This window comes from Taudactylus pleione, unplaced genomic scaffold (genome assembly GCF_031769625.1).
Source record: "Taudactylus pleione unplaced genomic scaffold, aTauple2 ptg000533l, whole genome shotgun sequence".
NCBI classification, from domain to species: Eukaryota; Metazoa; Chordata; class Amphibia; order Anura; family Myobatrachidae; genus Taudactylus; species Taudactylus pleione.
In genome coordinates this window covers 2,461,992-2,533,863 of record NW_028284935.1, presented here as the reverse complement: position 1 = coordinate 2,533,863, position 71,872 = coordinate 2,461,992, and the positions used below count along the sequence as shown (strand labels likewise).

Genomic DNA, 71,872 nt, shown 5'->3' with positions numbered 1-71,872 from the left:
AAAGTTCTACTCAGATGCCCTTTTATTAACAAACCTTAATACCAACGGTATAGTTCATTTAGTATTGCAGTGATGCAAACAAATATGTCACTGGTATTCATCATTGCTTACTTCACCGGCGAGGTCCAGCGACGTTATCCTCATCAGCAGGGTCCTCCACTCAGCTGCTGGCAGCCTGTCAGTGGCAGCAATGAGCTTCTGTGTAATGTGTATGCGTCAGTCTTTGGATGGGCATAATTGTTTATCCTATGTATTATACCACGATTCAATTGTTACAGTGGAATCTATAAATAAAATATATACCAACATAAATAAATAAATTCCTCATACACACTTGCGTTTTATAGCCTTACAAATGAAACACCCTGTCTTGCCACATTGATGGAACCCCATAGGTCATACTGGGATACATGTGGTACAGTCCTTTTCATTTTTTTTCTTCTCACTTTTCTTTTTGAACATACTTGGGTTAATTTTTATATTAAATTATCTGACTTTCTGTAAATCACAATATCACTCAATAACCCCATGCTTTCTAATAAATCATCCAATTGCAAAATATGAAAATTCTTTTTTATAATTCTTTTAATTACTTGGGCTTCTGAGTTGAATTGGGTGACAAACATTACTGTCCTATCTTTAGCCTTATCTACAGGAGTCCTATATTTCAGGAGAGAGGATCTATCTACCTTGCCTGCTTGTGCAAGTGCCTGATCCAAGAGTTCAGTTGGATATCCTTGGTCCAAAAAATAGTCATTCAGAATTTTGGCCTGTTGCTTAAAAGTATCTAGGGATGAGCAATTACGTCTAAACTGCCCCTTAGGGGTATTTTGTTTCCACTTAGTATGATGACTACTAGTATAATTCAGATACCTATTTTGGTCGAATTTTCTTATAAAAGTCTCTGTAGTAAAATGACCATCAACGACCAAGAGTGCTATATCTAAAAACGTGATCTGTGTAGTGTGAACTGTGCTAGTGAATTTGATACCGTAGTTATTATGATTAAGTGAACTTGTGACTTTATTAGCAGAATCTAAAGCAGCATCCCAAATTATAAATAAATCATCTATGTACCTGTTCTCTTGGGGAACCCATTTACTGACATCAGAGTCTATCTGTCACCTCCTGCTCTCCCCTTCGGTACTATGAGTGCAACAAGCAGAGCAAAACAGAAATAGAATTCGAAGGTAAGAAATAATTTACAAGTTCATTTAGTCCATTCTATGAGATTTTTTCTTCTTTTGCTCCATAGGGTTCTCACTATTTTCCAAGTATTACCAAAAGACAATTTGTTTGCTCAATGGATTTTATTGTATGAGTCCCCAAAACTAGTGCTGTCAAACTCTTCCCTGTTCCATGTTTATCACCCATTCCTGGTGCATTTGATATATGTAAATGTTTCTATCATATCATCTCTGTCCTCTCGTCTAGCCCCTGAATTTTTCCTCTGTTAAATGTTGTTTTTTGGAGATTGGGACAGAACAGAAATGACCACGTAGTAGCCCATCTAGTGATTATTCAGATAGCCCCTCACTGCTCTCTGTATTCATACAGACTCTCCAAATGTAATAGGTAGTCAGTTTTAGTAACAGTACAAACTCGCACTTTCTCGCACTTTTAAAAAGTGCGAGTTTGTACTGAAACTAGCAAATTCAATAGCCTGCGAACTTTTCAGCTCGAGGCTACTGCATTTGCGAGTTTAGGACTATGTAAACCGACACCTTTTAATGCGAGTAGCACTAAAAGGTGCGAGTTTTAGAGAAGCCATCACAGCTCAGTGAGATCCGTGATGGCTTCTGTGTGTGTGTTAAAAAAACAAAAACGTGCACCCCCTCCCCAAAAGCATAACCAGCCCTGGGCTTTATAAAGCCTGTTCTGGTTCTTAAAATACAGGGGCCAAAATGCGTAGGGGGCCCCTGTATATTAAGAACCAGCACAGGGCTTTGTTGAGCTAGTCCTGGTTCTGGAAAATCAGGGGACAAAACGAGTAGGGGTACCCTGAAAATTCCAGAACCAGCACAGAACTCTGTCTAGCAGGGGGATAATGCCACAGCCAGGGAAAACCTTTCACCGGTTTCCCCGGCCAAAGCATTATCCCTGACCGCTAGTCAGTCCAGGCCAGGGATCCCTGGGGAGTTGAGGACCCCCCCAATAAAGGGGTCCCCCTCTCCAGGGCACCCCAGGCCTAGACTGATAGCCTGGGGATATCCCCGGCACCCTAGGGCGGTGGGTGCCGGGTTGATAGCGTTAGTGTAAAGTGTAAAATTAAAGTTTCCATATTTCCAATGTCGCGACATTGTATCAGTGATGTAACCACAAGATTAACCTCAATTAATCTTGCGGCTACGATGTAGCGGTTCCCACCATAGACGTCTATGGGGATTTCTCACCATAGACGTCTATGGGACACACAGGCTGGCCGCATTCAGCTAATCAGGGAGCTGCTCCGACGGAGATGCTCCCTGATTGGTTGGCAGCCCCTCCACTGACGGGGCACACATGTGCCCCGGTCATTTACGCGGAGCAAAGGTATGTATACACACATACCTTTGCTCAGTCCGTATGGATCGGGTTTTTTGGCGTTTTTTTATTTTAACCCCTGGATTGCGTACTTGGACAAGTGGACGTGATCGACGCATAGGAGAGGTGAGTATGGATTTTTTTTTTCAGGTACACCCCTATGGATTACTTCGGATGCTAGGTGAGTATGTGTGAGTGTGAGTGTGCATGTATGTTTTAATAAAATTATACTTTCACGGTGTATGTTTGTTTATTTACATATTTCTTTAGTTGTGGAACTACAAGTGCCAGCGGGCCCGTAATGCCCCGCATTCTGGTATTTGTGGTTCTCCAAATACCAGCATGCAGGGGAGGCTTGCTGGTACTTTTGGTTCTACAACTAAAGACAATATGGAAACTTTAATTTTACATTTTCAACTAACACTATCAACCCGGCACCCACCGCCCTAGGGTGCCGGGGATAGCCCCGGGCTATCAGTCTAGACCTGGGGTGCCCTGGAGAGGGGGACCCCTTTATTGGGGGGTCCTCAACTCCCCAAGGGATCCCCGGCCTGGACTGACTAGTGGTCAGGGATAATGCTTTGGCGGGGAAACCGGTGAAAGGTTTTCCCTGGTTGTGGCATTATCCCCCCGCTAGACAGAGGTCGGTGCTGGTTCTGGATTTTTTAAGGGACCCCTACTCGTTTTGTCCCCTGATTTTCCAGAACCAGCTCAAAAGCCTTGTGCTGGTTCTTAATATACAGGGGCCCCCTACGCATTTTGGCCCCTGTATTTTTAGAACCAGAACAGGCTTTATAAAGCCCGGGGCTGGTTATGCTTTTGGGGAGGGGGTGCACGTAATTTTTTTTTAATTTAAAAACATTTAACATAAGTACACACACAGAAACATGTACATATCTCATGGATATGTGCATGTTTCTGTGTTAATCTGACCTGCTCAGGATGTACTCGCTAGCCTGACGCAGGTCTATTTGTTGGGGACTTTTGGTAATCTTTTTTTTGCGAGTCTGAAACAGACACTCTATTACATTGGGCGAATTGATTGTTTTCAATGTGAAAACATCTGGATGCGAGTTTGAGAATGGAGAGTTTTAGTAACTTTGAAAAATGCGAGTTTTAGTGAACAGACACCCTATTACATTGGAGAGTTGTGAAAAATTGCGAGTTTAGCACCAAACTCGCAATTTACCAAAACAGACACCCTATTACATTTGGCCCTTAGGGTGTTGCTCTTAAGATTTAATTAATAATAACTTTACTACAAAGTTCTACTCAGATGCCCTTTTATTAACAAACCTTAATACCAACGGTATAGTTCATTTAGTATTGCAGTGATGCAAACAAATATGTCACTGGTATTCATCATTGCTTACTTCACCGGCGAGGTCCAGCAACGTCCTCCTCATCAGCAGGGTCCTCCACTCAGCTGCTGGCAGCCTGTCAGTGGCAGCAATGAGCTTCTGTGTAATGTGTATGCGTCAGTCTTTGGATGGGCATAATTGTTTATCCTATGTATTATACCACGATTCAATTGTTACAGTGGAATCTATAAATAAAATATATACCAACATAAATAAATAAATTCCTCATACACACTTGCGTTTTATAGCCTGTTTGGATGATCAAGTGGTATGGAGTGGAATGTCCGTGGGTGGACCGGGGAATGCGGGAACATAAGTCTCTAAGCAGATGCTGTCCCTGTTCTTACCCTAAAGTTGCTGTCCCTCCAGTGTTTGTTCTCAGCGTGGTGCACAACGTCTTCTCCGTCACTTGGGCTTAGATGCTCTGTGCCTCCTTACATGGGGGTCAGCGGCGTATTGCTTCTAATGGGGGCAACCTGCAGCTCTGTCTCCAAGGCATTTCGTACAATGTGTACTTTAACAAGGATGACGTCTCTTCCATTAGGAAGCCATTTTATTCCTGCCTCTGTGATTTCTATTTTTCAAAAACTTTATTAATTAAAAATGACACAATGTGTCAAATAATATGAGATATGGTAAGAACTTACCTTTGTTATCTCTATTTCTACGAAGTCCATAGGGTTCCACAGGATACCTTGGGTATAGGCGATGGCGGAAGACATCCAGGCACCACAGAGTTAAATTCTCAGCCTCCCAGGATGCACTGGGGTCCCTCTCCTATACCCCGCCCCCGAGCCTCAGGCCACTCAGTTTCGTAACAAGCCATAGGCCAGAGCAGGAGCAAAAAAGAGAGAGAAGAAAGTCTGGAACACACAAGAATCACATTCTCACCAGAAGGAGACGGAGAAACCGGTGACCAGATTAAAGCCCATCTGCAGTACAGGTGCGACAGGGCGGGAGTCCTGTGGAACCCTATGGACTTCGTAGAAATAGAGATAACAAAGGTAAGTTCTTACCATATCTCATATTTTCTACTTCAGGGTCCATAGGGTATCCACAGGGTACCTTGGGGATGTCCCAAAGCAGTATCCTTTAAGGGTGGGGACGCTCCTATGCTGTAAGGAGTATCCGCCGCCCGAAGGAAGCATCCTGAGAGGCGAAGGTATCAAAAACATAATACCTTACAAAAATATGGACAGATGACCACGTGGCTGCCAATCACCGCTGAAGCGCCACGTCGAGCTGCCCACGAAGGAACCACAGACCTAGTGGAAGAGCTTTAAAAGAGGATGGAACAGGAAGACCTGTGAATCCATCCTGCCAAAGCTAGCGCAGTGGCAGGCCAACCCATTTTATGGAAACCAGAAAGGACAAAACCGAGAGTCTGATTTCTTAAATGGACTGGTACGGTCAACTTAAATTCTTAGAGCCCATACCACATCCAAAGAGGCCTCACCAGCAGAAAGGACTGGGGAAGTAAAGGCAGGTACTATAATTTCCTCATTGATGTGGAAACTAGACACCACCGTAGGTACAAAACCAGGGCAAGTGCGAAGCACTGCCCTGTTCCTAGGAAAGATGAGAAAGAGGGAGGTCTACATGACAGAGCCCCCTATTCTGAGATCCTACCGGCCAAATCAATGGCCAGAAGGAATACATTCCTTGCCATAAGCCATTTGAAGTCCACTGAGCCCAGTGGATCAAATGGCGGTCCTCAGAGAGCCCTAAAGACCACAGCCAAATCCCAAGGAGCCACAGGAGGAACAAAGGGATGCTGAATATAATGTATACCCTGCACAAAGGTGCGGACATCAGAGTAGCAATCCTACGATGAAACCAACAGGGCAGAAACCTGCACCGTCAGGTAAGCAAGGCGAAGACCGTTATCTAAGCCCACCTGTAGGAAAGCCAACACTCTGGATATCCGGAATACCCGAGGAGCAGAGCCTGTAGGGTGACACAACTGAAAGAAAGTATGCCATACCTGATGGTAAATTCTTGCAGATAAAATCTTCCGAGCTCTTAGCATGCACATAGGCCCTGTAAACTATAGAGCTGGAAAAACTCCTAGACCTTAAGAGGGCAGTCTCCACCGCCACCCGGCAAGGACAGACAACCCAGGTCTGGGTATCAGCCAGGATCTTGAGACAACAGGTCTGGTCGTAGAGGTAACAGCTTCGGAGTGTTAACTGAAACACTCCAAAGATCTGAGTAATAGTGCCGTCTGGCCCAAGCATGAGCTATCAGCAGGAGAGCGCCTCCTTCTTGCTATTACTGGAAGAAGGGATAACGGAGGGACGAGGTACACAACTTAGAAGGTCCACTGGACCAACATACGTCTATCATAAGAGTCTCATCTCTGAAAGGTTCCACTTGTTCACCAGAAGATTGAACACCTCCTGATGAAGAGGACATTTCCCTGAATGCACGTCCTGACGGCTGGGAAAGCCTGCTTTCTATCTCAGGATTTCTGAATGAACACTGCCGATGATGGCAGGGATATAGCCTTCCACCCAAGCCAGAATTCGGGACACCACTGTTAGTGTCGCCCGACTTCGGGAACCACCATGATGGCGTTGTCAGACCGTACCTGCACGGTATTTCCGTGGAGGACCTGTCCTGCATGCTGGAGAACCGTGAATACTGCTCAGAGTTCTCAGATGTTTATGGGAAGCGCAAAAACTACTGGTGTCCACCTGCTCTGGAACAAGTGTGGACCCATCACTGCTTCCCAGCCACGGATACTAGCGTCCATTGTCAGAAGGACCCAGTGCGCAATCCCAAAGGGGGTGCCCCTTGTTTAGGTAAGCTTTCCGCAGCCACCAGGCCAGAGAAAGACAAACCTTCGGGGAAAGCACTATTGACTTTATCCTATGGGGCAACCCATCCCATCCGAAGAGGATCAATTTTTCTAGAGTGACACTGGGTACTCTCCACCATGTCGAACAGCGACACCTTATGGAGCATCCTCTGTGAAGAATCAGAGAGGACCATTTCCAGTGTATCAGTCAGCCCTAACTTAGCAACACAGATATTGTCCGTTGCAGATGGCACTGAAGTATCTCTGGAGACTCTGGTAACACCAGGAGGTCACCCGGATTGGGCAACAAGCGGACCCCCTGCATCTGCAGGTGGGCTGCCATAACTGCCATGACCCTGGTAAAACTGGAAATGCTTATCGACCACTGCAAACCTGAGGAAAAACACTGGTGTTCGAAGAAAATAGGGACATTCAGGTAGTCACCTTGAATATATCCAATGACACCACAAAATTACCAGGCTCCATTGAGTGATGGAATGCAGGGTCCCCCTCCTGAACAAAGGAACCCTTAAGAATTTGTTGAAGGATTCGAGGTTGAGGATGTCCAGGTAAGACCCATTAGGTTTCCGTACCAGAAAGAGGATGGAGTAATACCTCGTTCCCCTTTGGGGCAATGGAATAGGTACTATAACTCCTGCCTGGAGCATAGAGTGTAACACCCTCAAAAATTACAGGGCCTTGTCTTGAATTGACAGAAGACCTGTAATGAAAAAACGTCTGGGAGGCTTTTACCGGGAGGAGAGGACATACATTCAAGAAAATACTTCTCTTACCCCAGTGTCCGTGGAGGTCAGACACCAGCACTGGGCGAACTGGAGATGCCGGCCTCCAACTCTGGGGTCCCCCGAGAGGAGGCCCGTCCCCTGAGGCTGAAGGCTTATAGTCCAACTTGGGAGTAGGACATCTTGTAATCCAAGCATGTTCTTATGGCTGAGCAGATTTCCTGGCTACTGACTGTCTTGGAAAGCTATATTTTAGACTTACCCTGGCCTCACAGGGCCGAAAAGACAAAACCCCAGACCCCGATGGGACTGTAGCCGATGGCAGACAGGCAGACGTAGCTGCTGCCTGCGGGGCCACAATTGTGTCCAGATGAGGGCCAAACAGGACCTGTCCCGTAAAAGGCAAAGCATTCCAAATGGAATCTGCGTCCGCTTTCCAAGAGCGCAACCACAGGGAGTGGCGAGCCGCTACTGCTGCCGAGCCGCTAGTGCTGCCGAGGAGATTCTGGAAAGGAGTAGGCTATATGTAAGACTGTCTCATTATGAACATGGCTAAGTCTCTGAGAATTTGCCACTATCCACCTGCTCCGCTGGAGAGTCAGTGTGCAGAGATCCAGTTACCTACCCAGCGCTCCATGGCTCTGGCCCCCCAGCACACGGCCAAAGCCAGCCTGGAAGTCCCTCCAGCAATGGAATAATTGGATTTTAGATATATTTGCACATTGCAATGTGTAACCTCCTTCAAGGAGGACCTGGAGGGCATGCGCCACGTAACACTCCTTACTAGGCGTGTAACATGAGACTTAAAAATAAATAGAGGCGCCTGTGACCAGCTGCTGATTTAAAATGTTTACTCAATTCAAAAAAGAAAATTCACAATAATACACAATCATAAATACACATAAAAATTGCCAATTCTTCTAAATTGTATTAATGACAATGACAATAGCATATGATTATTCTAAATTAATAATATTAGCTTCCTGGTCATCAACTGGAAATAATCCCAATAACATGACCCATTTAGATTAATGGAACCTGATAAAATTGAAATTTATAGCAGTATTGAAGTTTGTTAATATAAGCAGGTTAGTATCAGGAAGTATATTGCAGCAAGTGGTTAGTAAGCCGAGGGATTGCAGAAACCAGCAACAGTTATGGAGAAAGTTCATGCATTTGTTAGTTTGAGTCCTCTACCTTTATTCAAGGGAAGGTATCTCCAGATAATCCGTACTTAGTGTATCGTGGGAGATGTGCCAGAGTAATAATCCTGGCATAGATGCCCACGTGGTGGTAAGTGGTACATTAGATACCTGATATGTCCCGCTGGTGTTTGTGAAGCGGTCGCTCACCCTATCTCCGGTGGCGCCGAGTCCCAATGTAGAGGGACCTCTTCTCCTGTGACACGGCCCCTCCGCAAGCCGGGAGTGATGCGGATATATCCACCGCTTCCTCGTGCTACTGAGTTCCGGATGCTGCTGTACAAACTTCCTGTGTCTGCGTTCCACCTGCGTGTCAACAACAGCCAATCACCTGACGCGTTTCTCTGCCCACAAGGCCGGCGGTTTCTTCAGAGGGATGGTCTTACAGCAATCATGGCTTCCTTAAATACCTCATATGATATATCCGCATCACTCCCGGCTTGCGGAGGGGCCGTGTCACATTATAGCTGGAAGAGGATATCCTCGTTCACTTTCAGACATGAGGATTGTGAACGGAGCGTATGTGACCTCCCACACAGAAAAACCACGTTTACTGTGAGGTAATAAACACCCTGCAACACCGCACCGCAAGGGCTGTAGCAGAAGAACAGGGATAGGAAAAAGGCTGACAGTCAGAAATGAAAGTACAGGCAAACAGCGCTAGCCTTTAAGTCACATACAATGCACAGATAACATCCTGCATTACAAACACTGCGATCAACTACACAGACCAGAGCCTGGTAGGAAACAGTGCTGCATACACTGACCTTAATTGAAGGAGAGGTATGCGGGGGACCCGGACCGCAATGGCACCTGTAACAGCTTCCTGCAGCGTTTGTCATTCCCAGCACATGTAGTAAGAAAATGGCCACCAAGGAGCAGAGAGGAGGCGGGCCCGGGGGAGGAGCGCTGACACAGCCCGCTCAGACCGCTGTGGAATGGCACTGTGCAGCGGGGGAGACGCCAGCTGTGAGACAGGGAAGGCGTTCTCCCCTGGCCTGCTATTAACCCCTGGGACGCCGCGCTGTACCGCACATGCTGCGGTCCGTTGTCCCTGGTGGTCTAGTGGAAGGCGCAGGATCAGTACCTGGCCCCACGCGCAGCCGGTCCCCAGGGAGCCCCCTGCCTGGGGACCAAAAAGGACTGTGTTACCGGCAGGTGCCCACCGCGGGACCCCGCCGCTTACCTTGTCCCCCATGCATCCGGCCACAGTCTAGGTAGCCGGGGTCACCGCTAGCTGTGACCCCAGCTACCAGCCAGCATCCCCGGATCAGTACCGGCGTGGTGTAGGAGTGACAGCATGGACGTCAATACTGACTGTCCTATGCTGGAGCACTCTAGTTGTGCAGCCACAGCTGCGAAGAAATCTTCAGGGGCCTTGAAAAGACCCCCCTCTGTACGGTGCGACTGGTCCGGCCAGGCACCAACGAAAACTGAGTCACCTGAGGCTCGGGGGCGGGGTATAGGAGAGGGACCCCAGTGCATCCTGGGAGGCTGAGAATTTAACTCTGTGGTGCCTGGATGTCTGCCGCCATCGCCTATACCCAAGGTATCCTGTGGATACCCTATGGACCCTGAAGTAGAAAGTCTCTTTCAAGTAACAATTTTCAATCATGGTTCTCAAGTGTTGTTGCAAAAAGTATATAAAATGTATTTAAATATTTATAGAATGGTAAATAAATGTAAAAAAATTTTTTTTGAAAGTTGTATAAAGCAGTAAAAGATAAATGACATTACTGAAATAAATAATTTTTACTCTAAAAATAAAGTTCAACTCAATATCTATATTAAGACCTTGTGGTTTTAGGGTTTTTAACAAAAAAATCCATTTGCTCTCATGCTTCTTTAATTCTTTCACTATATCTCCCCCTGTCCAGTTTGCTTTAACCCTTTGAATGCCAAGGAATTTTAATCCTGTGGGTTTTTTTCATGCACTTCTAAAATATGCTGGAAGACGCTATGAGTGGTGAGACCTTTTTTGATATTATTTATATGCTCAGCAATACAGGCTATTCTTTTTCTTTTTGTTTGACCTATATAGTTTACTCCACATGGACATGTTAAAAGATAAATAGCGCCTTCAGTATTACAGTTGATATGGCTCGAAATATAAAATTCTTTCCCATTTCATGTAAACGTTGTAGTAGGTGAGGTGGAACGGTCTTCTTTCTTTAAATTCTTGCACCCTTTACAGTTTAGACATCTGTGGAAGCCTTTACTCGATGCTGTATCAATATTTCTCCCCACAGGGATGTAGCTTGATGTTAATTTCTGCCTAAGGTTCTCTGGGCCTGATTCAGAGCCGAACGCTCTGACCAGAGCGCTCGCTCTGAATCAGGGGCCTCCTCCATGAAAAAGGAGCGTCCTCCTGGACGCTTGCATAGCTGTGGGTGACCACCCACAGCTTATGCGAGCGTCCATGATGATGGTCGCGATGGTCAAGATCGCGACCATCGGGCTTGCGACGGAGAACCTGCGGTAGGGTCTCGCTGCCGCAAGCCCTGGAGTGATTTTGGCTCTATCAGAGCCAAAATCACTCCCACTGACATCACTAGTGATGTCAGTGGGGCCGGCTTCAGACGGTAGACGTTCCCATGGGAACGCCTCCGTCTGGCAGCCACGCCCCCGGCACGCCCACCAAAGGGGGCGTGCTGTCAATCAACATCGACAGCACGCCCCCTTTGGTGCGAGACCCGGAGCGACGGAAAGCCCGTCGCCATCCGGGTCTCGCGCATGCGCACAACGGAGCTCCCTCCATCGTGCGCATGCACAGTGGGGCAACATCGACCCGCTTGCGAGCGTCCTGCGCTCGCGAGCGGGTCTGAATGACCCCTCTGCTTTTTTATATATGACCTTGGATTTTTTTGGGATTATGGTTCTCAGATCTTCATCCAATTCCAATAGGTACCAATGTTTGTGTAGCATCTCTTCAATACGTTTACTATTGCCGTTATATTGTGTAAGGAATGCAAGCTCAAAGTTGTTCTCTGTCCCGTTTTTCTCTTTTTCTTTAATCAGTTCTTCTCTTTCCATTCTTTCAATTTTATGTACAATTTCTTTCAGTATTCTTTCTTTATATCCTTTTTCCAAAAACTGTTTGGTTAGTTCCTCACTCTTGAATATTGCCTCATCGGTGCAATTCCATTTCAATCTTCTATATTGCCCTCCCGGAATATTGTTGATCTATCTTTGGTGGTGATTGCTGTTTGCTGCTAATATTGTGTGTTGCAGTCTACCTTCTTTCGGAATGGGTATGAAATACCGCCGGCCGCATGGTTCGATTCCCGTCGGCGGCAGCCCGACATCAGCAGATTCCGAGCAGCGGAAGGCCGACAGCGCTGGAAATCCCAATCGTGGATAGGTGAGTATCTACTAACCTAACCCCCCTAACCCTCCTTAGGGGTGCCTAACCCTAATTTCCCCCCCAAGTGCCTTAGCCTAACCACCCCTTTCCCCACTGCCTAAACCTAAGTCCCCCAGGGGAGTACCTAACCCTAAGTCCCCCCTGGGGGTGCCTAACCCTAACCCTCCCTCCCCCTAGCCTAACCCTAACCCTCCTGGGGCGGTGCCTAACCCTAAGTCCCCCCCGGGAGCCCTAAACCTAACCCTCCCCCCCACGGCTGTCCGCTCGCGGCGCCCAGCATCACTACGATCGGGATGCCGGGCGCCAGTCTCCCGGCGTAGGGGAAATGCGGGCGTCTACATCTAGACGCCCGGCATTTCACCCTTGCCGGGATATGACAGTCGGGAAGCCGGCTGCCGGTATTTAGGCAGTCGGCTTCCCGATTGCTTCCCCTTCTTTCAGTGTGTGTGTGTGTCTTTAGTTTCCTGTCTTCTATATATATTTCCAAAGCCAGATACACTACCAATATTGTGTTTATATCTGTGGTGAACTCTAAGTTCATGTTGTTGCTGTTAATGTACTTGATAAATGCATCCAATTGTTCTTCTGGTCCATCCCATATAAACAGAAGATCATCTATGTAACGGTGCCAGCATATTATGAATTCTCTAAATGGGTTCTTTTTCCAGATTGTCTCGTCTTCCCATCTTGCGACCACCAAATTCGCATTACTTGGTGCGAAGTGAGTTCCCATCGCAGTTCCGTTGACTTGTAGGAAGTGACGGCAACTTTAGGGTAAGAACAGGGACAGCATCTGCTTAGAGACTTATGTTCCCGCATTCACCAAAAGGGCTATAACCAGCAAGTGTGTATGAGGAATGTACTTATTTATTTTGGTATATATTTTATTTTTCGATTTTACTGTAACAATTGAATTGTGGTATAATACATATAATTATTGACACACTCAAGTGCTCTTTTAAAGTTTATTTTACAGTGCCTATTTATTGAGCTGCTATTATTCGCGCAATCACTGCAATTCTTCTATATAATTGTTTATCCTGGCGGGGAACCGTCAGTCACTGAAGCCATAAAGGCTACTGTCGGGTCCCCATTGCGGGCAATGGGGGCCTCATTGTTTTCACCATCTTAAGATGGTGAGAGCAATGCAGTGACAAACAGCTGTAATCATTATTATCTGACGCTTATTTTTCTTGGTGGCACCATCGAAGCTTGCACCGGCCCTATGGCATGTGTAATTTCCCTGTCCGAACATGGCATCATGTGCTACTGCTACTGCGGCTTTAAATGCTGTTGCTGTCAGTGACACCCCCGTGACACGCTCGTATCTAGCTTGCCACCTCCATGTAACTCCCATTAATGCCCATTGAAATCCACAGCTTTTGTGTCCAACTTCGCTCTGCGTCTCTGCGCGGTTATCACCGTGCGGTTATCACCGGTATGCCTTCACAAAACTTCAAGCATCGGCCATCTGCGCGCATATCGGCATTACGTGCAGTTAGCGTGGACCTCTGAATCGGGCCCACAGTGGAGAGGTTGCTGATTGCTGGAACGTTGAGAGCACCAGGTGGACCTACATCCAAGAACTACACCATACGAAGGCTGGCTGCATATTTACATAAACTGGGAAAAAGTTATTTTATCTCTCTCTGATGGAGAACCCTGTAGACGTATTCTTGAAAATCTGATTTTATTTCTCTTCTGTAATAATAAGGTACAGAAACATACCATTATCAGATGTGAATAGCTGCTGATTTATCTCATATGCTCTTTTTATAAACCTCCAGCTAAACGCAATGATATCAATAAAATCTTCCACGTATTAAATAAAAAACTCTTATTTAAATTTAAACATGTAGCTTTACAGAAATACATCTGTTTTCTTTTGACCATTTTTAATGACTACAGCAAGCAATGAAGAGAAAGTTGATTTATAAATACTGGGCATACATGGCTTTTTATTTAAATCTAAAGGGGAAAACATTGACCTCCAAATAAAATCTACAACTTTTCTTACTAACTTTTCTAAGTCTTTTAAAAGACATGAGCAACTTTAGTGGAGTTTAAATTTATTAATTTTAAACCCCCCCAAATGCAGGAAATAGGGTTATCTATAGGGAATCATCCTTTTACCCGAAGCCTAGGGCTGGGCTATTGTAAGGGATGTAATACTTTCTCTGGAATCCTGACGGCCATCAGAATACCGGCTCCGGAATCCCAATGGTAAATATCAGGTTTAGGATTAGGCACAAGGGGTGGATAATGGTTAGGCTGCAGAAGGGGAGGGTTAAGGTTAGGCTGTGGGACAGGAGAGTCAGGGTTAGGCTGCAGGGGGAGTGAAATTATCGTTAGGCTGTAGGAGTGGAGGTTTAGGGTTAGGCTGCAAGAGGGGAGGGTCAGTGTTAGGGGGAGGGTTAGGGTTAGGCTGTGAGAGGGGAGGATTGGGGTTAGGGGGAGGGTTAGTTTGCAGGAAAGGAGGGTTAGGGTTAGGCTGCAGGACAGGAGGATCAGGGTTAGGCTGTGGGGGTGAAGAATTAGGTTAGGGCGCGAGATTTGGAGTTCGGCTGTAGGACGGGAAGGTTAGGATTAACCTGCGAGAGGGGAGGGTTGGGGTTAGGGTTAAGATGCAGGAGGGGAGGGTTAGACTGCAGGACAGGAGGGTCAGGGTTAGACTGCGTGGGTGGAGAATTAGGGTTAGGCTGTGGAGTGGAATATTTGGGGTTAGGCTGTAGAACTGGAAGGTTAGGGTTAGGCTGCAAGAGGGGAGGGTTGGGGTAAGGGGGAGGGTTAGGGTTAGGCTGCAGGAGGGGAGGGTTAGGCTACAGGACAGGAGGGTCAGGGTTAGGATGCGGGGGTGGAATTAGGGTTAGGCTGCGGGGAGAGAAATTTGGGGTTATGTTATAGGACGGGAAGATTAGGGTTAGGCTGCGAGAGGGGAGGTTTGGGGTTAGGGGGAGGGTTAGGTTATGGGTTATAATAAAAATCTGTCAGAATTCTGACTGTTGAGATACCGGTGTTGGTATTCTGACCATTGGCATCCTGACTGTTGGGCCCTAGTACCCAACCCGATTGAAATTGTGATTGTTTTCCCTGCAGTAATGCTTTTAGGTCTCTCTATTTCTGTCATCACATGTTTTATATTGCACATTATTAGCTCAAATTCTATTAATATCCATTCAAAAAAGTAATAATACATTAAGCGAGACCACAGATACTGTATACAAAGAGTTAACTAGAATGGAGCAAATAATTATATTACAGGATAAATGAGGAGAGTGGGTGAAGGTGTTATATTACTTTTAGAAGAAACTGAGATATTTACAGTTAAAGATAAATTTGGACATCAAGGTATTTTTACTAAATATCACTTATTTGTGTATATTATTAACTACAGTATTTCAGTACCACCAAGTTTCATTTTTATGAATCAAGAGATCTAATTTGTATAGATTTATTAATTCCATTAACAGTCTTTCCTTCTTGTATCTGTAGAAACACCACCCTCGGCGGCAAGTCCCTCACTGACGTATACAATTACGCCATGCTTTTCTGGGCAAGCGGAAAAAAGTTGACATTTTTAACAAAACATAAGGTGAAGTTGTGGCCCCTATAACTGCCAAGGGAGATGCGGTCACCATGTCGACATGTAACATTTTCTACAATCTTAATGTCATTTTCAGAATGTTATGATGTTGACGTTGTTGAAATGTTGATGTAAAACATGCCGACATCTACGGTTCACGATGTTGTCATGTGAAATGTCAACATTATGCAGAGACCGGAGTGTTAGGGTTAGACTGCGAGATGGGAGGGTTAGGGGTAGGGGTTAGGATCAGGGTTAGAGGTGTTACCACCAAAACTGCTCCATCTCAGCCGGTAGCAATCATCATATCGTTACCAGAACCGGAAGACACCGCTGGGAGCTGCCGGACCCACCGAACCAGATCATTTCACCACATCTATATTCAGTATATTGAGTTCACTGTACCCACCTGTTATTCAAATGGCATGTTAGTACTATTGCACGTGAGATTATCTGTAGCATTCAAAAACTAAATTGCAGGTGACCAGTTGCAGTGCCAGGGGTGGGGCTGCAGTGCAATTCAAAATTCAAATAGGGGAGCCACACCAACTGCCAGGGAGTCCCGGCAGGCGATGTTTGGCAGCAGTTGGTGTGGCTCTCCTATTGGATGTTTGGACTGCGCTGTAGCCCTACCTCTGGAGCTGCCACTGCAGTTGACTCTAAACCAGGTCAACTGTGTCCAATGACTGTGGCAGGAAACTACTACTCCCTTCATCCACTGCCAGCATGCATCCTAAACTGTGACTTCATCGATATGCTGCCTGTAGCCTGTTTCTAGAAAGCTTGTTTTTACTATGTCCCGGCACTCGACTTCCCCCCTGCCAGATATGCTGGGGTTATGACATTGCCCGGGGCCCCTCATGGGCGTGATACTGTGTGTCCTGCTGGGCTATTCTCGGCTCTGACATCTGCTTCCCCTCTGTCCATGTCAGTGTCTGGTCTGGAGCCTGATGTGGTTGCGGTCAGGCAGGGCAGGCGTCAGCGGGCTCCCTCTGGGCTCTCCCTGGATATAACATCTTCCTCCCCCTCTGTCAAGGTCAATGTCTGGCCCATCGCCTGCCACAGTCAGGCAGGGCAGGTGTCGGCGAAGCTGGTGCCCGGTGGTCCACGGCTGCGCAGTCGCAGGCACCCACTAAGGATAGGACAGGGAGATATGAGGCGTCAGGTAGCTGCAGGGCCCCCGGCACCATTTTGCCTATAATGGCTGGTGGCAGTGGCAGGCTGGGCCGGGGGGCAGGGTGCCATGTGCCCCCCGGGCCACAGCGTCATGCGGGCCGCGGGCCGGTGCAGTCTGTGTCACTGTGACACAGACTGCACCACGTGTGTAGCACTGACCGGACGGAGTCCGGTCAGTGCTACACAGCACAAACACACAGCCGCCGGAGCCGGCAGCTGTGTGTTTGCTGTAATCAGCAGCCGCTGAGACTCTCATCGGCTGCTGCTGCTCCCACAGCGGGAGCCATCTTCCGGCTCCCGCAGTGGATAATGGGAGAGCCGTCCGTCATGACGATGTCTCTCCCATAATGCAAAGCGGCCAGAGGAACCGGTGGAAGCGTCGGGACCAGGAGCAGGAGTTTCAGGTAAGTGTTTTATTTTTTTATTTTTTATTAAGTCTCTCTCTACTGGGGGGCACTACCAGGGGGGGATTTCTATGGTGGCACTACCAGGGGGGGATTACTACTGGGGGCACTACCAGGGGGGTGGATTACTACTGGGGGCACTACAAGGGGGGGACCACTACTACTGGGGGCACTACAAGGGGGGGACTACTACTACTGGGGGAACTACAAGGGGGGACTACTACTACTACTGGGGGCACTACAAGGGGGGGCTACTACTGGGGGCACTACAAGGGGAGGGGACTACTACTAGGGGCACTGCATATGGGGAGGGGACTACTACTAGGGGCACTACATAGGGGGAGGGGACTACCACTGGAGGCACTGCGAGGGACCACTGCTGGGGGCTCTATATAAAGGGCAATACTGGGGGTACTGCATAGGGGGGAGACTACAACTGGGGCCACTATTTAAGGGACATTGCATAAGGGTTACCACTATTGGGGGCACTGCATGGGGGGGTGGACTGCTACTGGGGGCACTGCATAGGGGGTACCACTATTGGGGGCACTATAAAAGGGGCTTACTACTGGGGGCACAAGGGGCACTGAACAGGGGGGACCACTACTGGGGGCACAAGGGGCACTGCATAGGGGGTGATCACTAATGGGGGCACTACTGGAGGCCTGCATAAGGGTGTTATCTCCTATGGCACATGGGGGCACTGCATATGGGCACTACGACAGGGGGCTGCCCCATATCTTTATTTTTACCTTACATTAATCCCATATGGACCCGCCTCCTCCCTGAAACACTTGAGGGGGGGTGGCGCCGTAGCACGCACGTTCTTCGGGCACCCTGGCGACACGCTACTCCTCTGCCAGGGCCGCCTGCATGCATTTGCCCCCCAGGCTAAAAGTTGCCAGCCAGCCCCTGGCTGGTGGACAACTTTGGTCCTGCAGGGGCGCTGGCAGGCATGCAGACCTGGCTGGTTCCCCTGGGGGTAGTTCAATGGGCTCAGGTGAGGCGCTGGGGGTAGGGGATGTGTCCCCAATAAGGGAGGGTTCCTCCAGGGAATCTCCTATGAACCTGCCACGCTTTGCTGAGGATTGGGGGTCTTACCATCACCAGGCGAGGTGCAGGGGGCATACTACCCTGTCAGATGTAGGAGTGACTCCTCCCCCTCAAACCACATCAGCTACTGATCTTGGGGTGCTTGCTGGCATTTTGACATCGCTTGTGGGTGCGATTACCCCGCTGCTGCGCTGGTGGTGAAATTATTGACTTTTTGTGGCCTACCTTCAGCCATTGCTGCTACCCCTGTGATTTCATCCAGCCCTCAACGCAGGTGATTTCCTCTACTCCTGGGGACTGTCCCAGGACGGCCGCTGCTGGTCATAACAATAGGTCTGTGAGTGACAGTGTTCCTCGGTTGTTGTCTCTGGCTTCCTCCTCTTCTTTTGCAGATGCCAGGGGATCCGGGTCAGATGCCGATGTTGCGGTTTGGAGTTCTCAAAGGTTGAACACTGTTTCTGTATCAAACGCTTCTGGTGTGTCTGATAGTGATTGGGTTTTGGCCACAGAGGCTAGTGCCTCTTCCTTGTCCGATCACAGTTATAGGCGCTCTTGGGGGGGCAGAGCCAAGAAACCACGTCGAGGGCATTCTTCGTGCGGGTCACGTGGCCGCTGTCATCAGCAGCGATCCTCTAGTAACAGCGAGGTGTCTACTATTAGCCCAGGGGATGTGGTCCGCTATGCCAATATGGCAGTCCTTTGAGGTTTGTATCCGCGTATACGCAATAGATTTATTAAGGATAAATATGTGGACCTTTTGCCCTTACCTCTAAGGCCCTCGCAGCTGCTATGAAAAAGGTAGCATAGGGGAAGACATTCACCGTTCGTACATCAATTGGTTGAACGGGTTTTATGTTTTTGCTGCATGTTATCTTTAGACTTGTCCAGTGGAAGCCATGAATGTGGTCAGGTATCTACACCTTATTCATGGTTTGTTCCGCAGTTTGGAGGCGATATGACGAGGAATTTCGTCGTAAGCAGTCGGAGGTCCAGATTTTGGACCTCGGATGGAAAGATGTCGAGGTTTGGCTGGAAGTAACACAGGCTGCTGAAGTTTCACCTGGTAGGCGCACAAACCCTCCAGGGTCCAATTTGGCTCACCCCACCAGAGCTCCTCCTGCTAAAGGTCCTTGTTTTGCCTTTAACAACAGCACTTGTTTGTGATGCTGTGCCCCACACGTGATTAAGGAATGCTTCAAGTTGCCTGCCCCCTCTGCTGGCCCCAGGCCTGCTGGTGCTGCTCTGTAAAGCCACGTCACTGGTCCACGTAGGTGCCATGTATAGGTGGCTAGTATTATATCCGCTAAGAGAGGCTGCTAGTTTTTTGCGCAATGGTTTTGCTTAGGGGTTTCGGCTCCCGGTTAACGGTATAGTTTGGTTAGGTGCAACTAAGAATCTGCGCTCGACGTACCTTTTGCTGGGTGTCCTGAAAGAGAAAGTGGACAAGGAGGTGCAGATGGGGTGCATGGCTGGCCCGTTTGCGGTTCCCCCTTTGCAAGATTTGGTCCTGGTCCCCGGTAGGACTAGTGCCCAAGTAGACTCCCGGGAAATATCGGCTAATACAGCACTTGTCCTTTCCAGTCGGGGGGTCGGTGAATGATGTCATTCCTGAGTCTGCATCTCGGGTTTGTTATCAGTCATTTGAAGAAGCCATTCGGTTAGTGACGGTGGCAGGACCAGGAGTTTTTGGGTAAAGTTGATGTGGAGTCCGCCTTTCGCCCCTCATTCCAGTTCATGGGCTTTGGGTTGGGGGATGGATTTTATGTTGATAAATGCCTCCCCATGGCATGCTCTGTTTCGTGCGCTCATTTTGAATCCTTTTGCTCATTTCTCCGCTGGTACGTTTGCGCGAGCACAGGGGAATCCAGGTTAACACATTACCTGGATGATTTCCTGCCTGCTGGACCGGCTGGTTTTTCCCGCTGCTAAGAGCTTATTTTTTCTCTGCAGGCTTTGTTTTGTCAGTTTTGAGTTCTGATTGCGGTTGCAAACACTGAGGGCCCTTGCACGAAGTTGACGTACCTTGGCATTGAAATAGATACAGTGGCCTGTTGTTGCCACCTACCGGCAGAGAAAATTCATAGGCTTCGTGAGGCAATTGTGCTTGCTTTGGTATCGGGTAAAGTTACATTGCGCCAAGGTCAATCACTTTTAGGGTTTTTTAATTTTGCATGCAGAGTCATACCAATGGGTCGGGTTTTCTGTAGGAAGTCTGAGAGAGCTACTGTGGGAGTGCGCAGAGCCCATCATTTCATCTGGTTGTCTTCCGAACTCCCTTTTTAGAGGTATACCAGCGATTAAGGCCCTCGGGCATTGGAAATTGCATGCATTTAAGTGGTACATTCACGTGTAAATGCTTCTTGGACCTTGTGCATTAGCTATATAATTTAATTGGCTATTAAATTGGCTATATTATTTTTGGAAATTTTGTTTTTGGAGGTATAAAAAGCTTTTTAGAGCCTTCGTTGGGCCACCCTTCGGTCAGCGTGCAGTTGCAATTATTCACTGATGCAGCGGGGTCCCCTTGATTTGGGGCGTACCTGGGGGGGTCTGGATCCCCTTGGCCTCCTTCTTGGGTGTTGGGGGGCTGTCCAGGAATCTACAGTTGTTGGAGCTTTCTCCCATTGTTGTCACGCTGGAGTTGTGGGTTGCTCGGCTAAAAGATCGGCATGTAATTTTCTGGTGCGACAACTTGGGTGTAGTCCATGCCATTAATCATCAGAAGTCTACTTTGCCAGTTTTGCGCCTCCCATCTCATTGTTGCTTGTCCAGTTTGTAAATGTTTTGTCCTCAGTTTGTGTCTCTTCGTATGATCTTGCGTTGTTTTGTCTCACTTTCGCGATGACCTTTCACAGGGCTTTTCGCTTAAGCAAGCTTGTCACCAGTTCCATTGCTTCCCCATTGCCATTGCCATTATCCCACATCGTCATTTCACGATCGGTGTTATGCAAGATTCGGCGGTCCAAAACTAACCAATTGGGTCAGGGTCGTTGGCTGTCTTTGGCACCTTGTTCTGATAGGTGGTATGGTCGGACATAATTACTTGTCTTTGCTGGTGTGGGTCTCTTCCTTGTGTAGTAATGGATAAAGCGAGGTGCAAGGTGAACACATTTGTGTCTAAACATGTTTGGCAGGAGGAGGTTTTGTGGTGAGGCACCCTTTGATCAGATTTCAGGATTCTCACCTTTTTCGCCCAGGTGGCGTTCACCTTATGGAGGATGAGGTTTTCTTATTTTTGGAGAGCATTTTTGGGGTTTTAGGCAATCTTGTTTAGTGCTGGTGGTGGGCCTGTCTTCTGGGAGGGGCGCCGGGCGTGGCGTGAAAGAACGTCAGCACAATGGGCATTTCGTGGCAACTAATTATGGGTGCAATCTTTTTCTTTTCTCAATACACTGCTGATTTTACCCTACTGGGGTCAGCTGGTTTGGCTTACTGGCCGGGCCTCTTTTGGCATGTATTGAGATTTGGAGACCCTAGTTGACTTGCTTAAAGGGCAGTTGGCCCTGCAAGTATGGTGGAGGTAGAGGATTTGTCCTAGGCAAACTGGCCATTGATTATGCTGCCGTATCTCTCTTACCGCCACCAGTAGTAGTTAAGATTTTACCTTGCATTTTTAAATAAAAGGCTGATCTAATTTTTGAATTGCAATAAAGTTGTCCGTGTCATTATTTTTTTCGATGAGTGCTACAATTAAGTACATAAGGAGTTACATTGGTTTGTCTTAGATCCTACATGTACCGATTGGGTGTTTATGAGGAGTGAGTGCACTTTATGTGCAAGAATGTTTTTAAACCTCTCGGGATTTGGAGGATAGTTATTAGCTCGTGGAGGTATTGTGGAGGGTTAATTGTGTTTGTAATGTCAGCCTATGGGATATTAGGGTGTCATGGTAGGGGGTGGAGTTTGGGTCCTTCATAGTGGAACGTTAGGCAGGACTCTGCCTCTTTTCCTGGAGTTTCCCTCCCTATTTTTATTTTTGTCACTTTTAGGCGGTGGGAAAGAATGTCAGCACAATGGGCATTTCATGGCAACTAATTATGGGTGGAATCTTTCTCAATACACGGCTGATTTTACCCTACTGGGGTCAGCTGCTTTGGCTCACTGGCCGGGCCCCTTTAGGTGTGTATTGCAGAATATTTGGAGAACCTAGTTGACTTTCTTAAAGGGCAGTTGGCCCTGCAAGTATGGTGGAGGTAGTGGATTTGTCCTAGGTAATCTGGCCATTGTTTCTGCTGCTGTATTTTTCTTACTGCCACCAGTAATAGTTAAGATTTTACCTTGCATTTTTAAATAAAAGGCTGATCTAATTTTTGAATTGCAACAAAGTTGTCTGTGTCTGTCACAAATCTCGGACGGATTATGGATGCAGCCGTATTTAGGGAGTTGGCTAGACCTACGCCTGAGGCCTGTGCCGGCGGTATTCACCAGGGACCCTCACAAGAAGGTATGGACTTGGCTGCATCCGACACACAGGTTGCGGCCCTCAGGATAGGTTCCTCTATACAGGTGCTGGTAACCATTGGATGAAGCGGAGAAGATGTATAGCTTAGTCAACAGGTCGGGTTAGAACCAAAACAGACTAGATGGTACCAGGGAGCAGGCATAAACAGGTCACAGGGAATAGCCGAAGTCAAAACCAGATATCAGATGCAGTATCAGGGGAAAGGTGAAATCAGGGTCACAAACGAAGCGAAGGTCAGAAACAGGTAATGCAATATCACAGGAACGCTGGAGTATGGTAAATGAGCCTATACTCTGGCACCTGTCTGGTGCCAGAGACTCCCTCTTATAGAGGAAGTTCAAATCAAGTCACGTTTGGCATGCCTGTCACTATAAATTTCTTTGCAGGTCGCCGTGCGCACTCCTAGGAGAGCCGCGGCTGCCTGCACTTCAAACAGCGTGAGGGGGACCCGGAGTGGACATCACGGCAGTGGGCACCGTGGACTCCCCGCCCGCCAGCAGAGATTCCAGTGCTGCCGGATCCGGTAAGTAGTAGCCGGTGTCTGACGCACTGTGACAGTGTCATAATTTTAGATGAGTGCTACAACTAAGTACATAAGGAGTTACACTGGTTTGTCTTAGATCCTACTTATACCGATATGGCATTTATAGTTAGTAAATACTAAATACTGAATTTTTTTTACAGCCATCTGAATGCGGTATCTGTGCTGTATGGCTGGCTTGTAAATCTTCACAGGCTGCCATGTACAGCAGCATGTGAAGGTAATCGGGGGCTGAACGCCATATCAGAGTGGCGTACAGTAACATCATCAAGCTCCGAAAACAATGCTTTTTCGGAGATTGATGAATAGCCCTGACACTTATTTTTCACAAAGCATGTGACAATGATAATTTTAACACGCTTATGTGAAAAATAAGTGATGATGAATAGCCCCCTAAGAGCCCATTGCTAACTACTGGTGTGAAATTCCTATACAAGGGTTTCCCAAAGAGAGTCCTTAAAGCCCCCTAATAGTCCTGGTTTTAAGGATATCTATGCTTGTGTACAGATGGTATAATTAAACTGACTGAGGTATTAATTAATTCACCTGTGTTTATGCTTGGATATCCTTAAAACCTGGAATGTTAGGATGCCTTGAGGACTGAGGAGCTCATTCACAGCCGCTCGCTAGATGCGTACGCTCGCACCCAAAGTACACAAATCTGACTAAGTGACAGCATGGCAGGCGAACGCATGGAGAGGCATAATAACACCCACTATGTCTTGGCGCGCTATCACTTTGTGTATGTAGACGCTCACCAGCCTGTCTTAAGACGCCCACTTGCACATGTCATCTCCAGGAAGTGTATGTAACCATCGGTACATCGGGTGCCATCGGAAGGAGCACTTCAGTGTGAAATACAACCAGGTGATGTGAACTATGACGCTGCCTGGTAATTATGCACGCCTCTGAAACGGCATTAAGACGCTCATGAACACTTGCATTTGCACCTCCACTCCCCCGTTTTTAATGTCCAGCTCCTGTCACCACCCACAAACAGCTTCTCCTGTCACTCACTCTGCTGGGCTGTCTATGCGAACATCAGCCAGCTACGAGCGAACGCTTTTTAGCGTCTGGGTCTGAATCAGGTCCTGAGTTTGGAAACCAGTGTCATACTGGATTCTAACATGCTGCTGAGTAATACATGGGGGGGATATATCAAACCTTGGAGAGAGATAAAGTGTAGAGAGATAGAGGACCTCATTCAGAGTCGGTCGTTGCGGCCGCTCAGTCGTAAGGGAAAAGGGGCCGGATATGCAAATGAAGCACTCGCAAGTTGCGTCGTTAAGATGGGATCGTTAGCTGGACGAGCGAGGGGAGGATGCGGCCGTAAGACTAAAAACACGTCCCCTTCTCGTTCGCAATACACGTCATCTCCGGGCATATAAGGATTAATCGGGAACCATCGGAGCTGGTCGTAGAGCTTAAGGTTGACCATACCCTCTCTTAAGCACTACGATCAAGTCAGTGTAAAAACCTCCCATGTCACATGTGCCATGACACTACTTAGTTAATTATGCACTCCCATAAAATGCCGTTTGCATAGTCAGGCACGCCTGCATTCGGATCTCCACTCCCCCGTTCACAAGCACCTTCCCCTGTTACCACCCACAAACGCCTCATCCTGTCACTCAAACTAACGACCTGGCCAAGTTGAAGGAGAGAGAAATTTCCGATCGCAACAGCTAGTTTGCGCACGCGCATTGCGAAACTTATGCATGCACTGTTTTGCGAACATCGCTGGGTACGACCGAGCGGCCGCTTACGACTAACTCTGAATGAGGTCCAGAGTGCCAACCAATCAGCTCCTAACTGTCATGTCACAGGCCGTGTTTGTAAAATGACAGTTTGGAGTTGGCACTCTCATCTTTATCTCTCTCCCAGGCTTTATACATATAACCTAAGCTTGATGATGTAATAACCATATATGTAAATGTATTGCATGACAAAATCTGTACTTTTTCTATGAAACAAGACTGAGTTGAGCAAAATGGCGTCTTTTCTAGAAATGATTAATACGCAGTAAGAAATCTACAGTGGTCGGCGCTGTGGAACAAAGTGAATGATGAGGGGCATCACTACTAAAAGCAGAATGTGCTCAATTGGAAAAGTCTTTTAACATAGGGAAAGGGCTTCAGTATGTACTATAGAAGCCATTCTTCTCTCTTTCAATGTAACTTCTAACAGGTGTTTTATATTTTTAATGGGGACACGTTCTCCCTGTGGCATTAATTTAAGAGGAAATGTATTTCAAACAGTGCGACTTCTAATGTTTCAGCAGAGCAAATATCCATCCAGCTTCTTCTGCTTGGGGGGAATTTCTGAAAATACAACGAAATATATGATAGGAAATTTAGAGAATCACACGGTTTATAAACCCAGATATCGCTCTTTTTCCATTTTTTAGACAGGGCATTTTAAATCATGGAAGTTATTTTCAATTTACTAAGACGCCTTTATCCTGTGCATTAATATTCAAATGTACAGTTGCTAAGCTCTGTTGATGTGTTCGTCAGCTGTATTTGTCAGGGAGACTCCCTGAAATAGCAGCAATCTCCCAGACACCCTGAAGAGTCTAGCAATCTCCCTGATTGCACCCATTATGTACTGTAGCTTTTATATATATTTAAAAAAAACAAAAAACAGATATATACAAATGGGATCATTAGTATCATTTCCCTGCATTGGGTATAAGTAGAGATGTGCACCGACCCCCGTGTTTTGGTTTTGGCTTTGGATCTGGATCTCCCCTGGTTTTGGATCTGGATTGGTTTTGCCAAAGCCTCACCTCCGTGTTTTGATTTCGGGTTTTTGGATCTGGATTTTTTCTTAAAACAATAAAAAAATCCAGCTAAAATCACATAAAATTGGCCTTTTTTTGTTCCTACAGTATTAATAACCTCAATAACATTTATTTCAACTGGTTTCCAGTCAATTTTGACCACCTCACAGCTCACAATATTGATTTTTTCATCTAGTTAAAGGGCCAAAAGGTTGCATCCAGCTTGCTGGCTCAAAACTGATTGATATAATTATTAATAGAGTTGAGGACTGTGCAAAGATGATGGTTGGGATACCCTTGAAGATTGAAGAATTGATAGTTGGTGCAGCCCCTGGCTGTAAAATTGATAATAAATTAATTAAAAAAACAATTCATTGGTGCAGCCCCGGGCTGAATAATTAATAATAATTTCATTAAACAAGTAAAAAACAATTCATTGGGTGCAGCCCCTTGCTGAATAATTAATACAAAGAAATTCATTGAATTGATAATAAATTAATTAAAAAACAATTCATTGGTGCAGCCCTGGGCCGAATAATTAATAATAATTTGATTAAAAAGTAAAAAACAATTCATTTTCAATGAATGGGCTGCACCCAATTCAATTCATTCATTGGATGCAGCCCCTGGCTGAATAATTAATAATAAAAAGAAATGCATTTGTGCAGCCCCTAGCTGTAAAATTGATAATAAATTAATTTAAAAACAAATTGGTTCCTAAACCAACCATAACATAATAATAATTTAAAATGTCAGGTAGCAATGCCCCAACCAGCACATAATGGAAAGGAAAAAGGTGCAATATGGAATAGTCCTTGGGCCCTCCCACCCACCCTTATGTTGTATACGAAACAGGACATTCACAGTTTAACAAACCAATCATTTCAGCGACAAGGACTGCCAATCATGGCCAAAATAATTTGTTCGTTTGGACCCCCATAAAACAAGCTGCCAATGTGCATTGGACATGGAAATGAAAATGATCCCATACACAAACTGGCTTTACATTACAAGTTGTCCTCTTCCTCGTTATCCCCATCAGTGTGTACATATTCTCCTTCACACAATATTCATTCATCCCCACTGGAATCCACCATAGGCACCTCTGTAATTTTTTGATGTAATTGTTGGTAGAGGTCTTCCTTGTGGAATTTGTAATTAATTTTAATGAACATCATCTTTTCCACATTTTGAGGAAGTAACCTCCTACACCGATCACTGACAAGGTTGCCAGCTGCTCTGAAAACTCTTTCGGAGTACACACTGGAGGGTGGGCAATTTAAGTAATGCAAAGCCACTTTGTGTATGGGACTCCAAATTGCCTCTTTTTCCTGCCAGTACTGAAAGGGACTGTCTGACATGTCTATATGGATGTAATCTCTGAAATAGTCCTCCACCATTCTGTGAATGGAGACCACATCACACATAATCACAGTAGAAGACATGTCACCTGTAGGCAGTTCTCTCAGGCCCGACCAGATGTAATTTTTTGGTGAACGATCTGCATGACCAGCAGGCATTCTGTAAGGAAAATTGAGTTTTTTCCTGGCAGCTGCAGAAACTGAAGGAGGAGATGATGGCATTTCATGTGTGGCTGCAGATGACAATTTTTTTACCAACAGCTCTTTACATAGTTTTAGATTACTACTTATACAGTGCCCCCAGTAGTAATCCCCCCTTATACAGTGCTCCCAGTATTGGTCCCCCTATGCAGTGCTCCTTACATATATATAGAAGAAAGACACACAAAAAAACCCCACAACACTTACCTGAATCCCTGCCACCATCCGCTCCTCCGTCCTCCCGCTCGGCACTATGGGAGAGATGTCATGACGTTTCTCCCATCACCCACTGCAGGAGCCGGAAGGGGGAGCTCATAAGTGAGCTCCTGCCCGGCTGTGGGTGCAGCAGCCAATGAGAGGCTGTCTGACTCTCATTGGCTGATAAATCAAACACACTGCCAGAGGCGGCGGTGTGTTGTATCTGTGTAGTGTGGTCAGCACTACAATAGTTTTAAACAACTGTCCTGGACCAAAGGCACCCAGAGCACATGCCCTACTCGAGGCCACCCACACACATTATACCACTGGCCCCTTATACAGTGCCCCCGGCCAGTAGTACCCCTTATACAGTGCCCCAGCCCGTAGTGCCCCTTATACAGTGCCACTTATACAGTGCCTCTTTCCAGTAGTGCCCCTTACATATATGACACACAGACATACACACACAAAACAAAAAAAAACACTTACCTGAATCCCCGCTCCTGTGCCCACCACCATCTGTTCCTCCATCCTATGGGAAAGACATCATGATATCTCTCCCTTCACCCACTGCGGGAGCTGGAAGGCGGAGTTCATGAGCCTGGCTCCGGCCATGGGTGAAGCAGCCAATGATAGTCTGTCTTACTATCATTAGCGGCTAAAACAAACACAATGCCGCTGGGTAGTATGGCGGCGGTGTGTTTGTTTTACTATGTAGTGTGTTCCGAACGCCCCCAGGACACGAGCCCCTCCTGACCAACCTTAGTTACGCCACTATCTGGCCTGATTGAGAGTGTGGATGCATCTCGTGTTTTCTTTGCAACTACGCGTGAGTCGGAGCATGTATGCGCACTTGGGAAACCCATGGGCAATTCAGAGTGATACGCATTTAAGCTACAACTCCACTTGCAGCTTAGTGGGTGTACTGGCTGGCAACTGGACATTAGGATAAGTGCACTGTGGGCATGTACTGTAGACAGAATTGTGGGCACGTGAGTGCGTGCAAAGATCAGTCTTTTGCACCAATAGGTTGCATTTCGGTGCTCGGTCACTCTTGGCTGTATTGCTTGCAACTGTGGACCTGGGGCCTGATTCAGAGCCGGACGCAGGGCGTTTTGTTTTTTTGTGCGGCCTCCAGGCCGCTCGCACAGCTATTGCGAGTGGCCAGCTGATGGTCGCGATGGTCTTGACCATTGCGTCCATCGGCGCTTGCGATGAGGACCTTGTGGTAGGGTCTCATTCCCGCAAGCCCCAGTGAGCTTCTGGCTCTTAATAGAGCCAGAAGCTCACCACTGACATCACTAGTGATATCAGTGGGGCCGCCCCCAAACGGCAGGCGTTCCGTCGGGAATGCCTCCTTTTGGCCAGCCACCCCCCCTGCCCAAATCCAAAATGGGGCGAGCTGTCGATCAACATTGACAGCCGCCCCCTTTTGGTGTGAGACCCGGAGCGACGGAGCGCCCGTTGCTAGCCGGGTATCGCACATGCGCACGTCGGAGCTGGCTCCGACGTGCCCATGTGCAGTGGCCAAACATTGACCCGCTCGCGAGTGCTAGCCGGTCTAATTCAGGCCCCTGGTCCATAGTCTGCCACTACAAACAATCTGGTTTAAGAGCCAATGGAGCCCTGCCTTTCCTCTCCATCACTGCAGAAATGGATCTTTTACACTAACCGGTAACATATATATGTATGTGTTTATGCATATATAACCTGTGACTAATGTCAAGCTGATGAATAATGTTTTCACATGCTGAAGATGTTTCCTCATACACCTATCCTCTATACGCCACACAGCGCAAAATGCCCGGCGTGACTGAGCCACTCCAAGAGGTGTAGCTTGCCTTTTTCTTTACATTTTGTGATTTATTCACATCTCAGAAGCAGGGAAACACCACTCACAGTGTACTGGGCTGTGAATTTAACCGCACAGGAATTAGTTTAAACACTACAAAGTCGCAGATGATGCACAAGGGAACTTGGCGTGAGAACAAGCGAAGTCCTCAGCTCACTTTCAAAATTTTGAGAATAATGTGCTGAAAGGTATGTTAGATGGGCAATTCATGATCTACTTTGGTAATATATGAGAACATAGAAAAGCAGTTCTGGAATACTTTAGAACCTGCAGAACTAGAAAAATACTGTACCTCTTTCGGGTTGACACAATCGAGTAATTTGGGAGAATTAACGTTGGAACCTGTCAAGACCAGTGCCATAAATGCCTAGCCAACACCCAACAGTGTAAAGGTAACTAATGAGGTCATTCATCCTGTGGGTTGTGTATGGGATGCCAGAGATGGGGTTCCTGGAGGTGAGAATCCAGATGCCAGCATCCTGACAGGGTTAGGATACTGAAACCTGTCGGTCGCTATCCTAACCCTCCCTTTCTCCCTAACCTTAATCCTAACCCTCCCTGCTTATCACTCCCGGATGGTGCTGAGGTCTGTCTTGTGCTGCTACTGCTCCGTCCGCTCAGTGTCCTCTCACTGAGCATGGAGATGGCTCTCCGAAGCCCCTTGCTCACAGTGTGTCTTTCCCAGCATGATGGCACACAAGCTGCACACCATAGTTCTCTCTTAAACCAATGAATGCGCGCAGCCATGATGTCATCTGATGCTCTTCCTCCACTCAGCACTGCTCTGAGACCAGCTGATCACAGCATCCAATCCCTGGGTATCCTCACCTATAAATTCAATTTTCTGAGCTGGCTCCTGTTGCCAGTACACTATCGCTTCTGCTGAAGTTACAGCTCTGTGCTTAGCTCCCATGTACTCTGTATCTGAATGGTTCCAGTCTGTGTGATTTCAGTTCCAACTCTGGTTACAAGTCTCCTATACCATCTAACACTCCAGTCTGGTTACAAATCTCCATTCCTTCTGCCACTCAAGTCTGGTTTTACCACCTCCAATCTGCCTCCATTGGTCCTAGCCAATATCTCCAAAGATCAGTCCCATCCAATATTTTCAAACATTGGTCCCATATGGTATTTCCAAACATCGGTCCCATCCGATATCTCCAAATACCGGTTCTATTCGATATTCTCAAACAACAGTCTCAAACCGATCAAGCTCTTCAATTCCTCAACATTGATCTCAAACCGATCAACTTCTTCAATTCATCAATGGCCTCAAACCGATCCAGCTCTCAATCCAGCATCATCGATCCTAATCTGATTCTGCCCATCTCTTCAGCATCATATAACCAGTTCCCATTCCAACCTGTTGTTCAATAAAGACATTTACTTTACTATTATCCTCTACAGTTCATATAACTCCTCACATCATACATTAGGAAGTCCTGGCTCAAGCCACCCAGTTTTATCCATGCCTACCAAGTCTCCTCCTCAGCCTCTCACATCTGTTCTGACCAAATCCAAACCTCAGGCATAACAAGGGATCAGGGCTGCCATCAGAAATTGGAGGGCCCGGGACTAACAAATAGCAGGGCCTGCATCCTCATGTTCCTGCAACTCCAGACCTGCAGTGTCTCTCCAGCCCCTCTTCTCTCTCTGTGTTTTTTTTACACTCCCCATCCCCACTCTATCCCTTAGATATTTTAGGATATTGTGTTCCAAGCCGCAATCCATCACTTTTATATTTATTGCATTTGTGCCTTCCCCCACACACTCCTTACAATATATATGTATTTATATTTTTTCCCCCAAGACCACCCCCACCCTTTCCCTTATACAGGATGTGTGTATGTGTATGGTGTCCTAACGTCTCACTCCCCTTAGCATCAGAGTGCACCGACGTAGGTGTAGGGACTGGGGGAGCGAGAGACATCTGGGCGTGCTGCTCACGAATACATCATGGCAGGCACCTGGCACTTCTAGTGCAGCAGTGGCCAAATAGCCGGGGAGTGGAGCCCTTAGTCTCTGCTGGCCGGTGGCCCTTCCACTAACAAAATTGTACCGGCCCGGGAGGCAGATGTCACCTTGACCCATGGGCCAGCCTATGGGTAGAATCCAGGTGCAGGCCCCCCTCTCTGTCCGGGCCCGGGACTCCAGGGCAGCCCTTATGGTGGCCCTGCATGTGAAGTCGGTGGTCAGGATGCCAGTGCCAGGCTTCTGACAGGAGTTGGAATTCAGGTGCTGGCATCCGGAGCACCGGAATTCCCGTGGTTGGCATTATGACTGCATTCCCATCCTGTATGTCATTGTTTTTAAAACAAACTTATCTATTACAGTCCTAACCCAATGGGTACTTGCTTTCTGTTGACTACTCCTGTCCAAATGGCTTTTTTATCAGCTACTTGGTTGGCACATCTTGGCACATCTTAACCCATCTCAACCTTATATCCTCAAGGTGCACACCACAGAGAGTAGGGGCTATCCTCTTACAAGGACAGAGACAGATGTAAATGGATCCATGTGCCTTCTTTGTGAAGTTGGAGTCAGCAGATCAAAAACTACTAGGCAAATGACTGAGAATTAATAGCAGTCTGTTTGACACTCAAAGAATGGTGGCATCTTCTTAAAGGAGTCCAGTCGCCTATCACAAAATATAATATACGGGCCACACAGAATCTTGGATTATCTATGGACAGTGTGAAGGTGAATCCTAAAATGTGAGATGGGCTCTATTTTGTAAATGGGTCAACTTCATGGTGCCTTACCGACCTGGCTCATTTAACACATTTTTACCAGTTTGATAACCTTCTACTTGAGAAGAATTAATCTTCCAAAGAGGCTTAATTTTTTCCCAATATCCACATCCAACAAATAGCAAACAAATGTTATCTTTGGTGCAAAACGTGCTAGCGATAATCCCCACAGCAAACAAAATAGATGCAAAGTATAAAGCAGCAGGTTTCTAAAAAAAAAAGGGCAAAACTTCTTCGGTATAAAAAACACTTTTTATCAGAGGATGAAGAGAATACACAGAAATGCATCAGTCTGATATTTATAGAGGATTTCTATGTCAGTGTATCAGACACTTTTCTCAGAGGATGTAGAGAGTACACAGAAATGTGTTAGTCTGATATTTATTGAGGATTTCTATGTCTGTGTGTGGTACCCCAGACCTGGTTGTACTCACTCATGTTGGGTCCTATATAAAATATCTAACATGTAAATACAATGTGTACTGGGTATGTGGTGAGTCAGCAGGAGGTCACATGACTGGAAGCAGCGGCATGTGGTTTAGGTGGACTGTTACTACAGTTTCAGAGGTTTTTTTCCCCTGAGCTGATAGTCAGAGCGGGAGCCCCCAGAGCATGGGAGAGGAGCTGTGAGGCGCAGCACGAACCTCCAGGCATAGGGTTTAGAGAGAGTGGCAGAGTTCCAGGGCTGGAGAATCCAGAGTGTCTACGAAGCAGGAGCAGTGAAAGCAGATCTGCCGTCCCCGTGTGTGTTACTGACTGCGGCTGCAGCTGATTGCAGCATCTGGGAGGCTGGTGTTACATCAGTGGGTGGATAAACAGGAGCGGTCCGTGGGGCAGCACAGAAGGACAGTGTGAGGTTAATGATACCTGCACCAATACCCTGTCCCACAGAGAGAGACAAAGTTGCACTTTTACTGCCCATCCACTAGGCGATTAAACCTAGCGATGGAGCGATAACGACGGTTGTTATCGCTCCATCGCTTGGTAATCGCCCGCAAATCGGGCAGGAAAAGGTTAAAAATTACCAGCGATGCGCGCGTCCGCTGGTCGTTTTTAACATTAATCATCGCCCAAACATGACAGTCATCCTGACGACCGCCATCAGGTTGCCATTTTCGGGGATGATTGATCTGCATACAATGAACGTCTGTACGTTCAGTGGGGGTCATTCAGACCTGCTCGCGAGCGAAGGACGCTCGCAAGCGGGTTGATGTTGGGCGAATGCGCATATGCACGACGGAGGGAGCTCCGTCATGCACATGCGCGAGACCCGGAGAGCGACGAGGAATACGCACCAAAGGGGGCCTGCTGTCGATGGTGAGTGACAGCACCCCCTTTGGTGGGCGTGCCGGGGGCGTGGCTGCCAGACGGAGGCGTTCCCATGGGAACGCCAACCGTCTGAGTCCCGGCCCCACTGACATCAGTAATAATGTCAGTGGGAGTGATTTTGGCTCTGATAGAGCCAAAATCACTCCTGGGCTTGCGGCAGCGAGACCCTACCGCAGGGTCTCGTCGCAAGCCCGATGGTCGCGATGGTCAAAGACCATCGCGACCATCATCATGGCCGCTCACTATAACTGTGTGTGGTCACCCACAGCTATACGAGTGGCCAGGAGGCCGCTCCATTTTTAGGGAGGAGGGCCCTGAATCAGAGCGAGCGCTCTGGTCAGAGCGTCCGGCTCTGAATCAGGCACAGTGTATGCAGTTCACCCCGCGAGAGACGTTGCCATTGTAATCGTGCCGTCATCTCCCGCATCGCCTAGTGGATGGGCAGCTTAACTCTCCCCAAGTCAGACTGAGAGGACTAAGAGATCATTCAAGTGTATTTAAAAATTGCCTGAACCTCTGTATCATTGCTACAAGTAGATTGGAAAGGTCATATTCTTCACCTATTCAATGCACAAGGATGTCCTGAAAGCAAGCTACTATCAGACCCAGGTTTGCACCATTAAAGTGTACTCTTTCACCAAGCATCATGCTAACAGCCTGCCTCCTATTTACCTCCGTTAAGTGACAGCAGTTATTGTGCTAACTATTGGCAATTAATTACCCATTGCCTTTACCAACTGCCATAATACTGTCCCCAATTTATTAGACTGCCGGGGCCAGTTAGAGTGTTCAGCAAAGGGATGAAACATATGTGCACCAACGAATGGGGACTTTGCCAAAGAGTGTAAGCTCCCTTCAGTGACTTATTGTAATATTTGTCTTAAGTGTTAGATTGTAATGGTTATTAGGTTGTGACAATGGAAATAGGAAATAGACCAATACGTTTGACAGTAAAAGTTAATTGTATCAGTGTGTAGAACTGTATATATAAAATGTTATGGTAAAAAAATATATCCTTGAATCGATTGTAGCATGAGAAGTTATTTAGAAATACTTTTTAACACTGCGTATTGGAGAATTTAATTCTGTGTTGAATAAAGAAACTTTCTGTTGTAGAAAAAGGTATATTTATTGGTATTTGGGGTATCCATCCTTGCCTCTCTGGTGAAAACCATAATAGATGGGAGTCAGAGGGAACTGAACAGGGCAGTGAGACTCTTTCTTACTAGGTAAGACATAGCTGCCTGCAGTAATAGGGTCAGGGTGCTACATGTGTATCAGGCACTTTTCACAGAGGATGTAGAGAGTACACAGAAACGCGATACTTCGATATTTATTGATGATTACTTTGTCTGTCTGATTCGTTCTACTTGGAGCAATCCTTTGCTACTTCCAGTGGATATTCAGAGAGCATCAATAGCAGAAATAGATTATATCAACCATGTCATATGAGATCATTGATTACAGCACATGGAGACCAGAGTTACCAGAGGGACTGCATACACCTGTCAGGAACTCAGCTGACCCACAAGTGGTTCTGTAATTTGCCTTAATGTGAATCCCTTTAACTTCTGCTTTGTTGCCCAAATATAGATTTCTTAGGGGTATATATACTAAATTGAGAATTTTTAGAAGTGGAGATGTTGCCCATAGCAACCAATCAGATTCTACTTAACATTTAACTAGCACATTTTAGAAGATAATAGCTAGAATCTGATTGGTTGCTATAGGCAACATCTCCACTTCTAAAAACTCTCAATGTAGTAAATATACCTCTTAATGTCCACTACCGGGATGTAACAGCATGTAACAATGACTGCCCTGAGCTATTTAGTGCATTTATGCAGGTTTGCATTTACACCGCCATAAGAGACTGTGGGCCTGATTCTGAGTTGAATGCATTGGCAATGTCAGACGAAGGGGAGAATTTTATTTCTCCTGCACATGCCTCTAAGTCGCACTGTGGATATGTCCAGATTCCCTATGCATAGATTTGGAGTTGCGTTTGAAGCACACGGGAGATGCACTTTCTCAGAATTGTTTTTAAAATGCATTGTGCATTCCTAGGCAGTAGCATGGAGGTGGCTTAGCGATGGTCCATCTTTTGGGCATGTTATTGGAGTGTCACTGATAGTGGTTGCATGCAGAGACGCAGAATCGTTCACATAGGAGACCACATTCAGACAGAGAATCTGCAATTGGTAATTGAGCATCTGAAGAAGCTCAAAGTGTTCACCTGCTCCCTGGCACATGCGGACTCATTGATGTACACCAGCGAAGGGCTTGCAGCGGTATTTTCATGTAGCGGCAGAAGCAATCCCGGCAATAGACGCAGACATGGGCGCTGATCTTACTCAGATTTAGATCCTTAATGTTTTACATATATGTTCTCTACAACCAGTATCAATAACATAGAGAAACATTTTTTATGGACTTAATTATAGAGCTTTCAATGTATCAGGTTATAATGCCATATTCATTGTGGCTTATTGATCTACTTCAGTAGCCAATGTTGTCAGATTATACTTTGTATCTACTCTGCATCCCAGAATCCTTACTGCATTTTTCACCATCCCACAAGGGTCATTTGCTACTGTAGGTTGTCAAATTCTGGTTTGGTGCTAAAGATGGAAGGGGGGGCCAATGCTCCCCCCATGGGACCACCATGGGTGCAACTGTTGAACCTACACTTTAAGTTTCTTATACAGTATTAAAATGGAAGGTTAAATTTCATCACTCTGCAGATGGAATACATGTGATCTCAGCTATCTGGCCAAGATGTTTAGTATGCGGGGACATGTGTGTTTATAATGTGGATCAGAGGTATTATGGCTCTCCCTTTAGTGAAAGGACACTTCAAAACCATGCACTCTTCATCAAAAGAGTATGGGAATAAATAATGCGGGATTTGAGAGAAAATACAGAGGGGAATTATAATAATTCCTTTATTGACAATTGCTTTCCGTCTATTTTATTTGTCATACCACTTTGTGCATTTGAATGGTGATGTTGTGATGATATGTTTGTGACAGATATGACAGCAATAGATTTAGCTTCCAGAAAATGGTTACATTTGTTGTCATTTTCTTCTGCAAGGACCATCATTCTCTGTCTGTTGTCACGGAACTGAAATGTTCTTTCTGTTTCATAACACTAGAGACTTCCCCTCCTCCTACCTTTCATAGATTTCCTCAATTCACTGCCAGCCTCACAGTCTTTAATTCATGACTATTTGCACGAGTGCACTTGTTGCATGCCAGAGTTTATTACAGAAATAAGCAACAATACAGCATTATAAACTAAACAACAAAACGGAGACAGAGAGACCCACACACAGACAGATACGCACATACAGATAGTGTACACTGACACACAGACAGATACACACATACAGATAGTGTACACTGACTCACAGACAGATACGCACATACAGATAGTGTACACTGACTCACAGACAGATACACACATACAGATAGTGTACACTGATTCACAGACAGATACACACATACAGAAAGTGTACACTGACTCACAGACAGATACACACATACAGATAGTGTACACTGACTCACAGACAGATACGCACATACAGATAGTGTACACTGACTCACAGACAGATACACACATACAGATAGTGTACACTGACTCACAGACAGATACGCACATACAGATAGTGTACACTGACTCACAGACAGATACGCACATACAGATAGTGTACACTGACTCACAGACAGATACACACATACAGATAGTGTACACTGACTCACAGACAGATACGCACATACAGATAGTGTACACTGACTCACAGACAGATACACACATACAGATAGAGTACACTGACTCACAGACAGATACACACATACAGATAGTGTACACTGACTCACAGACAGATACACACATACAGATAGTGTACACTGACTCACAGACAGATACGTACATACAGATAGTGTACACTGACTCACAGACAGATACACACATACAGATAGTGTACACTGACACACAGACAGATACGCACATACAGATAGTGTACACTGACACACAGACAGATACGCACATACAGATAGTGTACACTGACTCACAGACAGATACGCACATACAGATAGTGTACACTGACACACAGACAGATACACACATACAGATAGTGTACATTGACTCACAGACAGATACACACATACAGATAGTGTACACTGACTCACAGACAGATACACACATACAGATAGTGTACACTGACTCACAGACAGATACACACATACAGATAGTGTACACTGACTCACAGACAGATACGCACATACAGATAGTGTACACTGACTCACAGACAGATACGCACATACAGATAGTGTACACTGACTCACAGACAGATACACACATACAGATAGTGTACACTGACTCACAGACAGATACACACATACAGATAGTGTACACTGACTCACAGACAGATACGCACATACAGATAGTGTACACTGACTCACAGACAGATACACACATACAGATAGTGTACACTGACTCACAGACAGATACACACATACAGATAGTGTACACTGACTCACAGACAGATACACACATACAGATAGTGTACACTGACTCACAGACAGATACACACATACAGATAGTGTACACTGACTCACAGACAGATACACACATACAGATAGTGTACACTGACTCACAGACAGATACACACATACAGATAGTGTACACTGACTCACAGACAGATACACACATACAGATAGTGTACACTGACACACAGAAAGATACACACATACAGATAGTGTACACTGACACACAGAAAGATACACACATACAGATAGTGTACACTGACTCACAGACAGATACACACATACAGATAGTGTACACAGACTCACAGACAGATACGCACATACAGATAGTGTACACTGACACACAGACAGATACGCACATACAGATATTGTACACTGACTCACAGACAGATACGCACATACAGATAGTGTACACTGACTCACAGACAGATACACACATACAGATAGTGTACACTGTCACACAGACAGATACACACATACAGATAGTGTACACTGACTCACAGACAGATACACACATACAGATAGTGTACACTGACTCACAGACAGATACACACATACAGATAGTGTACACTGACTCACAGACAGATACACACATACAGATAGTGTACACTGACTCACAGACAGATACACACATACAGATAGTGTACACTGACTCACAGACAGATACACACATACAGATAGTGTACACTGACTCACAGACAGATACACACATACAGATAGTGTACACTGACTCACAGACAGATACACATATACAGATAGTGTACACTGACACACAGACAGATACACACATACAGATAGTGTACACTCACTCACAGACAGATACACACATACAGATAGTGTACACTGACTCACAGACAGATACGTACATACAGATAGTGTACACTGACTCACAGACAGATACACACATACAGATAGTGTACACTGACTCACAGACAGATACACACATACAGATAGTGTACACTGACTCACAGACAGATACGCACATACAGATAGTGTACACTGACACACAGACAGATACGCACATACAGATAGTGTACACTGACACACAGACAGATACACACATACAGATAGTGTACACTGACTCACAGACAGATACACACATACGGATAGTGTACACTGACACACAGACAGATACACACATACAGATAGTGTACACTCACTCACAGACAGATACACACATACAGATAGTGTACACTGACTCACAGACAGATACACACATACAGATAGTGTACACTGACTCACAGACAGATACACACATACAGATAGTGTACACTGACACAGACAGATACACACATACAGATAGTGTACACTGACTCACAGACAGAATGGACCCAATTTTGTGATAGGAGTAAACTAAAGATGTGTGGTTCGGATCTCCAGAAATCCGAATCCACCCGAATTTCGTGAATCCGGACAGATCCGAGTCGCGATTCTAATCTCCTGAGAAGAATTGAATAAATCGGAGTCGCGTTTCTTATCTTCCAGTGGTAAATCTGAATTTCAGTTTTTGATTGCAAAAATTGCCTGATTTTAGATGTTTTAAAAAACTTTTGTCAATTTTTTTTTTTAAACCAGATCCAAAGCAAAAACACTTGAGGATGGTTTTGCAAACCAAAACCAAAACACGAAGATACTGTAAATCCAGATCCAAAACCAAAACATGGGGGTCAGCGCACATCTCTAGAGTAAACCCAGCTGCAGTAGAAGATGAAGTTTTGGACTACGGCTAAACCAGGGAGGGGAGGGGAATCTAAAATGTGTGGATAGACTTATAATTTTGGAGGGAAGCATCTCAGCTCGACTCTGAATCACAGGATGACAATGAAGCTGCCTAGTACTGTATTTGTGTGCTGGATGTAAAGGCAGGCAGTAGTTTCCCTGAATAGAAAATGTAATCTGTATTTACACCATGGTTAATCAAGTGTAAATTTGCAGCGTTCAGCTGGATTTCCCTGTACAGTAACTCTAACATACAGTAGGCCCAAAGTCTTTGTACCGTGATTATTTATAAAACTTCCTGTGGTCCCTAGATGTGTATAATAAATAATATAGATGCATGCTGACTACTGTGCTACTGTGCCTCTGCCTATCTCTCTGTAAACTTCTTCTCCTTTTAAACTAAGATCCTCACCTCTCGTTCATCCCTTTCACCCCAACTGTTTGACTGAATGTGCAAAATAATCTTGTTCTAGAGGTAGGTACAAAAAGAAGCTGTAAATATCGTCCCAAAAAGGAAATACAGTAGTAATGTTTACAGGCACATTATTAACAGAGGCAGCTAATATTAGTGTCTTGTCCTCCATACTTACATTTTATCAAGAATGTATGTTGTTTGCATGCATAATGATCTTTGTGGCTTTGCCTGAAAGAGTAAGTATAGATAAAGACAATGATTAGTGTATATACTGTACTATGGGAATGTTTCAGCAGAGGACAGAGGGCCTGATTCAGACCCGGTTGCTAAGCTGCACTCGCTTACTCTGAGCGATGGTCGCAGAACTGTGCATGCGTATAAGTCGCAGTGCACGTGCGCAAACAAGCGTCTGCGATGTAAAAAATGTCTGCTCGTAATATACAGCCTGGCCGCTACATTGAGTGACAGATAGCGCCGTTTGTGGGTGGTAACAGGGGAAGGTGCTTGTGAACAGGGGAGTGGATGTGCGAACGCAGGCGTGCCCGAAAAGTCAGAACGGAGTTTAATGGGTGTACATAATTAACAAAGTAGCGTCACTGAACATGTGACTTGGATGATTTTTCCGTGAACTGCTCGCACTGCTTGCGGGAGCCTAGGTCTACCTTAAATGCTGCGAGCAGCTCCGATGGCTCCCGATAGTCCCAATTAATCCTACATTTCCCGGAGATGACGTTTGTTGCGAGTGGCAAGGGGGCGTCTTTAAACACTTGTGAGCGCAATAAGCCCTCGCCCGCTAAGACATAGAGGTGTCCTTACACCGCAAAGAGTGAGCGCATGTTTTGCATAGACGGCCCCTTTTTGAGAGCGAGCGGCCGCAAATAGCATCCGGGTCTGAATCAGACTCAGAATTGCAAAGCCGCACACAAGTGTCTGCAACTCTGTCCTGCAAAAATGCAAATGCAGCAGGATGTGTCTGCAGGGGCGCCAAAAAGGGCAGGGTGGTACAAATTAGCACACGCTGGAGACTACTCACCTACCGCAGCCTGACGGGGTCCTGGCAGCCACGCCACTCCCTGGAAAACAGGAGTGATACGGCGCTGTTTCCAGGAACGCAGTCCTTTTCCACCCCCGCAGCGCCCAGCAAACTGTTCTGCCTGAACAGAGATATATCGGGACCTGCGCGCGATTTCACAGGACCCGTTCTGCACATGCACAGAACTGGTCCCGCGCATGTGCAGATTCCCAAACTATATAAACAACATGGTGGCTGAGTGGTTAGCATTGTTAGCATTGTTGTGTGGAAGCACTGGGATCATGAGTTTAGTTCCAACTAGGGCCCTCTCTGTCTAAAGTATATGCAGCTTATTCTGAGTGGCATGCAAAGGGGCCTCCCCGAGTGTATCTGACTGGCAGATAGGGCAGCCAATAGGAAGCCACAGCCAGTCACAGTGTAGCAGTGCAGTCACGGACTGCACTGACTACACTGAGGTGGCAGATTTTACTGGGGGGGCTGTAGCCCCTAGATAAAATCCGCCACTGTTTGCATCCATTTAAGAGCATACTTGCCAACTCTCCCTGAGTGTCAGGGAGACTCACTGAAATAGTAACAATCTCCCTGACTCCCTGAAGAGTCTAGTAATCTCCCTGAATGCACTTTACCCACATGATGTGTAGCTGTTATATACTTGTGGGGAGGTGTTGGGAGAAATCACTTATATACATTCAAATGGCATAATCAGAGCCATTTCCCTGCATTGGATATAAGGCACAATGATCCCTATGGCTACATGCATTTTCATATAATGTTTCTCTTGGCACTTATATGGAAACACTTGTACAGTAAAACACGATACATGAGAAAGCACAGAAAAGTATCAGGGGTCTAAGAATTATGTTAATTATTGGACCCCGATAATTAACATATTAACTCGCCATTTATCATTGCTCCGGCGCGGAGACAGCTGATCCGAAAATCAGCTGTCTCCCAAGCGGCTGAATCCTTTGTATTTCGGAGCTTGATGAGTTCATACTAGTGTATGGGGACAGTGGCCATTCCGCAAGAGGAAGGTAAGTAGGAGATATCTGTGATACTAGTGTATGGGGACAGTGGCCATTCCGCAAGAGGAAGGTAAGTAGGAGATATCTGTGATACTAGTGTATGGGGACAGCGGCCATTCCGCAAAAGGAAGGTAAGCAGGAGATATCTGTGATACTAGTGTATGGGGACAGCGGCCATTCCGCAAGAGGAAGGTAAGTAGGAGATATCTGTGATACTAGTGTATGGGGACAGCGGCCATTCCGCAAGAGGAAGGTAAGTAGGAGATATCTGTGATACTAGTGTATGGGGACAGTGGCCATTCCGCAAGAGGAAGGTAAGCAGGAGATATCTGTGATACTAGTGTATGGGGACAGCGGTCATTCCGGGAGAGAAAGGTAAGCAGGAGATATCTGTGATACTATTGTATGAGGACAGCGGGCCATTCCGCCAGAGGAAGGTAAGCAGGAGATATCTGTGATACTAGTGTATGGGGACAGCGGGCCATTCCGCCAGAGGAAGGTAAGTAGGAGATATCTGTGATACTAGTGTATGGGGACAGCGGGCCATTCCGCCAGAGGAAGGTAAGTAGGAGATATCTGTGATACTAGTGTATGGGGACAGCGGGCCATTCCGCCAGAGGAAGGTAAGCAGGAGATATCTGTGATACTAGTGTATGGGGACAGTGGGCCATTCCGCCAGAGGAAGGTAAGTAGGAGATATCTTTGATACTAGTGTATGGGGACAGCGGGCCATTCCACCAGAGGAAGGTAAGTAGGAGATATCTGTGATACTAGTGTATGAGGACAGCGGGCCATTCCGCCAGAGGAAGGTAAGCAGGAGATATCTGTGATACTAGTGTATGGGGACAGCGGGCCATTCCGCCAGAGGAAGGTAAGTAGGAGATATTTGTGATAGTAGAGTAGGGGGACAGCAGCCATTCCGCCAGAGGAAGGTAAGCAGGAGATATCTGTGATACTAGTGTATGGGGACAGCGGTCCATTCCGGGAGAGGAAGATAAGCAGGAGATATCTGTGTTACTAGTGTATGGGGACAGCGGGCCATTCCGGGAGAGGAAGGTAAGCAGGAGATATCTGTGATAGTAGTGTATGGGGACAGTGGGCCATTCCGCCAGAGGAAGGTAAGCAGGAGATATCTGTGATACTAGTGTATGGGGACAGTGGGCCATTCCGCTAGAGGAAGGTAAGCAGGAGATATATGTGATACTAGTGTACAGGTACAGTGGGTCATTCCGCCAGAGGAAGGTAAGTAGGAGATATCTGTGATACTAGTGTATGAGGACAGCGGGCTATTCCACAAGAGGAAGGTAAGCAGGAGATATCTGTGATCTGTGACAATGTTAATTTTCACATACTTTGTAGAAATTAACTGATGATGAATAGAGGGCCTGATTCAGACCCGTTTGCAAGCACTATGCGCTCGCAAGCGGGTCGATGGTGGGGCATTGCGCATGCACGGCGTACGCAAGCCCTGGAGCGAGTAAAAAATTCCCTCGCTCTGGGGCTTGCTACAAATGGGGCTGCTGTCGATGTTGATCGACAGCTCACCCCATTTTGTGGGCGGGTAGGGGGTGGCTAGACAAACGGGGGTGTTCCTGAAGGAACGCCTGCCATTTGTGGGCGGCCCTACTGACATCACTCGTGATGTCAGTAGTGAGCTTCCTGCTCTATTAGAGCTGGAAGCTCACTGGGGCTTGCGGGAATGAGACCCTAACGCAAGGGTCTCGTTGCAAGCCGATGGTCGCAACCATCACCTGGCCACTCGCAAAAACTGTGGCTGGTCACCCACAGCTTAGCAAGTGGCCAGGAGGCCAGGTCCAAAAAAAAAAAGTGGCCGCCCTGAATCAGACCCAGACCCCTCAGTGTGTTTTCATGAACAAGTAGATCTTACTAGCTACTACAGTAACTTACTTAACTGTTTACATTTGGATATAAGTCAGTATTATGACACGCCCCTCAGTGTAGCAGTACACGCCCACTTTGCCACCGTGCTAATAGGTGCTGCTTTCACAATCTCCCTGAAATGCTTTTTCAAAAGTAGGTAAGTCTGATTAAGAGAGATTCATGCCACTCAGAATTAGCCCCTCGGTGCAGCAAAATAATTTTAGGAGCTAATACAGATGTTGCAAGTGATAACTGTCACGACCCTGTCTAGTTGTTACCTTTTTGCCTTGAGACTTACCCCTGTCAGCTTCCCCATGGATCTGTGTGTGTAATTTGCCTGGAGGATTTGCTCTGATTATTGCACCTGGTCTCTCCTCTGTCTGTGAGCACTGCTAGCCCTGATTGGAATCACAGGTGTGGTTCTGATTCTCAGAGCTGCAGAGATGAATACTCCCTCTGCATGTTGTACCTTCCACCACTCAGAATGCTACTACCAGACCACCTGTCCGTATCCACCAATTGCTGCCAGACCCATGATATATATATCCTCTCCTGATAGCATTCTGGGCCTGAACATCTCGTCTTCCCGTGGTGTATGGTTCATGCATTCAAGTCTGTCCCCGAAAACCTGCTACAGCAATCCCTGGCGCTATCCAGAAAACCTGTTTCAGCTGTACCAGGCAATCCAGTAAATCTGCTGGCAGCAACCCCGGTGCTTCCAGAAAACCTGTTACAGCCAAACCTGGCAATCCAGTAAGCCTGCTTACAGCAACCTCTGGTGCATCCCGAAAACCTGCTACAGTAATACCTGGCATCCAGATGTCCTGTTACAGCAATGCCTGGCCTGTGCTCTGCTGCTAGTCCTACTCCTGGTTGGTCCCTGGCACTCTGTAAACCTGCATCGTGTTACCCTGCCTTGCTTCCTGCTGTGGATCAACTCCTGCCCCTGTTACCTACCTATTCCCTCCCTGAACCTAAAATTCCCAAACCTACCCATTCCTTCCTGAAACCTGTTATTTCCAATTATCATGTCCAGCCTGCAAATCCCCAAACCTACCCATTCCTTCCTGAAACCTGTTATTCCCCATTATCCAATCCAGCCTGCACCAGAGTCTAGCCCTTGTCATAGTAATTCCAGATTACCCTGTTTAGCCCTCGTCTTAGCATTACCTGACTTCCCTTCAGCCATTGTCCACGTCATTCCAGTCCTGAGTCAAGTTCCAAGCTCATCAGTTCAGTCCACGTTGTTCCAGTCCAGAGTCAAGTTCCAAGCTCATCAGTTCAGTCCACGTTGTTCCAGTCCAGAGTCAAGTTCCAAGCTCATCAGTTCAATTCAACAAGTCTTCCTGCCGGTCCCAGTCCGGTCCCTCCAGTTCCTGTCATTTATCATCAAAGGCAGTTTTCACTGCTACCCAAGTCTTGTAAATAGAGCTATTTACATTATCTGTGATTCCAGTCATGCCGGCCTCCGTTGAAATCCGATCACCACCTGAGACAGGTAACTCGCAGACACCAATTGTGACAGAATGTTCAGGCCCAACGATGGTGGCGGATCAAGCACCTATTAAGGGACTAGATGCTTTCCGTAACCTGGTCACCCGCTTGGATTCACAGGAGGCCGTACAGTATCAAGTGCTACAGCTTTTGCAAATCCTGAATAACCGGCTAGATGTTACCCAAACCTTACCTGAACCCCTAACTACCTTCCATCGGCTGCTGGAACAGCTTCAGGCTCTACTCAGCAAAATTTTTCAGATCATTCCTGAATTTCTTAGAGCTGCCTCTGTCTCGACTAAAACCTCTGCCTTGGAATCCCTAAGAAACAAGGATTCTTCTGAACCAAGTAATGTCAGAAATCGTAGTTACCCACGCCCTAAGCTCTCTGTGGCCGAACGCCAGCGGCGAAAAGATTTACAGCTCTTCCTCTATTGTGGGAGTTCAGACCACTTCATTAAAGACTGTTTCCTTTGCAACTCCAGCAGTGGTTCCAACTGTCAACGTCTCAGTGCCCGTTCCGGCTCCAGCCCGGATTCTGCCCGTTCCGGCTCCAGCCCGGATTCTGCCCGTTCCGGCTCCAGCCCGGATTCTGCCCGTTCCGGCTCCAGCCCGGATTCTGCCCGTTCCGGCTCCAGCCCGGATTCTGCCCGTTCCGGCTCCAGCCCGGATTCTGCCCGTTCCGGCTCCAGCCCGGATTCTGCCCGTTCCGGCTCCAGCCCGGATTCTGCCCGTTCCGGTCCCAGTCCGGATTCTGCCCGTTCCGGTCCCAGTCCGGATTCTGCCCGTTCCGGTCCCAGCCCGGATTCTGCCCGTTCCGGTCCCAGCCCGGATTCTGCTTGTCCCAGCAGGGGACTCCAGTCAGCAGCCCCAGGAGGGGCTTCAAGTCTCGCACCCCAGGAGGGGGTTTCAAGTCTCGTACCCCAGGAGGGGGTTTCAAGTCCCATTCCCCAGAAGGGGATCTCAAGTCTCATACCCCAGGAGGGGGTCTCAAGTCTCGCGCCCCAGGAGGGGGTCTCAAGTCTCGCGCCCCAGGAGGGGGTCTCAAGTCTCGCGCCCCAGGAGGGGGTCTCAAGTTCCTGTTATCAGGGAGAAGTGTCTTGTGCTACAAAATCTGATTATGGTTCCTGTTCACCGTCTCCTGCATATATTGTTCCAGAAGATGACAATCTCTGTAGTCTGTTCTCAGCTTTGATTGTTGATGCTACTGTCTCTAGCTCCCCAGGACTCCTTCCAGTTCCATCAATTGGTCCGAATTCCGAACATCGGTCAGCTTCAGTTATTTCGACTCCTCATCAATCGGAGCATCCTCAAATTTCCTCCTGCCAGGCACCTGAAAGTGCTCCACAATCCTTGAACACACAGGATTCGTCAGATACTTCACCATGCATTTATTTTGATGGGGACTTAACTCAATACTATGCCTTATTGAAACAATTCTTCGGTATGATGAATTCTTCCCTGCCATGTGGAGTCAAGTCTACTAATATTGTAGAGTTTGTTATCTCATCTTTTCAAGGTAAAGCTTGGGACTGGGTTGCTCCTATTTACAACTCCAAAGATCCAATGCTTCAAAATATAAAGACTTTCAGTGAAGCTGTTGTCAAAGAATTTGGTCCTTACCCTGTAAACCAGAATTGTAGTGAAGTTCTCAGTTCCAAAATATTGTCCAAGCACTCTGTTTGTGCTACCAAGAATTTGTCCTCCACTCCTCTAAAATCCAAACAAGGTCAAGTTTTCAAGGGCCAGCGTGCCGAATTCCAGGCATCCCAAGAGAGCAGCACTTTTGAATCTGTAACCCAGAACATGACTTGTGCACACACCTCCTTGTCCCCTTTCTGCTACTGTTCCTCCCAAAATTCTGATCCTGTCCTTCCCAGCCACATATTTCCACAGGAGTTACCAAAGATTCCTGGTCCGTTGGTTGGCACAAAACGTTCTCGCAGCAAAAAGAAGAATCGGCGAAGGTCTTGAACTATCTCCTTTGTAGACTTTCCACTCCAAGTATCCCAAGAAATTGAGAATTGGGAAGATGTCTGAAAGTTCTGTTTTGGTGTCCGGAGTCCACCCATAAAGAGGGGGGTACTGTCACGACCCTGTCTAGTTGTTACCTTTTTGCCTTGAGACTTACCCCTGTCAGCTTCCCCATGGATCTGTGTGTGTAATTTGCCTGGAGGATTTGCTCTGATTATTGCACCTGGTCTCTCCTCTGTCTGTAAGCACTGCTAGCCCTGATTGGAATCACAGGTGTGGTTCTGATTCTCAGAGCTGCAGAGATGAATACTCCCTCTGCATGTTGTGCCTTCCACCACTCAGAATGCTACTACCAGACCACCTGTCCGTATCCACCAATTGCTGCCAGACCCATGATATATATATCCTCTCCTGATAGCATTCTGGGCCTGAACATCTCATCTTCCCGTGGTGTATGGTTCATGCATTCAAGTCTGTCCCCGAAAACCTGCTACAGCAATCCCTGGTGCTATCCAGAAAACCTGTTTCAGCTGTACCTGGCAATCCAGTAAATCTGCTGGCAGCAACCCCGGTGCTTCCAGAAAACCTGTTACAGCCAAACCTGGCAATCCAGTAAGCCTGCTTACAGCAACCTCTGGTGCATCCCGAAAACCTGCTACAGTAATACCTGGCATCCAGATGTCCTGTTACAATAATACCTGGCCTGTGCTCTGCTGCTAGTCCTACTCCTGGTTGGTCCCTGGCACTCTGTAAACCTGCATCGTGTTACCCTGCCTTGCTTCCTGCTGTGGATCAACTCCTGCCCCTGTTACCTACCTATTTTCTCCCTGAACCTAAAATTCCCAAACCTACCCATTCCTTCCTGAAACCTGTTATTTCCAATTATCCTGTCCAGCCTGCAAATCCCCAAACCTACCTATTCCTTCCTGAAACCTGTTATTCCCTATTATCCAATCCAGCCTGCACCAGAGTCTAGCCCTTGTCATAGTAATTCCAGATTACCCTGTTTAGCCCTCGTCTCAGCATTACCTGACTTCCCTTCAGCCATTGTCCACGTCATTCCAGTCCTGAGTCAAGTTCCAAGCTCATCATTTCAGTCCACGTTGTTCCAGTCCAGAGTCAAGTTCCAAGCTCATCAGTTCAGTCCATGATGTTCCAGTCCAGAGTCAAGTTCCAAGCTCATCAGTTCAATTCAACAAGTCTTCCTGCCGGTCCCAGTCCGGTCCCTCCAGTTCCTGTCATTTATCATCAAAGGCAGTTTTCACTGCTACCCAAGTCTTGTAAATAGAGCTATTTACATTATCTGTGATTCCAGTCATGCCGGCCTCCGTTGAAATCCGATCACCACCTGAGACAGGTAACTCGCAGACACCAATTGTGACAATAACATTACACCCAGCGTGTCACAATATTAGTACATTACATCATTCCTAAGTTACACTTTCCCATTGCATCAAACTTGCCCACCCTCCGGATTTGGCCGGGAGCCTCATGAAAATCGGGTCCCGCTCCCGACCCCCCTGAAAGACAGGCAAGCCTCTGGCAGCCACCGACCCCTCCGCCCCCTTTATGATAACCTGAGAAAATCCTGCAGCGGAGGGGGATCGGTGCATGATTCATGCTGAATTGCATCATTTTGGCATCGCCCCCTGCTTCACAATGCCTGCAATATCGGCAATGGGTAGCAGGGCCAAAATGACGTGATCATGTGGCCCCGTCCCCCGCTCCATCCACCAATCACAGTAAGCTGTCCGGCCCTCGCCCTCTCCCCCTTGCACTGGCTACACCCCCCTGCCATGCCTATCTGGCTGCTCCCTTACATGTTGGCAACCATGCATTGCATTTTATAATACAACAGTCTCTATCAGCATTACTGTTTTGCACTTAGAAACAGTGATGAGCAATTTGGAATCTCCTTCCACAAAGCCACTGAATCCAATTCCCTATGTCAATCAAATTATTAATGGAAAGTGTGTTTTGCCTGGGCTGGTTATCGCTAAAGCCAGGGGACAAACAGCAGGTGGTCTTCACTGGCAACATATGAGCTGGTAAGTCTTTAATCACTTACCTGATGATTTGCTTTAACCAAAAAGTCCTCAAATCTTGCTAATTACGTTAAACACATATGTTTAAAAATATATTTAAATTCTACGCATTTCTCCGCCTTTGGCAATATCAACGGCTTCCTCAGTTTTGTCTCCCGAGGAAGCCGCAGATATTACCAAATGTGGAGAAATGCGTAGAGATGTCTGGGTGAAATTACTGACCGGTCAACACTGACATTATTCCCCGTGGCTGTAAACACGGAAGCCACTAATTCGAAGTGGCTGCGGCGGTGAGGTATAAACCTTTAATTGACTGTACCACTGCCGATCAGCGTTACACAGCAAGAGTAGCTCTCTGTGTGAGAGGCCGCAGACTGTGTAATTACACCATTTGTGCTGGTACATAAATATCTACAGCTACATTATCTATGAAATTTAATGTCCTGTCTGTGACTTGTAAGACTGTACTACAAATCCCTTGCAGGGATAGAGCTTTGCGATAAAGCTCTGTCCCTGCTAATCCCCTTCGAAGCCTTATTATGGTATTTTCGCAAAAAATACCGTGATTAAGTGCCCGCGCATGTGCCGACCGGTCGCCGCTGCTACACCCCCTCTGGTGCTAAGCCCCGCACCCGGTGCTAAGCCCCCCTCCGTGATCGCGGACCCCCCCTCCCCCCCATGACCCCCCTCTCCCTTACTTACACTTACCTGCATACTGCAGGCCTCCGGTGATGTTCTCCATTCCTCCGGTCAGGTGATCTCCCATACTGCACTGCTGCCCGATCACCTGATGATGGGCAGCAGTGCACTGTGGGAGACCAGCTGACTGGAGGGGAGTCATCACCGGAGGCCTGACCACTGGTCCCTGGAGTCAGATAAGTAAAATTTTTGTTTTACTATTTTTTTTTTTCTTTTTTTTTTTTTTTTACAGTAATCAGCTTGTGGCCTGTTTAGACCTCACAGCTGATTACTGGGACCGACTCCCGGCTCTGCTCTCCCCGTTAGAGCAGGGCAGGAGGCCGGTAACCGGGGGAGACCCTGGATAATGCCACCTCCAGGTGGCGTTATTATCACAGGGCTTCCCCCGATATTTTTTTCACATTTATTTTTAGTAACTATGGTCAGATCACATTTCCCATTACAGTTATGGGAAATGCGATCTGCTTTACTAAAAATAAGTGATACTTAGGGGTTGGAGTAGAATTTTACGAATTCTACTCCAATTGCTCTGTAATAACTATAGGTGATACTAAAATGTGAAAAGGGTGTGAAAACACCCTTTTTCACATTATTTTAGTAAAAATAATGTTGATAAATAGAGCCCTATGTCAGCTAAGGTTGGAGAGTGAATGCTATTTTACATGACTAATCAAAGAAATTCAGCACATCCCTGAGCACCTTTAGCTTTTTTCTGCAAAGTGCTATTTATCCAAATATGCCTCTATGTGAAACAAAGTAACTGTGACCATATATTGGATACAATCTTTCCACACCGGTGGATACAGACTACTAACTGTGAGCCTGTTTCAGACACGCTCGCTAGCAAGTGGCCGCCCATTACAGATGATGTTCGCTAATGTGCGCATGCGGGTAATTCGCAGTGCGCGTACGCAAACTAGTACGAGTGATTGGAATGTGCCCGCTGGCCCTGCAAAGACAGCCCAGCAGAGTGAGTGACAGGAGAGGCCGTTTGTGGGTGGTAACAGGGGCAGGCCAGTAGTAACGGGGGAGTGGAGTTGCGGATGCAGGTGTGCCTGAGTGTTTTCACGCCATTTGTAGGGCGTGCATAATTAACAGGCAGCATCATAGTACACGTCACTTGGTAGATTTTTACACTGAGCTGCTCGCACTGCTTGCGGTAGGGTACTGTCAACTGCAAGTGCTGCGGTCTGATCCGATGGTTCCCGATGTACCGATGGTTGCATCTACTTCCTGGAGATGACGTATGCTAGTGGGCGGCTAAAGACAGGCTGGTGGGCATCTATAAACACAAAGTGATCGCTCACCAAGACATAGTGGGCATGATTATGCCTTGCCGTGCGAGCAGCTGCTTTGACGCCACATAGCTGAATTTCCATACGCTGGGAGCGAGCGTCCGTATCTAGCGAGTGGGTCTGAATCAGGTCCTGTGTTATTATTTATCTGGACACGAGCACTTGAAATTGTATTAATAATCTGAAGTTTCTCTCATTTATGATTATAGACATATGTCATACAATCCTGATTAGGAATTTTTAAGTGGGGATACGGTATTATGTTTTATTGTTTTGTTTGATTGTATTGGATATATTGTATTTTTTGTATTTATCTCTTTAATATATTTGGATTTAATTTATTATTCTGACAGCGCCTCAAATTAGGAGGTACAGCAACAGATTATTTTAGTGAACATGGGATGTGACCCAATCAGTGAAAGCCCAGCCGGGAGATCTGGAGACCTCCAACACAGAGGCGCATCCAATTGGTCGAGAGGTTTTGCCCACAACAAATTCCATGGACCTCATGATCAATTTTGGATTACTGCGTGTATGCACGCACCCGATAACCGTGCTATCCAATTAAAAAAATTGGTTGCACATTTTCTTGCGGGCAAGCTCCCAAGGGAGGGGAATTTTTCTTTCCTCTTGCTGCTAAGGCTATGTGCGGGAACCTGGGGCAGGGTTAGGGGAAGTGTAGTGTACAGTAGTGTGCAGGGAGCAGGAGCAATGTTAGGAGTAGTGTAGTGTGTGCAGGGATCGGGAGCAAGGTAAGGGGTAGTGTAGTGTTTGCAGGCAGCGGGAGCAAGGTAAGGGGTAGGGTAGTGTTGGGGGCAAATGTAGTAATTATTTAAGTGACATGCACATGTGCAAGTACAACCTACATAAATATCAATGTGCATGATATATAAGTAACAAAAACATAAGACACCTACACTATATATCATTCCATCGCCTAAATAATTACATATAGTATAGGAGGACCCCTGCAATATATAATATAGTGAAGTGTCCTATGTGTTTGTTACTAATATAAAATATGCTGGCAGTGGCATTTACGTTGCACCTGCGTGTGTAGTAATTGTTTAGGTGACATTCACATGTACATGTCACCTAAATAAATACATGTGCAAGTGTAACATAAATGCATGGCATTTTATATAATTAGTAAACACATAGGACCCAAGCAGTATTTATAATACATACAGTATGCACAGGGCTGGCAACAGAAACCATGGGGCCTGGTACACTGACATCTCTGGGGCCCCCAACCCTCCCCTTCCTCGGGATCCCGGCGGTCAGAATCCTGACAGAGTTAGTATATCGTCACCTATCGGTCGGTCGGTATCCTAACCCTCCCCCTTCTCCTCCCTCCCCGATGCCTAAACCTTACTGTCCCCCCTAATGCCTAACCCTAACCCCCCAAGTGGTGCCTAACCCCCCCACCGTGGTTTCTAAACCTAACCCTCCCTGCGACTTACAGCTAAGGTGCCCTGCTATACCTACAGGATTCCAGCGTCGGTATCTAAACTGGCGTCGGAATTTCGACGCCTATGTTTAGTTCCAGGTCGGGATTTCAACACTGGGATTTATCAGCTGGCATCCCGTCTGCATCCTCTCTATCTAGCTCATGTATGAGTTAGTGTAAAAAAAAAAAAAATACAGTGTACAATAATATATATATATATATATATATATATATATATATATGCACACACACACACACACACACACACACACATTCCATTCACATACATACATGTGCACACACACACACAGCAGGAAAGAATGGCGGCGTCAGAAAAAATTTGATATTTCTGAAGATGCTGAGTGCAGCCATTCCTTCTTGCCGTGTGTGTGTGTATGTATGTGTAATAATATAATATATATATATATATATATATATATATATATATATATATATATATATATATATATATACACACAGCAAGAATGGTGGCACTCAGTGTCTTCAGAAATACTCTAATATATATATACATACACATACACACTCACACATACATACATATAAATACACACACGTATATGTATATATACACATAATAGAAATATATATATATACACACATATACATATGTATACACATGATAATATATATACACACACTCACACACATATGTAAATATATATATTTATATGCATACATATATGCACACACACATATATATATGTAAATATATATATTTATATGCATACATATATACACACACACATACATATATATGATAAAAAAAAATTACAATGACAGTTACTTACCTGGCCTGAGAGACTTTACCACTTAGAAGGACTTGGAGTGTGTGGGTGGGGGAAATCGGGGGAGGGGGGGTATGCAGCCCATTTCCATTATATAAAATATATGTGTGACAGTGACACACTCAAGTGCCACTGCCCTTACCTGCTTGCTGCACATGGACGCCCTGGATTTGCAGCTGGAGTCCACCGGACATGGATGGGGGCGGAGCCGTGAGTTGTGGCTCACGAGCTCCGCAAAGGCCCAAGGGAGGAGCTGCTGCGGCTGAGCATGCCCGGCAGCCCTCCCGCGGGCAGGGAGCAGGAGCATCCGCTGCCTGCATGCTGGAGCTTGGCGGCCCAGCAGTACTAAAATTGTACCGGCCTGGGGGGCAGATGGCACCCTGCTCCCCAGCCCAGCCCGCCACTGAGTGTAGTGCAGTATGTGCGGGGAGCAGGAGCAAGGTTAGGGGTAGTGTAGTGTAGTGTGTGCAGGGAGCAGGAGCAAGGTTAGGGGTAGTGTAGTGTGTGCAGGAAGCAGGAGCAAGGTTAGGGGTAGTGTACTGTGTGCAGGGAGAAGAAGCAAGTTTAGGGGTAATGTAGTGTGTGCGGGAGCAGGAGCAAGGTTAGGGGTAGTGTAGTGTAGTGTGTGCAGGGAGCGGGAGCTAGGTTAGGGGTAGTGTAGTGTGTGTGGGGAGCAGGAGAAAGGTTAGGTGTAGTGTAGTGTAGTGTGTGCAGGGAGCAGGAGCAAAGTTAGGGGTAGTGTAGTGTAGTGTGTGCAGGGAGCAGGAGCAAGGTTAGGGGTAGTGTAGTGTGTGCAGGGAGCAGGAGCAAGGTTAGGGGTAGTGTAGTGTGTGCAGGAAGCAGGAGCAAGGTTAGGGGTAGTGTACTGTGTGCAGGGAGAAGAAGCAAGTTTAGGGGTAATGTAGTGTGTGCGTGAGCAGGAGCAAGGTTAGGGGTAGTGTAGTGTAGTGTGTGCAGGGAGCGGGAGCTAGGTTAGGGGTAGTGTAGTGTGTGTGGGGAGCAGGAGAAAGGTTAGGTGTAGTGTAGTGTAGTGTGTGCAGGGAGCAGGAGCAAAGTTAGGGGTAGTGTAGTGTAGTGTGTGCAGGGAGCGGGAGCTAGGTTAGGGGTAGTGTAGTGTGTGCGGGGAGCAGGAGAAAGGTTAGGGGAAGTGTAGAGTAGTGTGTGCAGGGAGCGAGAGCTAGGTTAGGGGTAGTGTGGTGTGTGCAGGAAGCAGGAGCAAGGTTAGGGGTAGTGTAGTGTGTGCAGGGAGCAGGAGCAAGGTTAGGGGTAGTGTAGTGTAGTGTGTGCAGGGAGCGGGAGCTAGGTTAGGGGTAGTGTAGTGTGTGCGGGGAGCAGGAGCTAGGTTAGGGGTAGTGTAGAGTGTGCTGGGAGCAGGAGAAAGGTTAGGGCTAGTGTAGTGTATTGTGTGCAGAGAGCAAGAGAAAAGTTAGGGGTGGTGTAGTGTAGTGTGTAAAGGGAGCAGGAGCAAAGTTAGGGGTAGTGTAGTGTGTGCAGGGAGCGGGAGCAAGGTTAGGGGTAGTGTAGTGTGTGCGGGGAGCAGGAGAAAGGTTAGGGGTAGTGTAGTGTAGTGTGTGCAGGGAGCGAGAGCTAGGTTAGGGGTAGTGTGGTGTGTGCAGGAAGCAGGAGCAAGGTTAGGGGTAGTGTAGTGTGTGCAGGGAGCAGGAGAAAGGTTTGGGCTAGTGTAGTGTTTTGTGTGCAGAGAGCAGGAGAAACGTTAGGGGTAGTGTAGTGTAGTTTGTGCAGGAAGCAGGAGCAAAGTTAGGGGTAGTGTAGTGTGTGCATGGAGCGGGAGCTAGGTTAGGGGTAGTGCAGTGTGTGCGGGGAGCAGGTGAAAGGTTAGGGGTAGTGTAGTGTAGTGTGTGCAGGTAGCGAGAGCTAGGTTAGGGGTAGTGTGGTGTGTGCAGGATGCAGGAGCAAGGTTAGGGGTAGTGTAGTGTGTGCAGGGAGCAGGAGCAAGGTTAGGGGTAGTGTAGTGTAGTGTGTGCAGGGAGCGGGAGCTAGGTTAGGGGTAGTGTAGTGTGTGCAGGGAGCAGGAGCAAGGTTAGGGGTAGTGTAGTGTGTGCAGGGAGCAGGAGCAAAGTTAGGGGTAGTGTAGTGTAGTGTGTGCAGGGAGCGGGAGCTAGGTTAGGGGTAGTGTGGTGTGTGCTGGAAGCAGGAGCAAGGTTAGGGGTAGTGTAGTGTGTGCAGGGAGCAGGAGCAACGTTAGGGGTAGTGTAGTGTAGTGTGTGCGGGGAGCAGGAGCAAGGTTAGGGGTAATGTAGTGTAGTGTGTGCTGAGAGCAGGAGCAATGTTAGGGGTAGTGTAGTGTGTGCAGGGAGTGGGAGCTTGGTTAGGGGTAGTGTAGTGTGTGCAGGGAGCTTGAGCATGGTTAGGGGTAGTGTAGTGTAGTGTGTGCGGGGAGCAGGAGCAAGGTTAGGGGTAGTGTAGTGTGTGCAGGGAGCAGGAGCAAGGTTAGGGGTAGTGTAGTGTAGTGTGTGCAGGGAGCAGGAGCAAAGTTAGGGGTAGTGTGTGTGGGGAGCAGGAGCAAGGTTAGGGGTAATGTAGTGTAGTGTGTGCAGGGAGCAGGAGCAAAGTTAGGGGTAGTGTAGTGTAGTGTGTGCAGGGAGCGGGAGCTAGGTTAGGGGTAGTGTAGTGTGTGCGGGGAGCAGGAGAAAGGTTAGGGGTAGTGTAGTGTAGTGTGTGCAGGGAGCGAGAGCTATGTTAGGGGTAGTGTGGTGTGTGCAGGAAGCAGGAGCAAGGTTAGGGGTAGTGTAGTGTGTGCAGGGAGCAGGATCAAGGTTAGGGGTAGTGTAGTGTGTGCAGGGAGCAGGAGCAAGGTTAGGGGTAGTGTAGTGTAGTGTGTGCAGGGAGCAGGAGCAAAGTTAGGGGTAGTGTGTGCAGGGAGCGGGAGCTAGGTTAGGGGTAGTGTAGTGTGTGCGGGGAGCAGGAGCAAGGTTAGGGGTAGTGTAGTGTGTGCAGGGAGCAGGAGAAAGGTTAGGGTTAGTGTAGTGTATTGTGTGCAGAGAGCAGGAGAAAGGTTAGGGCTAGTGTAGTGTATAGTGTGCAGAGAGCAGGAGAAAGGTTAGGGGTAGTGTAGTGTAGTGTGTGCAGGAAGCAGGAGCAAAGTTAGGGGTAGTGTAGTGTAGTGTGTGCAGGGAGCGGGAGCTAGGTTAGGGGTAGTGCTGTGTGTGCGGGGAGCAGGTGAAAGGTTAGGGGTAGTGTAGTGTGTGCAGGGAGCGAGAGCTAGGTTAGGGGTAGTGTGGTGTGTGCAGGATGCAGGAGCAAGGTTAGGGGTAGTGTAGTGTGTGCAGGGAGCAGGAGCAAGGTTAGGGGTAGAGTAGTGTAGTGTGTGCAGGGAGCAGGAGCAAAGTTAGGGGTAGTGTAGTGTAGTGTGTGCAGGGAGCGGGAGCTAGGTTAGGGGTAGTGTGGTGTGTGCTGGAAGCAGGAGCAAGGTTAGGGGTAGTGTAGTGTGTGCAGGGAGTGGGAGCTAGGTTAGGGGTAGTGTAGTGTGTGCAGGGAGCTTGAGCATGGTTAGGGGTAGTGTAGTGTAGTGTGTGCAGGGAGCAGGAGCAAGGTTAGGGGTAGTGTAGAGTGTGCCGGGAGCAGGAGCAAGGTTAGGGGTAGTGTAGTGTGTGTGGGGAGCAGGAGAAAGGTTAGGGGTAGTGTAGTGTAGTGTGTGCAGGGAGCTAGAGCTAAGTTAGGGGTAGTGTAGTGTGTGCAGGGATCAGGAGCAAGGTTAGGGGTAGTGTAGTGTAGTGTGTGCAGGGAGCGAGAACTAAGATAGGGGTAGTGTAGTGTGTGCGGGGAGCAGGAGAAAGGTTAGGGGTAGTGTAGTGTGTGCAGGGATCAGGAGCAAGGTTAGGGGTAGTGTAGTGTGTGCAGGGAGCAGGAGAAAGGTTAGGGGTAGTGTAGTGTGTGGAGGGAGCGGTAGTAGGGGTAGTGTAGTGTGTGCGGGGAGCAGGAGCAAGGTTAGGGGTAGTGTAGTGTAGTGTGTGCCGGGATCAGGAGCAAGGTTAGGGGTAATGTAGTGTAGTGTGTGCAGGGATCAGGAGCAAGGTTAGCGGTAGTGTAGTGTGTGCAGGGATCAGGAGCAAGGTTAGGGGTAGTGTAGTGTAGTGTGTGCAGGGATCAGGAGCAAGGTTAGGGGTAGTGTGGTGTGTGGAGGGAGCGGGAGTAGGGGTAGTGTAGTGTGTGCAGGGATCAGGAGCAAGGTTAGGGGTAGTGTAGTGTAGTGTGTGCAGGGAGTGGGAGCTAGGTTAGGGGTAGTGTTGTGTAGTGTTTGAAGGGAGCGTGAGTTAGGTTAGGGGTAGTGTAGTGTGTGCAGGGAGCAGGAGAAAGGTTAGGGGTAGTGTAGTGTATGCAGGGATCAGGAGCAAGGTTAGGGGTAGTGTAGTGTATGCAGGGATCAGGAGCAAGGTTAGGGGTAGTGTAGTGTGTGAAGGGATCAGGAGCAAGGTTAGGGGTAGTGTAGTGTGTGCAGGGAGCAGGAGAAAGGTTAGGGGTAGTGTAGTGTGTGAAGGGATCAGGAGCAAGGTTAGGGGTAGTGTAGTGTGTGCAGGGAGCAGGAGAAAGGTTAGGGGTAGTGTAGTGTATGCAGGGATCAGGAGCAAGGTTAGGGGTAGTGTAGTGTGTGAAGGGATCAGGAGCAAGCTTAGGGGTAGTGTAGTGTGTGTAGGGAGCAGGAGAAAGGTTAGGGGTAGTGTAGTGTGTGAAGGGATCAGGAGCAAGGTTAGGGGTAGTGTAGTGTGTGCAGGGAGCAGGAGAAATGTTAGGGTTAGTGTAGTGTGTGGAGGGAGCGGGAATAGGGGTAGTGTAGTGTGTGTGGGGAGCAGGAGAAAGGTTAGGGGTAGTGTAGTGTAGTGTGTGCAGGGAGCGAGAGCTATGTTAGGGGTAGTGTGGTGTGTGCAGGAAGCAGGAGCAAGGTTAGGGGTAGTGTAGTGTGTGCAGGGAGCAGGATCAAGGTTAGGGGTAGTGTATTGTGTGCAGGGAGCAGGAGCTAGGTTAGGGGTAGTGTAGTGTGTGCAGGGAGCAGGAGCAAGGTTAGGGGTAGTGTAGTGTAGTGTGTGCAGGGAGCAGGAGCAAAGTTAGGGGTAGTGTGTGCAGGGAGCGGGAGATATGTTAGGGGTAGTGTAGTGTGTGCGGGGAGCAGGAGCAAGGTTAGGGGTAGTGTAGTGTGTGCAGGGAGCAGGAGAAAGGTTAGGGTTAGTGTAGTGTATAGTGTGCAGAGAGCAGGAGAAAGGTTAGGGGTAGTGTAGTGTAGTGTGTGCAGGAAGCAGGAGCAAAGTTAGGGGTAGTGTAGTGTAGTGTGTGCAGGGAGCGGGAGCTAGGTTAGGGGTAGTGCTGTGTGTGCGGGGAGCAGGTGAAAGGTTAGGGGTAGTGTAGTGTGTGCAGGGAGCGAGAGCTAGGTTAGGGGTAGTGTGGTGTGTGCAGGAAGCAGGAGCAAGGTTAGGGGTAGTGTAGTGTGTGCAGGGAGCAGGAGCAAGGTTAGGGGTAGTGTAGTGTAGTGTGTGCAGGGAGCCGGAGCAAAGTTAGGGGTAGTGTAGTGTAGTGTGTGCAGGGAGCGGGAGCTAGGTTAGGGGTAGTGTGGTGTGTGCTGGAAGCAGGAGCAAGGTTAGGGGTAGTGTAGTGTAGTGTGTGCAGGGAGCGAGAGCTATGTTAGGGGTAGTGTGGTGTGTGCAGGAAGCAGGAGCAAGGTTAGGGGTAGTGTAGTGTGTGCAGGGAGCAGGATCAAGGTTAGGGGTAGTGTATTGTGTGCAGGGAGCAGGAGCTAGGTTAGGGGTAGTGTAGTGTGTGCAGGGAGCAGGAGCAAGGTTAGGGGTAGTGTAGTGTAGTGTGTGCAGGGAGCAGGAGCAAAGTTAGGGGTAGTGTGTGCAGGGAGCGGGAGATATGTTAGGGGTAGTGTAGTGTGTGCGGGGAGCAGGAGCAAGGTTAGGGTTAGTGTAGTGTATTGTGTGCAGAGAGCAGGAGAAAGGTTAGGGCTAGTGTAGTGTATAGTGTGCAGAGAGCAGGAGAAAGGTTAGGGGTAGTGTAGTGTAGTGTGTGCAGGAAGCAGGAGCAAAGTTAGGGGTAGTGTAGTGTAGTGTGTGCAGGGAGCGGGAGCTAGGTTAGGGGTAGTGCTGTGTGTGCGGGGAGCAGGTGAAAGGTTAGGGGTAGTGTAGTGTGTGCAGGGAGCGAGAGCTAGGTTAGGGGTAGTGTGGTGTGTGCAGGAAGCAGGAGCAAGGTTAGGGGTAGTGTAGTGTGTGCAGGGAGCCGGAGCAAAGTTAGGGGTAGTGTAGTGTAGTGTGTGCAGGGAGCGGGAGCTAGGTTAGGGGTAGTGTGGTGTGTGCTGGAAGCAGGAGCAAGGTTAGGGGTAGTGTAGTGTAGTGTGTGCAGGGAGCAGGAGCAAGGTTAGGGGTAGTGTAGAGTGTGCCGGGAGCAGGAGCAAGGTTAGGGGTAGTGTAGTGTGTGTGGGGAGCAGGAGAAAGGTTAGGGGTAGTGTAGTGTGTGCAGGGAGCTAGAGCTAAGTTAGGGGTAGTGTAGTGTGTGCAGGGATCAGGAGCAAGGTTAGGGGTAGTGTAGTGTAGTGTGTGCAGGGAGCGAGAACTAAGATAGGGGTAGTGTAGTGTGTGCGGGGAGCAGGAGAAAGGTTAGGGGTAGTGTAGTGTGTGCAGGGATCAGGAGCAAGGTTAGGGGTAGTGTAGTGTGTGCAGGGAGCAGGAGAAAGGTTAGGGGTAGTGTAGTGTGTGGAGGGAGCGGTAGTAGGGGTAGTGTAGTGTGTGCGGGGAGCAGGAGCAAGGTTAGGGGTAGTGTAGTGTAGTGTGTGCCGGGATCAGGAGCAAGGTTAGGGGTAATGTAGTGTAGTGTGTGCAGGGATCTTGAGCAAGGTTAGCGGTAGTGTAGTGTGTGCAGGGATCAGGAGCAAGGTTAGGGGTAGTGTAGTGTAGTGTGTGCAGGGATCAGGAGCAAGGTTAGGGGTAGTGTGGTGTGTGGAGGGAGCGGGAGTAGGGGTAGTGTAGTGTGTGCAGGGATCAGGAGCAAGGTTAGGGGTAGGGTAGTGTAGTGTGTTCAGGGAGCGGGAGCTAGGTTAGTGGTAGTGTAGTGTGTGCAGGGAGCAGGAGAATGGTTAGGGGTAGTGTAGTGTATGCAGGGATCAGGAGCAAGGTTAGGGGTAGAGTAGTGTAGTGTGTGCAGGGAGCAGGAGCAAAGTTAGGGGTAGTGTAGTGTAGTGTGTGCAGGGAGCGGGAGCTAGGTTAGGGGTAGTGTGGTGTGTGCTGGAAGCAGGAGCAAGGTTAGGGGTAGTGTAGTGTGTGCAGGGAGTGGGAGCTAGGTTAGGGGTAGTGTAGTGTGTGCAGGGAGCTTGAGCATGGTTAGGGGTAGTGTAGTGTAGTGTGTGCAGGGAGCAGGAGCAAGGTTAGGGGTAGTGTAGAGTGTGCCAGGAGCAGGAGCAAGGTTAGGGGTAGTGTAGTGTGTGTGGGGAGCAGGAGAAAGGTTAGGGGTAGTGTAGTGTAGTGTGTGCAGGGAGCTAGAGCTAAGTTAGGGGTAGTGTAGTGTGTGCAGGGATCAGGAGCAAGGTTAGGGGTAGTGTAGTGTAGTGTGTGCAGGGAGCGAGAACTAAGATAGGGGTAGTGTAGTGTGTGCGGGGAGCAGGAGAAAGGTTAGGGGTAGTGTAGTGTGTGCAGGGATCAGGAGCAAGGTTAGGGGTAGTGTAGTGTGTGCAGGGAGCAGGAGAAAGGTTAGGGGTAGTGTAGTGTGTGGAGGGAGCGGTAGTAGGGGTAGTGTAGTGTGTGCGGGGAGCAGGAGCAAGGTTAGGGGTAGTGTAGTGTAGTGTGTGCCGGGATCAGGAGCAAGGTTAGGGGTAATGTAGTGTAGTGTGTGCAGGGATCAGGAGCAAGGTTAGCGGTAGTGTAGTGTGTGCAGGGATCAGGAGCAAGGTTAGGGGTAGTGTAGTGTAGTGTGTGCAGGGATCAGGAGCAAGGTTAGGGGTAGTGTGGTGTGTGGAGGGAGCGGGAGTAGGGGTAGTGTAGTGTGTGCAGGGATCAGGAGCAAGGTTAGGGGTAGTGTAGTGTAGTGTGTGCAGGGAGCGGGAGCTAGGTTAGGGGTAGTGTTGTGTAGTGTTTGAAGGGAGCGTGAGTTAGGTTAGGGGTAGTGTAGTGTGTGCAGGGAGCAGGAGAAAGGTTAGGGGTAGTGTAGTGTATGCAGGGATCAGGAGCAAGGTTAGGGGTAGTGTAGTGTATGCAGGGATCAGGAGCAAGGTTAGGGGTAGTGTAGTGTGTGAAGGGATCAGGAGCAAGGTTAGGGGTAGTGTAGTGTGTGCAGGGAGCAGGAGAAAGGTTAGGGGTAGTGTAGTGTGTGAAGGGATCAGGAGCAAGGTTAGGGGTAGTGTAGTGTGTGCAGGGAGCAGGAGAAAGGTTAGGGGTAGTGTAGTGTATGCAGGGATCAGGAGCAAGGTTAGGGGTAGTGTAGTGTGTGAAGGGATCAGGAGCAAGCTTAGGGGTAGTGTAGTGTGTGTAGGGAGCAGGAGAAAGGTTAGGGGTAGTGTAGTGTGTGAAGGGATCAGGAGCAAGGTTAGGGGTAGTGTAGTGTGTGCAGGGAGCAGGAGAAATGTTAGGGTTAGTGTAGTGTGTGGAGGGAGCGGGAATAGGGGTAGTGTAGTGTGTGTGGGGAGCAGGAGAAAGGTTAGGGGTAGTGTAGTGTAGTGTGTGCAGGGAGCGAGAGCTATGTTAGGGGTAGTGTGGTGTGTGCAGGAAGCAGGAGCAAGGTTAGGGGTAGTGTAGTGTGTGCAGGGAGCAGGATCAAGGTTAGGGGTAGTGTATTGTGTGCAGGGAGCAGGAGCTAGGTTAGGGGTAGTGTAGTGTGTGCAGGGAGCAGGAGCAAGGTTAGGGGTAGTGTAGTGTAGTGTGTGCAGGGAGCAGGAGCAAAGTTAGGGGTAGTGTGTGCAGGGAGCGGGAGATATGTTAGGGGTAGTGTAGTGTGTGCGGGGAGCAGGAGCAAGGTTAGGGGTAGTGTAGTGTGTGCAGGGAGCAGGAGAAAGGTTAGGGTTAGTGTAGTGTATAGTGTGCAGAGAGCAGGAGAAAGGTTAGGGGTAGTGTAGTGTAGTGTGTGCAGGAAGCAGGAGCAAAGTTAGGGGTAGTGTAGTGTAGTGTGTGCAGGGAGCGGGAGCTAGGTTAGGGGTAGTGCTGTGTGTGCGGGGAGCAGGTGAAAGGTTAGGGGTAGTGTAGTGTGTGCAGGGAGCGAGAGCTAGGTTAGGGGTAGTGTGGTGTGTGCAGGAAGCAGGAGCAAGGTTAGGGGTAGTGTAGTGTGTGCAGGGAGCAGGAGCAAGGTTAGGGGTAGTGTAGTGTAGTGTGTGCAGGGAGCCGGAGCAAAGTTAGGGGTAGTGTAGTGTAGTGTGTGCAGGGAGCGGGAGCTAGGTTAGGGGTAGTGTGGTGTGTGCTGGAAGCAGGAGCAAGGTTAGGGGTAGTGTAGTGTAGTGTGTGCAGGGAGCGAGAGCTATGTTAGGGGTAGTGTGGTGTGTGCAGGAAGCAGGAGCAAGGTTAGGGGTAGTGTAGTGTGTGCAGGGAGCAGGAGCAAGGTTAGGGGTAGTGTAGTGTAGTGTGTGCAGGGAGCCGGAGCAAAGTTAGGGGTAGTGTAGTGTAGTGTGTGCAGGGAGCGGGAGCTAGGTTAGGGGTAGTGTGGTGTGTGCTGGAAGCAGGAGCAAGGTTAGGGGTAGTGTAGTGTAGTGTGTGCAGGGAGCGAGAGCTATGTTAGGGGTAGTGTGGTGTGTGCAGGAAGCAGGAGCAAGGTTAGGGGTAGTGTAGTGTGTGCAGGGAGCAGGATCAAGGTTAGGGGTAGTGTATTGTGTGCAGGGAGCAGGAGCTAGGTTAGGGGTAGTGTAGTGTAGTGTGTGCAGGAGCAAAGTTAGGGGTAGTGTGTGCAGGGAGCGGGAGATATGTTAGGGGTAGTGTAGTGTGTGCGGGGAGCAGGAGCAAGGTTAGGGTTAGTGTAGTGTATTGTGTGCAGAGAGCAGGAGAAAGGTTAGGGCTAGTGTAGTGTATAGTGTGCAGAGAGCAGGAGAAAGGTTAGGGGTAGTGTAGTGTAGTGTGTGCAGGAAGCAGGAGCAAAGTTAGGGGTAGTGTAGTGTAGTGTGTGCAGGGAGCGGGAGCTAGGTTAGGGGTAGTGCTGTGTGTGCGGGGAGCAGGTGAAAGGTTAGGGGTAGTGTAGTGTGTGCAGGGAGCGAGAGCTAGGTTAGGGGTAGTGTGGTGTGTGCAGGAAGCAGGAGCAAGGTTAGGGGTAGTGTAGTGTGTGCAGGGAGCCGGAGCAAAGTTAGGGGTAGTGTAGTGTAGTGTGTGCAGGGAGCGGGAGCTAGGTTAGGGGTAGTGTGGTGTGTGCTGGAAGCAGGAGCAAGGTTAGGGGTAGTGTAGTGTAGTGTGTGCAGGGAGCAGGAGCAAGGTTAGGGGTAGTGTAGAGTGTGCCGGGAGCAGGAGCAAGGTTAGGGGTAGTGTAGTGTGTGTGGGGAGCAGGAGAAAGGTTAGGGGTAGTGTAGTGTGTGCAGGGAGCTAGAGCTAAGTTAGGGGTAGTGTAGTGTGTGCAGGGATCAGGAGCAAGGTTAGGGGTAGTGTAGTGTAGTGTGTGCAGGGAGCGAGAACTAAGATAGGGGTAGTGTAGTGTGTGCGGGGAGCAGGAGAAAGGTTAGGGGTAGTGTAGTGTGTGCAGGGATCAGGAGCAAGGTTAGGGGTAGTGTAGTGTGTGCAGGGAGCAGGAGAAAGGTTAGGGGTAGTGTAGTGTGTGGAGGGAGCGGTAGTAGGGGTAGTGTAGTGTGTGCGGGGAGCAGGAGCAAGGTTAGGGGTAGTGTAGTGTAGTGTGTGCCGGGATCAGGAGCAAGGTTAGGGGTAATGTAGTGTAGTGTGTGCAGGGATCTTGAGCAAGGTTAGCGGTAGTGTAGTGTGTGCAGGGATCAGGAGCAAGGTTAGGGGTAGTGTAGTGTAGTGTGTGCAGGGATCAGGAGCAAGGTTAGGGGTAGTGTGGTGTGTGGAGGGAGCGGGAGTAGGGGTAGTGTAGTGTGTGCAGGGATCAGGAGCAAGGTTAGGGGTAGTGTAGTGTAGTGTGTTCAGGGAGCGGGAGCTAGGTTAGTGGTAGTGTAGTGTGTGCAGGGAGCAGGAGAATGGTTAGGGGTAGTGTAGTGTATGCAGGGATCAGGAGCAAGGTTAGGGGTAGAGTAGTGTAGTGTGTGCAGGGAGCAGGAGCAAGGTTAGGGGTAATGTAGTGTAGTGTGTGCAGGGATCTTGAGCAAGGTTAGCGGTAGTGTAGTGTGTGCAGGGATCAGGAGCAAGGTTAGGGGTAGTGTAGTGTAGTGTGTGCAGGGATCAGGAGCAAGGTTAGGGGTAGTGTGGTGTGTGGAGGGAGCGGGAGTAGGGGTAGTGTAGTGTGTGCAGGGATCAGGAGCAAGGTTAGGGGTAGTGTAGTGTAGTGTGTTCAGGGAGCGGGAGCTAGGTTAGTGGTAGTGTAGTGTGTGCAGGGAGCAGGAGAATGGTTAGGGGTAGTGTAGTGTATGCAGGGATCAGGAGCAAGGTTAGGGGTAGTGTAGTGTGTGCAGGGAGCAGGAGAAAGGTTAGGGGTAGTGTAGTGTGTGAAGGGATCAGGAGCAAGGTTAGGGGTAGTGTAGTGTGTGCAGGGAGCAGGAGAAAGGTTAGGGGTAGTGTAGTGTAGTGTGTGCAGGGAGCGAGAGCTATGTTAGGGGTAGTGTGGTGTGTGCAGGAAGCAGGAGCAAGGTTAGGGGTAGTGTAGTGTGTGCAGGGAGCAGGAGCTAGGTTAGGGGTAGTGTAGTGTGTGCAGGGAGCAGGATCAAGGTTAGGGGTAGTGTAGTGTGTGCAGGGAGCAGGAGCTAGGTTAGGGGTAGTGTAGTGTGTGCAGGGAGCAGGAGCAAGGTTAGGGGTAGTGTAGTGTAGTGTGTGCAGGGAGCAGGAGCAAAGTTAGGGGTAGTGTGTGCAGGGAGCGGGAGCAAGGTTAGGGGTAGTGTAGTTTGTGCAGGGAGCAGGAGAAAGGTTAGGGTTAGTGTAGTGTATTGTGTGCAGAGAGCAGGAGAAAGGTTAGGGCTAGTGTAGTGTATAGTGTGCAGAGAGCAGGAGAAAGGTTAGGGGTAGTGTAGTGTAGTGTGTGCAGGGAGCGGGAGCTAGGTTAGGGGTAGTGCTGTGTGTGCGGGGAGCAGGTGAAAGGTTAGGGGTAGTGTAGTGTGTGCAGGGAGCGAGAGCTAGGTTAGGGGTAGTGTGGTGTGTGCAGGAAGCAGGAGCAAGGTTAGGGGTAGTGTAGTGTGTGCAGGGAGCAGGAGCAAGGTTAGGGGTAGTGTAGTGTAGTGTGTGCAGGGAGCCGGAGCAAAGTTAGGGGTAGTGTAGTGTAGTGTGTGCAGGGAGCGGGAGCTAGGTTAGGGGTAGTGTGGTGTGTGCTGGAAGCAGGAGCAAGGTTAGGGGTAGTGTAGTGTGTGCAGGGAGTGGGAGCTAGGTTAGGGGTAGTGTAGTGTGTGCAGGGAGCTTGAGCATGGTTAGGGGTAGTGTAGTGTAGTGTGTGCAGGGAGCAGGAGCAAGGTTAGGGGTAGTGTAGAGTGTGCCGGGAGCAGGAGCAAGGTTAGGGGTAGTGTAGTGTGTGTGGGGAGCAGGAGAAAGGTTAGGGGTAGTGTAGTGTAGTGTGTGCAGGGAGCTAGAGCTAAGTTAGGGGTAGTGTAATGTGTGCAGGGATCAGGAGCAAGGTTAGGGGTAGTGTAGTGTAGTGTGTGCAGGGAGCGAGAACTAAGATAGGGGTAGTGTAGTGTGTGCGGGGAGCAGGAGAAAGGTTAGGGGTAGTGTAGTGTGTGCAGGGATCAGGAGCAAGGTTAGGGGTAGTGTAGTGTGTGCAGGGAGCAGGAGAAAGGTTAGGGGTAGTGTAGTGTGTGGAGGTAGGGGTAGTGTAGTGTGTGCGGGGAGCAGGAGCAAGGTTAGGGGTAGTGTAGTGTAGTGTGTGCCGGGATCAGGAGCAAGGTTAGCGGTAGTGTAGTGTGTGCAGGGATCAGGAGCAAGGTTAGGGGTAGTGTGGTGTGTGGAGGGAGCGGGAGTAGGGGTAGTGTAGTGTGTGCAGGGATCAGGAGCAAGGTTAGGGGTAGTGTAGTGTAGTGTGTGCAGGGAGCGGGAGCTAGGTTAGGGGTAGTGTAGTGTAGTGTGTGAAGGGAGCGTGAGTTAGGTTAGGGGTAGTGTAGTGTGTGCAGGGAGCAGGAGAAAGTTTAGGGGTAGAGTAGTATGTGCAGGGATCAGGAGCAAGGTTAGCGGTAGTGTAGTGTGTGCAGGGAGCAGGAGAAAGGTTAGGGGTAGTGTAGTATGTGCAGGGAGCAGGAGAAAGGTTAGGGGTAGTGTAGTGTGTGAAGGGATCAGGAGCAAGGTTAGGGGTAGTGTAGTGTGTGGAGGGAGCGGGAATAGGGGTAGTGTAGTGTGTGCAGGGATCAGGAGCAAGGTTAGGGGTAGTGTAGTGTAGTGTGTGCATGGAGCAGGAGCATGGTTAGGGGTAGTGTAGTGTGTGCAGGGAGCAGGGTTAGGGGTAGTGTAGTGTGTGCGGTAGCAGGAGAAAGGTTAGGGGTAGTGTAGTGTGTGAAGGGATCAGGAGCAAGGTTAGGGGTAGTGTAGTGTGTGCAGGGAGCAGGAGAAAGGTTAGGGGTAGTGTAGTGTAGTGTGTGCAGGGAGTGAGAGCTATGTTAGGGGTAGTGTGGTGTGTGCAGGAAGCAGGAGCAAGGTTAGGGGTAGTGTAGTGTGTGCAGGGAGCAGGAGCAAGGTTAGGGGTAGTGTAGTGTAGTGTGTGCATTGAGCGAGAGCTAGGTTAGGGGTAGTGTAGTGTAGTGTGTGCAAGGAGCGAGAGCTAGGTTAGGGGTAGTGTGGTGTGTGCAGGGAGCAGGGAAAAGGTTAGGGGTAGTGTAATGTAGTGTGTGGGGAGCAGGAGCAGGGTTAGGGGTAGTGTAGTGTAGTGTGTGCGGGGAGCAGGATAAAGGTTAGGGCTAGTGTAATGTAGTGTGTGGGGAGCAGTAGCAAGCTTAGTGGTAGTGTAGTGTAGTGTGTGCGGGGAGCATGAGAAAAGTTAGGGTTAATGTAGTGTAGTGTAATGTGTGCAGGGAGCAGGAGAAAGGTTAGGAGTAGTGTAGTGTGTGCAGGGATCGGGAGCAAGGTAAGGGGTAGTGTAGTGTTTGCAGGCCGCGAGAGCAAGGTAAGGGGTAGGGTAGTGTTGTGTGTGCAGGTAGTTGGAGCAAGGTAAGGGGTAGTGTAGTGTGTGTGGGGAGCAGGAGCAAGGTTAGTGGTAGTGTAGTGTGTGAAGGGATCAGGAGCAAGGTTAGGGGTAGTGTAGTGTGTGCAGGGAGCAGGAGAAAGGTTAGGGTTAGTGTAGTGTGTGGAGGGAGCGGGAATAGGGGTAGTGTAGTGTGTGCAGGGATCAGGAGCAAGGTTAGGGGTAGTGTAGTGTAGTGTGTGCATGGAGCAGGAGCAGGGTTAGGGGTAGTGTAGTGTGTGCAGGGAGCAGGGTTAGGGGTAGTGTAGGGTGTGCGGGGCGCAGAAGCAAGTTTAGGAATAGTGTAGTGTGTGGGGGAGCAGGAGAAAGGTTAGGGGTAGTGTAGTGTAGTGTGTGCATTGAGCGAGAGCTAGGTTAGGGGTAGTGTAGTGTAGTGTGTGCAGGGAGCGAGAGCTAGGTTAGGGGTAGTGTGGTGTGTGCAGGGAGCAGGGAAAAGGTTAGGGGTAGTGTAATGTAGTGTGTGGGGAGCAGGAGCAGGGTTAGGGGTAGTGTAGTGTAGTGTGTGCGGGGAGCAGGATAAAGGTTAGGGCTAGTGTAATGTAGTGTGTGGGGAGCAGTAGCAAGCTTAGTGGTAGTGTAGTGTAGTGTGTGCGGGGAGCATGAGAAAAGTTAGGGGTAATGTAGTGTAGTGTAATGTGTGCAGGGAGCAGGAGAAAGGTTAGGAGTAGTGTAGTGTGTGCAGGGATCGGGAGCAAGGTAAGGGGTAGTGTAGTGTTTGCAGGCCGCGAGAGCAAGGTAAGGGGTAGGGTAGTGTTGTGTGTGCAGGTAGTTGGAGCAAGGTAAGGGGTAGTGTAGTGTGTGTGGAGAGCAGGAGCAAGGTTAGTGGTAGTGTAGTGTAGTGTAGTGTGTGCAGGTAGCGGTAGCAAGGTAAGGAGTAGTGTAGTGTGTGCGGAGACGACCGAGTGCAAGGTTAGGGGTAGTGTAGTGTAGTGTGTGTAGGGAGAGGGAGAAGAGTTAGTGGTAGTGTAGTGTAGTGTAGTGTAGTGTGTGCAGGGAGTGGGTGCAAGGTTAGAGGTAGTGTAGTGTAGTGTAGTGTAGTGTGTGCAGGGAGTGGGTGCAAGGTTAGAGGTAGTGGAGTGCAGGGTTAGGGTTAGTGAGATGTAGGGTTAGAGGTATTGGGGCTCAGTGTTAGGGGTACTGTAGTACTTATCCTGTGCCCAGCCTTTCCATGGAAGCTGTCTGCGATGTTGGAGAAGGGACGGAGGAGAAGGACAGTGCTGCAGAAATTAATTAAGTACTAATTGAGCTAAAGTATTTGGAAACTTCCAATAGCTCAATTAATCATTAGGGGGACTGTACAAATGTATCCAGAGCATGTACAGAACATTTTTCCTTAAAAATGTGATTTTGGGAAAAATTAGACCTGCTCTGGAGGCGCACAAAAAAAAAAATCAAAACTCTGCACCCAATTCGATACCAAAAATCTTGCTCCTGTGGGGAAAAAACCCCCCTGCAGGTGTGAGATTTTGGTAAACTCGCACCTAATTCAATATGTCCCACAGAGACCCCTATCATAATGTGCACAAGCCCCTGAGGGCAATTGGGCTCCACTGGTCATGGGCAAGGTAACGGGGAAGACCTACATGTGTGATATTACAAGTCCTAGCAGATGTTTTTGGCCTGCTGGCGCTATAAGAACTACAAGCTCCAGCATACCCTGGCAGCCAGAACCCATTGGAACATGTACAGATGTGTCCAGCTACATCCGATTGCGCTACAAACATGCGCACGCTTCATGCCATGCGATTACACGCTGCAGCAGCATATGCTACAGTACGCTATGGCGTGCACTGCAATCGCACCATGCAATTCTATGGAGGCACGAGTGCGAACGCAGTTCGCCTATCCACTCGCAGGTGCACACCTTTCACCATGCGTGGCGCGATTTACAACGATGTAGCAGGATACATCTGTAAATCCACAAACATTGGTAATTAAAAAAAAACAAATATAACTTTGAATTTAAATAGAAAATTGCCAAACTCTTGTGAACCATTGTATTAAATACTTACAAAAAAAATAATAATCTTCCCATGCAGTCCATAGGGAATCTTCATTTATATTGTAATCCAAAGGGAAATAAAAAAACACATAAAAGAATATTACTCCTTTTTATCATTATGTTTAATTTATATGGCCGCGAAGTGTCTGCAGCATTACGCTGGGGAAAATTACACCAAGACAAAAACAATACATTTTATAAAGACACAGGGCGTGATTCAGACCTGCTCGCAAGCGTGTCGATGGTGGGGCACTGCGCACGTGGTGGGGCACTGCGCCGCGCAAGCCCCGTAGCGAGTGAGAAATTCACTCGCTCCGGGGCTCGCTAGAAACAGGGCGGCTGTCGATGTTGATCGACAGCTCGCCCCATTTTGTAGGAGGGGACGCCTGCCGTTTGTGGGCGGCCCTACTGACATCACTCATGATGTCAGTAGTGAGCTTCCTGCTCTATTAGAGCAGGAAGCTCACTGGGGCTTGCGGGAATGAGACCCTACCACAAGAGTCTCGTCGCAAGCACGATGGTCGCGGGGGTCACGACCATTGCGACCATCACCTGGTCACTCGCAAAAGCTGTGGGTGGTCACCCACAGCTTAGCGAGTGGCCAGGAGGCCGGGGAAAAAAAAAAAGCGGCCGCCCTGATTCAGAGCGAGTGCTCTCTTTTTGCGAGCACCTCTGAATCAGGCCCACAGTGTGAGAAGAAAGCCCAAATAGTTTTGTATACAGTGAAGTAGCATTCAGTGACGCAGTGCCCTGGGAGCGGTAGATAGTGAATGGGGGTGCACTGGAGACAAGAATAGTGCAGGGTTAGATCCAAGATGATTGAGCCCATGAAAGCTTACAGTCTAGAGGAGTACAGGGTAACACTGGGAGGTGAACTGGGAAAAGATAAAAAATGAGGACAGAGGGCATGCATTAAGATTGTGAGAGGGTTGGTGGGTATGGGTAAACAGGTGCAGATAACATGTAGGCATCCCCCCCCCATTTATTACCAGATCCTGGAGGCAAGCAGCATGTAACTATGAAGATGGTGGACCAATATCAGACGCCCTAGGATGTAATGGGATTCTGGAGCTGGTTCAGACCCGCTCGCTAGGATGAAATGCTTGTCAATGGCCGATATTTGCAATCTGCACATGTGTATGCATCGCAATGCGCGTGCTCGAACCACCGCGAAAGATCAGGAAGTGTTCGCTCGCCCGGCATAGACAGCCCAGCAGAATGAGTGACAGGAGAGGCCGCTTGTGGGTGGTAACAGGGGAAGGTCACTAGAAACGGGGGAGTGGAGGTGCAAACACAGACGTGCCTGAGCATCTCAACGCCGTTTCAGAGGCGTAACATAACTAAGAAGCAGTGTCATAGTACACGTCACCTGGTTGTATTTCACACTGAAGTGATCGCAGTGCTTGCGGAAGGGTATAGTCAACCTCAAGCGCTGCGATCACATCCGATAGTGCTCGATGTGCCAATGGTTTCATGCACTTCTGGGAGATGACGTGCACAAGTGGGCATCTTATGAATGGTTGTTGGGTGTCTGCATACACAAAGTGATCACACACCAAGACATAGTGGGCGT

The 71,872-nt window shown here is 48.1% G+C and overlaps 1 long non-coding RNA gene across 1 annotated transcript; it reads right to left on the bottom strand.

The window, feature by feature from the left end:
• Positions 1-25,312: 25,312 nt before the first annotated feature.
• On the bottom strand, positions 25,313-44,652 carry LOC148501135 (uncharacterized). Its single transcript, XR_015870084.1, has 4 exons — positions 44,607-44,652; positions 40,545-40,597; positions 40,367-40,423; positions 25,313-25,533 (listed from the first exon to the last, which is right to left on the bottom strand). It is a non-coding gene; the product is annotated as an uncharacterized LOC148501135 (long non-coding RNA).
• Positions 44,653-71,872: the final 27,220 nt, after the last annotated feature.